This window comes from Marmota monax, unplaced genomic scaffold (genome assembly GCF_021218885.2).
Source record: "Marmota monax isolate L192 unplaced genomic scaffold, Marmota_monax_Labrador192_F-V1.1 WCK01_AAM20220418_F8-fsc01225, whole genome shotgun sequence".
NCBI classification, from domain to species: Eukaryota; Metazoa; Chordata; class Mammalia; order Rodentia; family Sciuridae; genus Marmota; species Marmota monax.
In genome coordinates, this window is record NW_026692769.1 from 4,656 (window position 1) to 75,187 (window position 70,532).

The 70,532-nt window shown below is 50.4% G+C and overlaps 1 protein-coding gene and 1 non-coding gene across 7 annotated transcripts; both read left to right on the forward strand.

Annotated features, from left to right (window-relative positions):
- The first annotated feature begins 3,848 nt into the window (after positions 1-3,848).
- Positions 3,849-3,955, forward strand: LOC124094389 (U6 spliceosomal RNA). The gene has a single exon (XR_006852215.1). It is a non-coding gene; the product is annotated as a U6 spliceosomal RNA (small nuclear RNA).
- A 4,053-nt stretch (positions 3,956-8,008) lies between these two features.
- On the forward strand, positions 8,009-39,464 carry LOC124094387 (TNFAIP3-interacting protein 3). 6 transcript variants are annotated; one of them, XM_046447067.2, is made up of 12 exons: positions 8,025-8,472; positions 17,851-17,937; positions 20,373-20,453; positions 21,993-22,058; positions 22,918-23,031; positions 24,807-24,932; positions 28,426-28,545; positions 31,559-31,684; positions 33,865-33,915; positions 34,771-34,869; positions 37,372-37,432; positions 38,941-39,464. In XM_046447067.2, exons 1-12 carry the CDS (start codon positions 8,311-8,313, stop codon positions 38,970-38,972), a joined length of 1,125 nt encoding a protein of 374 aa, XP_046303023.1. In that variant the 5' UTR covers positions 8,025-8,310; the 3' UTR covers positions 38,973-39,464. The 6 variants fall into 6 exon arrangements, with proteins under 6 accessions (XP_046303026.1, XP_046303024.1, XP_046303028.1 ...); XM_046447074.2 differs by lacking the exon at positions 8,025-8,472 and adding an exon at positions 16,888-17,658; XM_046447070.2 differs by lacking the exon at positions 31,559-31,684 and having other exon boundaries at positions 8,009-8,472.
- Positions 39,465-70,532: the final 31,068 nt, after the last annotated feature.

Sequence of the window (70,532 nt, forward strand, 5' to 3'; positions counted from 1 at the left end):
AAAACCGAGTCCCTCCACAGCCTGTGGGTCTCAGGCTGCAGGGACAAGCAGCCGGGCTGCCCCCAAGGTGCTTCAGCCCACATCGGTGCCCTGAGCACAGGGGTCTTGGCCTCACGCCTCCAGCGGAGGTGGCTTGGTTAGGCTCGATGATTTAGTGAGCTCTTTGCCTGGTGGAACAGGAGCCACCTCACTTACAGAAAGAGAAGCTGCAGGGCCTGCGTGTGCCAATAAGGAAAAGAAGACAGAGCCTTACATGCCCCCAGCCCGTCTTTGAAGGCACAGGTACATATGGAAAGTAAGGTCGAATCTACCATGATTTTAAACTTTCTACAACGAGATCTTATTAGTAGGACAATGATTACAAGATCATCACTATACAATCAATTAAAGTACTTGTTTTCCTATTTACTAATTTAGCTTTCATGGAGGCTTTTTCTGGATATTCATACTTAGGTTACATATGAATATGTATTTTTTAGGACTTACTAACTTTTTCAACTTCAAAACATGTATTTTGGGTAATTAATGATTCCACTGAAAAGTGAGTGTGACGGGGTCTGGGCTTTGCAAACCTCACTGGAATTCCAAATGTAGTTGTCACGATCTCTGTTACACAGTTGGCCACATGACTTCCTGTCCCAGATGCTGACTGTTCTCCCTCCAGGTCCAAATACTGAACATCTCCTTGGCCTTCCTCACTGTTTTTGATCCATGTTTGTTTTAGGAAAGGTGCTATCCATTAAGAGACCCGCCCGGGCCAGTTCCACAGTCCATCTGTCCTAATTCTTGGCCTTCAGTGAACTAAAAATGTGAACTTAAAAAGGGTTTTTATCACAACATTACTTTTAGGTACCAAATCTATCCCCCATGGTGTGGGGCCATGTCCAGCTACTTCTGGGAGAGGACTTGAACACGCATTCCCCTGGGGGCAGTGGGACCAGCTCACCCGGGCAGGCGTCTCCGACTGCTTCACTGTAACGCAGGGACATTCCCACCGCACAGGGCTTCTGCAGATGGAGGCAGCCGAGGCAGGTAGACTCTCAAGGGCAGAGCCTGGCTCTGTTCCTGGCATCAAGAGTCCTCAGCCATCCAGGGGCTGACTGCCTGCATCTGGAGGAGGGCGGGCCAGGTGAGGTGCAGGCCACTCTGCACCAGGGGGCTGTGATCCTGTCACCAATGCCTCTTCTCCATCTGCCGGTCCCTGCCTTTACCGGGGGGCTGTCCCACCCAGCAGAAGTTCTCTGAGATGCAGGTGCCTCAGTGGTCACCCCTTGGTTGACCCCAGAGTCCCAACAGGCCCAGGTTTGGGAATTGACCTTTTCCCTGTAGCTGCATTTCTAAAATGGTAGAGTTGCTTTCATGCCAAACCTGTGAAGAAGAGTTATGACGAGCAAGAGGCAATTTCCTCCCAAATGACTGTTTCACTTTGCTGGTTTCTGGTACAGTCATGACCTCGGGTAATTCCCATATGAAGTCAATGGTCGCATGTTACATAATAAAGCGAAGTCATTGTTTTTGACCTTCACTTAGGAGTGAATGATCACTGTATCCTCAGAACAAGGTGGAGAAGGCCCCTAGTTCCTTTGACAGCTTTTACACCCAAAGATAAAGCTGTGGTAAAAGTCCACTTAAGCCATGTGATGTGATCTGACAGCCAAGGCCTGCAGCATTACAGTTAAACATAAAGTGCTTATTTAAGGAAAAAACATTTATGAGCATTTTATGCATATTTCCTTCATTTGGAATCTCATTTGAAATCAAGATGATGTGGGTAGTTGATTTTGAAGGCTAATGCTCCTTATTAAAAAGAGGGCTGAAAGAAATATTCGTTCAATTACATGAGAACAGCAATGTTTCCCCTGCTGTGTGGCCATCTTCTCTAGTCGGGGGATTCTGTCTGAGCCTCTGGCTTGTGATGCACAGCCCTGGGGGTGAGGTGCCCGCTGACCAAGGGCAGCGGGAAAGACAGGCAGGCTCTGTGTTGTTTGTTTATTTTGTATCTGTTACAATCAGACTTTAAACATTAAGGAGGGAATATTTCATTTCACTTTATGGACTCTTTGGTCTGGAAAACACCACTGAAGTGATTTGGTTCACACAATGTTTTAAGGGGGAAAACACTGAACTATCATGGTGGCTTTGCTTGCAGTGACCCCACAAATCCAAGGAGGATCGTGGGCTGCATCCCAGGTCCTCGGCATGATCATAGTGCAATGCTGACTTCATTCTGTAAGATGATTCCTCCGGGGAGCAGAGATAATTTGAGTACCAACTCAGACCTTACTTTTAAAGTTTAGTATTCTTTAAGACAATAATGTCAATTTCACCTTTAAAATGACTTCATACTTATCAGAAAATTTTAAGAAATTTACAAGAAGACAATTCCTTGGTCATTTGGAAGTGGGATACTACAGGGTGATTTTGTGTGTTTTTTTTTTCTACAAACAAGATCATCTTCTAGCCACAAAATAATCGTGGACATCAGAGGATGAACGTGGACATGTTTCTACCACCTAAGTCCCAAGCCCCATTCAAGTTCTGCCAATTATCCTGTGAACAGTCTTCCATTCCAACAGGACTGGGAAAGGGACCCTGTCCAGGGTCATACATCCGCAGTCTCTTTGACATCCGTGGGCTGACCCTGTGGAAGGTCTCAGGCCTGACACTCTGAGATGTCTCTCAGCTCGCTCTGGGCTGGCTGGCCATTCCACATTATTAGAGTCAGGTCTTGCTCTGAGCAGAAAGACTACAGACGTGAGCTTCGGGGTTCGCTGCTTCTCACCACACAGTTACAGTCTGGATTCTTCTCATGGCAGGTGGTTTTGACCTTGGTCACTTGTTAAGGTGGTGTCTGCCCATGTAAAGTAATTCTTTAGTCCTTCTTTAGTATTTCCTTTGCTATTCATGGAGGATTTGGGGGGTAATACTATAAAGTCATGTAAATATCCCAAAGCTCATTAAAATTTCAGTCACTTGTTTTACCATCTATTTCTTATTTGAATTATTATAAAGATGGTTGCTGAGTATTGATTTTTCTAGTATTGTAATTTTCTCTACATTCACTGTAGGCATTCCAATATAGAGAAACGCATTTCTTATCTCCCTTTATATTTAACTTTTTATGAGTATAGGTTAAAGATTAATATGTTATTTAATGATTTACAATGCATTCTTATCACTGTTTATTTGGATGTTGAAACTATCTCATATTTGATCAGTTTGTTGACTCTGTCCTAATTCTGGCACAAAAATACTCCAGGCTCGATTATTTCATATGCATGTGAACACAGCAAGAGAGAGGAGTGGATGCAGACTGTTCCAGCCTTTGATTTAGTCAATTGGCAACTTGGTGCCTTGTCTGGTCCCTGACTGCGTGTTCCAAGTCCACCAGAACTCACTCCTCCCATCCACTGAGAGAGCAGGAGCCAATTTTACCTGACCATGTTAATCTTGCTACAGGGGTTACAAAACATGCTGAATTGGTCATGACCAGTTCATCTTCTGTGCAGGCTGCTCTGTATTTGCTGAGAACTGCTCTACAGTGGCTAGGGGAGGGAAGCTATTAGTGGTAGGTCTATTATGAAAGTGTCCAACAATTGTTGCTTTTTTTTTTTGTACGAGGGATTGAACCCAGGGTCACTTTACCACCACTGAGCTACATCCCCAGCTCTTTTTATTTTTAGACAGGGTCTCGCTAAGTTGCATAGGTCTTTGCTAAGTTGCTGAGGCTTGTCTTGAACTTGTGATCCTTCTACCTCAGCCTTCCAAGTCGCTGGGATTACAGACATGTGCCAACTATGCTCAACAATGATCGGAAATTTTAAGAATTTATTAAAGAATAAATAATTGTGCTCTCCTTGGTAGCACATTTATTAAAATTAGAACAACACAGAGAAGCTTAGCATTGTCTCTGCACACGGAGAAAATGCGAATTTGTGAAGCAGTCTATATTATTAAAGAAGAAAACAAAAACTATTTATTATTAAAAGTTTTTAAATAATTAAATTATCTATGATTATTCTCTCCCTGCCTTCCTCCAGCCTCCTGCACCTCTACCCTTCTGAACTCAGAATTAAAATGAAAACATTAGGATCCGACCCTTTCCACCTGCACTGAACACAGAGCACCCTCTAGAGGCGGCACTGAGTCAGCATAGTATTTCCAACCTCACAAGGACCTGAGAGCTGGCAGAGCCCCGCAGCCACCTGCAGCCACCTGCAGCCACCTGCAGCCACCTGCAGCACACTGCCTCCCTGTGCCAGCCGGGTTCCTATGTGCCCATTGTCCTCCTGGGGCTTCGGCTTGTGCATGGGGCATCAGTACAGGGACCTGGCATGTCACAGACACAGAGGAAATAGGCAGGAATCCGGCCAAGAAGGTGGACAGAGCAGGGTCCATGCTTACACGGACTCTCTGTCCAGCCTCTGGGCTTCCCATCAGATGTGCAAATACAAGTTCCAGACACTTGTTTAAATCATTAAACCACATAAAACTAAAGACATATTCCTTGCCTGGGGACAGTGCCAGTTTAAATCTTCTCTGAGCCACCCCTCTTTCTTCTTCTCCCTTCCAAGACCTCCCTGTTAATGTCTCCTGTTACTGAAGTGAGGAAACGCCAGAGCTCACTCCTCTAAGACACACACACAGGATCTCCTCATCGAGCAGTTTGTTTCTCTCTGAACTAGCTGGAGACATACTTAAGAGTACAAATCATAGCAACAACAAACTAAAGACAGGAACTTGCTACTTCCCCTAGGCTTTTAGACGACCCTTTTAGTTCTGGGTCATGGAGTTGGTTGTGATCCCGGGTCTTTGAGCATCTGGAAATATTTCCATCAGAGAAGATCCTACTCTCAACTTTTCTTGTTTCATATTCGAAAATATGCTTTGTTCTGCCTCTTTAAAAACAAAACAAAACATGGCTTAGGACCTAGGATCAAAGCATACACGTGGCTCAGGCAGTGGGCGGAGGAAGCGTGGCCGTGGGGGTGGAGGACGTGGGGGGAGGGGCTCTGGCCACTGAAGCCCTGCCAGCTTCGCCTCTGTCCTCGGCCGGGAGGAGCCCCCTCCCTCCCCTCTGGACTCGGCTCAGGCTGGGTGTCTTCAAGTTGCTCCAAGATGTGGCAACCTGTTGTGTCTGTGGGGGGTGATTATTTTCTTCAGGATGTGATCATCTTTTCTGCCAGATGAGATTCCACAAGTTACCACATCTGGGTGAAATTTAAGTCACCAGATAATCCTTGGAGGACCCACTAAACAATGGCATTCACAGGCCTGCAGCATTTGACAACCTCTGGAGACTTCTCTAGTGTTGACCTTTGAACTAATCGCGGAGTTAAGGGCTACACGTGCACCTGAAGACCTCTCAGCCACTTCCCGGTCCTCCCTGGCTGCCCCTTGGGGTCACCAGACAGGTTGTCACTTCTGATGTGAGCAAGAGAAGAGCAGTTGGTAGTCCCATGTGGTTTTTTACGTTTCGTCGTCAGGTTGACTTAACCCTCTACACAGCCTGCAGTATGCTGGACGTGTGGACCCCGCCTCCCCGAGTCTCTGGGAGAATGTTGGGTGCCAGGCAGAGCCTTAGCCAAGAGCCACCGTTGCCGTCACCAGGCCTGGCTCCTGGCTGGCGCTGTGGGGCTCTGCAGCCTTCCTGACTCCTGGCTGGCACTCGGGTGACCAGGCCAGCAGGGCTCACAGAAGCCAAGGGAGCTACTCCAGGTCCCACGTCTGACTCTCAGGGAGAACTGGCCGCCTGTGGCATCACCGTGCTGTCTCAGGGACAGTGGCGCAGCTCCTCAGTGACAATGACGCTGGCCATGGCAGTGCCACGAGGCAGGAGAGCAGTGCAAGTCTGGGCAGGGTGGCCCCGGGCTATGCCCTCCCGTCTTCCCGCCCTTCCGCTTGGTTTCCAGAGGGGTTCCTGAGCCCACAGACCCTGCCCCTGCCACAGGGTCCACTATGAGACCACTCTCCAAACCCCAACTCCACCACGTGTGGGGCTCTGCCTCCTCACTGTCACTGTTCCTCCCTGTGGTGGCCAAGGTCAAGGACATGATGGTCACCACCCTGAGCCTTACACTGTGTCAAGTCCAGGATCCAACTTCTCCCTTGAGGGCCCCCCTGCTATGGCGGGGGCTGAATCATGAACCATGTGCTGAACCATGCTGGAAACAGAGGGGCCAGGCCAGCTCTGAGGCCAGCTCTGAGCATGCAGGCCAGCAGTCACCCTGCCTGCTCCTGTCCCAAAGGAGCGGGCAGGGTGACTGCTGGCCTGCATGCTCACTGTCACTCACAACAAAGCAGTTAGGAGCATCCCACAGCTGAGGAGCACGGGGCAGGCTGTTCTTGCAAAAGCAGCACTCGCACTCGGTGGCTCTGCTGAATACTGAGGAGCACGTGTAGTTGGGACAAGGGCGAGGCCGCCACCAGGCAGCATGCGCTGAGCCCCAGTGTCCATTCTGAAGCTGTGCTCAGGGCTCGGGGCCTGTTGGGCTGCACTCCAGCTGGTCACTCCCGAGCTCCAGGCTATTTGCCAACTTTCTACTGACATTACTAATGGTCAGACTGGACTCGACATCTGGGTGTTTTGAGTTAACCTCACCTGAGGTCTTTCTTCTCAATGACAGGTGCTGTGGCAGCCCTACTGGGTGCCAGGGGACAGAGCAATGAGTAAAGACGTATATGGGGTTGGGGAAGAGGACAGTAAATAGGAAGTGAGAATCATAGCAACGTCTAAGAAGAAAGCAAATGGAGCCGTGGGGCAGTCGTGGTGGTGCGACACTCCAGGTGCTCAGCAGCCTTTCCAGAGAGAGCGACATCGGGGCCAGGGCCTGCAGGATGTGGGAGCAGTCCTACGGAAGCAGCAGCAAAGGCTGAGGCGCTGGGGGCAGCTGGGGCCTTCCCTGAGCCAGGATGGGCCACCTGGCTGGAAGCAGGAAGAGAGGAATCGGAGAGAGCAGGGGCCAGGCCGCTGTCTCGGCCACATTTCAGACCCTGTCTAAAACTGCTGGGCAGCACGTTCCCCACAGAGGGGGAGGGACCACGAGCATTGTGACCCCTCGGCAGGTGAGTCCAGGTCAGAAGCCACCAGGAGCTGCCTCAAGGCCTAACATCCACTCTAGCCCAGTTCTGCGGACTTGAGAATCCGTGAATCTGGAGGATGTGGGGAGCCTACTAAAGGGATGTCACCGTGCTCCTTAGAGGGTCCTGGGAAAGCTCCAGTGTGCACCCAAGCCCCACACTGTGCAGGCACAACGTTTGGGCCACAGAAGATTGACGGCAGAACCAGAAGCCAGAGATTGATGGTGGGATTGATGCAGGACACGGGCACAGGAATCTCACAGCCTGCAGGAACAACGAGCACGAATATGAGGTTGAGCTTCTTATTTAGAGTTGTGGGTTTTTTTTTTTTTAATTACAAAAAAGCCAAGCAAAACTAGCTCTATGACAAAAGAGGGAAAGAGAATCCATTACAGAGATCTGAGGAGGTCCACAGAGCCCCAGGCAGGGAGCAGCACCCCTGGGGGGGGTCATGAACTGGACATTGGGGAGACACCTTGTACCTCCTAGCTCTGCCCCTTCCCTCCTGCTTCATTCTGGCACCTTCTGTCCACAGGAGAGGACCTTGCTGGCCAGGCTGGGGCCAGCTGTTTAGCACGCCCAGTGGCTCAAGGAAGGGAGGTCAGTAGCACTGACAGCCTGGCCGCAGAGCCTCCCCTAACCAAGCGGCCGCTGCTGCACCAGCAGCTTCCCTCTGAAGTGTGTTTTGAGAGAGATTGGGAACTACTCCAGCAGGTGCTCTCTGCCGTGGGTCAGAGAAATAGCCAGGCAGCAGAAGCAGAGGAACCAAACCCACACGACTGACGAGTTGCTCTGGAGTTGTGCTTTTAGTGAGAAACCTCTCCTCCACACCCACCTGGTACAAGGAGAAGGCAAATGGACCTGAGTCCAAGGTCTGGGCTGGGTCTCAGGGACGGGCCTCTTGCCCGACAGGGTTCCCTCTGTTCTCACCAGGATGAGGCAGTGGGACTAGTCCTCCTCCAGGTCGCTCCCAGGTGCTCCTGGGCTAGGCTAAGCATTTCCATTTGGCAGCTGGAATTGCTTAGGAATTTGTCCTCAGGTTAGTCGCAGGTATTCAGAGACGGTAAGGAGACAGGCTGTGCTTCAGATCGTCTGATTCCAGGCTCAGGCCCTTGAATGCACCTAAGTTCATGAATTTCCTAAGCCCAAGTTTGCTTCCCCTAAACCCTGGAGAGGAACCAGGCACAGGTGCCACCTCCAGCGCGAACTCACAGCCCTACATAGTTCTTCATGACCTTGTCACATGTGACTTTCCCTTGTCCCCGGGGCAGGTGCGAGAGCGTGGAGCTGGACAATAAAATCCGGGATCTGATAGAGAGAAATGCTTCTCTTGATCCAAAAGGGGTCCCCCCAGAGGCCACGCTGAGTCACAGGAATGCATGTCCTCCAAAGGTAAGAAAGCTTCCTCCACAAATCTCCGTGCCCGACTGCTGGCTCAAGGAGGAGTGTGCGGGGACAGTCCCCACGTTCACTGCAGGCAGCCCTTCCTGAAGGGCCAGGTGCTGAGCACCACAGGACTTCCCTTTCAGTCGCTTCCTGCTGCTGAGAGTCCTGGGCGGAGGCCCCTCCAGGCAGGAGCAGGACCCGAGGTGGGGTCCCCAGGAGCAGGCGTTCCTGGAGGCAGGGCTGGGCTCCGCAGCCCGCACTGCTCCTGCCTTGCTTTGTGCTTCTGTTGTTGTCGTTGTTCTTTGCTTGAAAGTCAAAGGTGTTTGAATTTCCTCTTTGCAGATGTTCATCTGTGGTACTTTGTTTAAGCAAATAAAATTCAAGACTCAGCTTGAGCTAAGAATTCTGTGGACCACCATCTAGAAACACATGATAAGGGCCCCCTGAACTCTTCTGCTCCCTGATGGTTCTAGGGTCGTCTGCCATGACCACCTACTTAGTGGTCACCAGAGACTGTAATGAGGGTGGAGTCGAGAGCACACCTGGCATAAAGAGTTTATACCTACCAGTAACTTCAGCTCTCCTTTCTCAGGTAAGGTGTGCACGTGGCAGGTGCAGATCACCGAGGGACTTTTCTGTGGTGCTGGTGGACCTTGGTCTCCCTGAACAAATGTTTGCTCTTACAGCTAGCTTGCGTCCACACCTGTTACCTCGTCTCTTAAAGGAAGTCTCAGAACGGCACCAACCTTGGGTCTGCCCTGACATCACCAGGGGACACCCCACTCCTGGGCATCTCTGCACTGGCAGCCTGCGCATGCTTCTCTCTGTCTCACACACACACACACACACACACACACACACACACTTACACACACTCACACCCACCTGCTTTTAATCCCCAGTGCCCGGGCCCTCGGGCCCCGTGGCTGTCACCCTCCAAGTCCCACGTGCTCCCGACAGCCTCCCGCCCTCAGGACTCTCCAGCTGGACCTTCCTTACCGGTGACACCTCTCTGCACGCTCTTTGCCAGCCTCAGGCTCGCTCATACGTCATGTCTGCTTCTGGGGCTTCATGGAGAGGCGTCTCCACACCTCATAGATGAAGTGAGCGCCTCGGGAGGCGCAGGGCGGGCTGTTCCCAGCCGCCAGCTGGTGTTTCCCGTCCTCCTCATGAAGTACGAGGAAAGACCCCCAGAGGGTGAGCGCCGAGCCGTGGCTGAGGAGACTCAGGGAGCTGGAAGGGGCCTGGGGAGGCGGGGGAGGGGAGTGGACCACGGGAGCCTCAGGTGGCAGGGGCCCTGGGCTGAGGTGGGACACACCCCTTACAGCCAGTCGCCAAGCCACACCGGGGCCTGTGCCTTAGCATCTCCATCACCTGCCAGTCAACGTTGTGCTTGACGGTCCACTGAGCCCCAGAGAGACCACATCACCTCCCGGGCAGTGTCGGGCACTCCCTTACCATAGCTGAACTGATGGCCGTGCCGGGCTCTCCCCACCATCACAGGGCTGTAACCCCGACCCGAGGCACAGTGGCCTGGCACCTCCGTCTCTCTCATCTCCTCATGTGCACGTGCCACCACCTACTGACTCAACCTGCTCCAAAACCCTGCTCACCGGCACGGGCCATGCAGATCCCCAAACACCCTGTCCCCTCTGGCCTCTCCTGCCCACTCGCCCGTCTGGCTTCCCTCGAGTCGCCTGCCTGCTCCCTTGGAGGGCTCAGGCCCTGTCCACGTCATGGGACACAGGCTGAGGCCCGACGTGTGCTGGGTGAACCTGTCTTCCCCACTGGCCCCGGGGCCTGGAGGAGGATCTGTCTGCTCCCTGAAGGCACTGAGTTCCACGGCAGGTTTTTTTGGAAGACAACAATAGTGAACCACTAGCTTGACTTCGTGAGCCACGGTCAAGCTAGACGTGCCATCAATTCGCCCCTAGAATTCCCCTAGAGTGCTCGGAGTCTGCCGGGGAAGTGGCAGGAACAGGGACTCAGAGACCCACTGCTCACTCTTGGCTGGGGCCACTGTGTGGTCTTTCCTGTTCTGATGCTGAAGTCACTGACTGCCAGGGGTTCGGATGCTCACTGGTCATTGCTGCCTGTAGATGAGATTTGTGCCAAGCTCCGGAGCACTGGTGGGTGCCCCTGGCTGTGCCAACCCTGCCTGGGTGAGATATGTCCTCCTGAGCCCCCAGGTCACCACACACGGGTGCTCCCTGCCCTGGAATAGATACTCATTCCCTGCGTGCACCTGGGAGTTCCAGTGTCTGCCGAAGGACGCGTCACCTCCTCTTGGTCTCCCATCACAGGGGCTTTAGCTGCTGCTGTTCAGTACCCACTCTGGGCCAGCATCCTGCAGAACATTCCTCTACGTCCAGCTGTTCAACCCTGACCCCCTGCAGATGGGAAGCTCAGGTTCAAGGAGGTTGAGATATTTCCTCATGGGCTGATAGGATGGAGAGTCTGGACCTCGACTCAAATGGGACCAAGTGGAAGCATCGCCCTGCTCTTCCTGCTTCCCTCACATCAGGGCCATCTGGGAGCTGGGCCAGAGCTCAAGCAGATGCAGAGGATGCTGTCATCAGAGTGGACCCCACCCAGGGCCTAACACACCACACTCGATCCAGCCACTGTGGCCTGCCCGTCTTCCTGGGTCTGTCCTCCCAGAGCAGCCAAGGGAGTCTGCAACCTCCTCCCTCCATCCCTCCAGCACCTTCCTCGATCTTCCTCCCCAGGTGTCTCCACGTATTTGATTCCAGAGCGAACCCTGCTCTGCCTGCTGGAACCTACAGCGACCCTCTGTGCAGGGGAGTGCTGCGCTCAGGACAGAGCAGACCTTCACTTTCTCGCTGAGGTCCTGATAGAACCGAAACAGGTGCAAGAAGACTCCTGTTTGGGTGAAACAAGTGAGAGCCAGCCGAGGGCGGGTTCGGGACAGTGGAGGGCTCCTCCGCTTTCCCACTGAATGGAGTCAGCGTAGGAGTGGGAGGCAGACTCCTTTTCCGGGAGCTGGGAATCGGTTTCTTCATGGCTCCACGAGATGGGAAGGGGGTAGCGGAATGGAGAAATGACCTGATGAAGGGGCCTGAGCCACGTGGAGTTCCCTTTTCACTAACCAGCGTTGCCAAGAAGGAGTGGAGAGGGGGTCAGAACCGAGAAGGAAGCCAGATGACTCATGGCTTCCAGGAAATGAGCAGCATTACTGATGAAGAGGAGAAAGTCCACCCGCACCGAAGTGCCTGGGGTGCTGTAGCAAGCAGCCGCAGGAGGTCAGTGCACAGAGGTCAGCCCGAGTCTCGGTGGCTGAGGAAAGGCAGCTGCCTCAGTGCATCGGTGTCAAGATTGCCAAGTGTATGAAAAATAGGCCTGGTGACAAAGAGGAAGAGGGACAAAAGAAAAGAAAAGTGGGTGGTTCTCCTTGATGGAAGGCTCTAATCCGTTCCTGAGGGTGTGGCATGAATTTGGAGGATGCGTGGGTCTCTGATAGAGTTCAGAGGGACCGTCGGCTCTACAGCCTGAGTGCAGGAGCTACTGCTCCTCAAGTCCACTACCTGCATAGTCGTAGGTGTGACTTCACAGTGTCCTTCGCAGACGTCGACAGTTAAGATCCAGAATGCCCTTCAGTGGAGGAATCATGAGAACACAGGTGGATGAAGTCTTCGTTAGAGGACAATGGCTGTCATAAAACAGGGGCTCCTGGGTGGAGGGCAGGAAGACTCCAAGTCGTGCTTGGTGTGAAGGGTTAGGGTCCCTGGGCTAGAGCATGTTCACGGAATTCTGTCCTGATGCCATTTGTTTTTTATTTTTACCAGGGATTGAACTCGGGGACACTCGGTCCCTGAGCCGCATCTGCAGCCCTATTTTGTATTTTATTTAGAGACGGGGTCCATTAGCACCTTGCTTTTGCCAAGGCTGGCTTTGAACTCGGGATCTTCCTGAGCTGCTGGATCACAGGGGTGCACCACCACACCCGGCCTGACGCTATTTTAAAGATACGATTTTATTGCCAAAATATTATATTTTATGCATCCTATTCTTAGTCATACCCATCCCAAGACACATCAGTTTGTATAATTAAAGAACAATCGAGAGTGACAAATGCCCCCAAATTGGGGCGACTAGTTTACAAATCAGTGCTCTAGATATGCTTTCGGACAGAGTCTCGGGAACAGGCAGCGTGGTCTCTGTGTCAAAGCACCTGTGCTCTGCTCCGCACATCTCCACCTTCTCCTGGGCACCCTCAAGTCCACTACTCGCAGCCGTGCTGAGGCCAAATGCACGGCCAGCCACCGCCCTTGATTAGCTGCCCTCAGGGAAGTAAAGGGGGAAAAAAGATCGCGAAGTGTACGATGAGTGGACACCACACCCAGCAAGACACATCCTGATGCCGTGGCAAACTGACACACCAACCTGCAGGTGCCCTCCATGAGACAGCAAGGACAGCGTCCTGAAGCACTTCTCCTGACAGGCCGTTTCCGTCAGCGCTGGGACACCGCGCAACCTGGGGCGGGCGTGAGGTGCCCGGGTTTAAGGAGAACCAACAGAGTTGAGTTGTCCGAGAATCTGGTCTGCCTTGGGACTCTTTCTGCCTGTCTTTCTTTTTCTCCTTTCTCTCTCTCTCTCTCCCTTCCTGTCTTCTTTGGGTTTTGACTTGGAGGCAGATATCAGCTTTGAGTAAGTTTGGATTGGGCTCAAATGGGGAGGATGTTGGGTGGATGCGAACCTCCGTCTGGACAGCCCCCATCTCCCCGGGCCTAGAGGAAGTGCTTTCAGTAGTTCAGAGTGCCCCGGCCCCGGTGTGCTCAGAGGGTACAGGGAAACTCGCAAACTACGGGAAGGCACCACACGCTTTTCTGTAACCACATTGTTGAAAAAATGTACCTGGTTTCTCTTTTCTTTTTCCCTACTTTTAAACCTAAATCAACCATTTTTCATCAAAATAAGAACTTGATAATCCATCCCATCTCCCTAATCCAAGACCAGTTTCCAGGAGCAAAGAAAGGTGATTTGTTCATCGAAAGCAGAGAGGCCTGAAGTCTCTGACCTTAGGTCTCCCGCAGTCTCCTGCTTGCGCCACGGTCTGTTCCTGTGGGAGGGAGGTCTGGAGGGTCCAGCCCTGTCACCTGAGGCAGCACAAAGGCAGCAGGGGCACAGAGCTGTCGGGTGGCGTCCACACCCTAGAGGTGGGGAACATGTGCTCTGTCGTATGCAGCACTGGGGAGACAACCAGGGGAGGTGGCTGCAGCACTGGGCCGGGAGTGGTGTCCAACAGGACGACAGCAAGGTCCACACTGTGGCTCCCTGTGGGGGAGCAGATGAGCTGTGTGGACACTGGGGGAAAGCCTCCTGGGCAGGAGAGGGGCTCAAGGGCCTGCAGCACAGCCGGAGGAGAAGCCGTGTGAGCAAAAAGGAGGCAGGAGAGGTCAGAGAGGCTCAGCCGGCCGCAGGGGCCCCTTGACCACTGGGAAGAGTCTGCCTCGGCTCTGGGTGACATGGGCAGCCACCGGCCGGTCTCAGCAGAGGAGGGACAGGAAAGGACATTTGAAAGCCTCACCCTGTACTGCTCATGGCTGGGGCAGGAGAGCCCTTGGGGTACCTTAGTGTCTGGCTAGCAGAAAAGGCTTGTTGGCCTTCCAGAGAGGCCAGCAGACACAACCAGACATCAGTCACCACTGGACATGCTCCTAAGAAAGCTCCTGCTGGATAAGACCCGGAAGCCCACAGGACAGCCTCATGCTGAACCAGTGACAAAAGGCCTGTCATTTCGCCTGCCCCGTGCGGCAGGAGGCCCGGAGTCCCTGGTTCCTGAGGCCGTGGTGGACAGGTCTGCATGGAGCCTACAGAGTGTGCAGATAAACTGGGCACAGACTTTGAGGTAAAAGGTGCCTGAAAGGTAACTCCAGGCTTTGTGTTCTGGGAAATGAGACGTGTTCCTTCCCGTGGGGAGGAAGGTTGTGTGGGCAGACCAGGAAACAGGCTTCCTGCAGCTGGAGGGGCGGGGCTCTGAGGTCCCCACAGAGAGGACCAGCCGGCAACTAAAGGGGCTCTGGGGCCGCCCTGGCCACCGGGGCCTGGTGGACGCGGTGGCAGGCGTGTCCCTTGCCCAGGGTAACCTTGCTAGTCTGTTCACTGGCTCGCTCTTGCCGGGCCTTCCCATGTCACAGGCACCACGCATCTCAGGCCTGCTGGTCCTGAAAAGCCGCTCGTCACAAGACTGCTTTGCCCAAGGGTCCTCAGTGTCCCCCCAAGGAGACCCGTCGTGACTTCCTTCCCGTCCTCCTCGGATGCCCCGTGGACCTGCTCCAGGTACATGGGCGCATTGTCACCCGGGGCCTCAGCCTTGCCCCCTCTGCCCTGGTGAGGTGGCCTGCAGTGGCGCCTCCCACGACCCCATCAGAGCCCTGCCCACCCCTCGAGGCCCAGCAGATGCCCGCTCTCGTGCCGGGAAAGCCTCCTCCAGCTCCCAGGGGCTTTGGTGTCCTTACCACTTATTCTCTGGCTTCTCTTTGCATCCCAGCTGTTCATATCTGCCTGTGTATACACACACGTGTGCACACCTGCACACATCTGCGTGGATATATGAAACTCTGTGTTTGTTTAAGAGTGTGTATGTGCACGTGCACGTGTAGATGTGTGTACATTTAACGTGTGTACGTGTATATGTGAACGTGTGTGTGTGTGTGTGTGTGTGCTCACACCCCTGTACACATCACTGGAAGTGGGGTCTCTGCTTGGTTTGGGATGGGCTCCGTGCCGAGCGCTGTGACTGACGTGTCGGTTTGGGCCAGTCTCTTCCCTTTGTCGTGTGACTCAGGGAGGGTTCCTAGGTAAGGTCAAGCTGCTGGTCCTAGTGCTGACCTGTGTGGTCAGGGAGGGCCGCCCCGGGAGGAGGGCTGGGCGGAGGCTGAGCCCCAGGCCCTCGCGTCACCAGTGGCAGAGTGCACTCAGGTGACAGCTGCAGAGCCGTGCAGTAGCTCCTTCTTGTGTCCTTCTTCATGTTTCTGCTGGTCGGTTGTGTCCCTCCAGTCACACAGGAGATGAGGGGTCATCAGAACAGCCTTGGAAGCGGGGACACAGTTCTCTCAGCTGAGACTCCTCCTGAGGCTGAGCAGACTCCTGAGAGCAGGGCACCCGTGTGGGCGGGGTGAGCCGGCGGGTGCCACAGGTGCCTGTCGCTCCTGGCAGGTCTGCGGGAGCCCCCGTGCCCAGCTGAGCTGCAGCTTCTCCAGAGCGTTGCGAGAACCTGCAGGGCTCTAGGGGCCGTTGGCTGCTGCCCCAGCAGACGGTGACGAGGATGCAAAAGTGCGGGTTTGTGCTTCACAGAGGCCACCGCCTAGTGGAGGGCCATAGAGGGACCCTGAGACGCTGGTGCAAGGGACGGTGCCGTGAGAAACCGCCCTGTGAACCCCTGGGTTACTGTGACCGATAGAGAAGAGGAGGGAGGGAACCTAGAGCTTTACAGACGGCTCTGTGCCTTCGTCCTGTGTGCTCTTGTGCGTCCATGTGTGTCTGTGTGTTCCCGTGTGTCTGTGGGTGTGGGTCTGTGTGTGTGTGTGTATGTCTGTGTGTATCTGTGTGTCTGTGTGTCGGGTCTGCATGTGTCTGTATGTCTGTGTGTTGGGTCTATGTGTGTGTGTGGATGTCTGTGTGTATCTGTGTGTCTGTGTGTCGGGTCTGCATGTGTCTGTGTGTCTGTGTGTTGGGTCTATGTGTGTGTGTGGATGTCTGTGTGTTGGGTCTGCATGTGTCTGTGTGTCTGTGTGTTGGGTCTATGTGTGTGTGTGTATGTCTGTGTTTATCTGTGTCTGTGTGTTGGGTCTATGTGTGTGTGTGGATGTCTGTGTGTCGGGTCTGCATGTGTCTGTGTGTTGGGTCTGTGTGTGTGCGTGTCTGTGAGTGTTTTGGAGGAGACTTGCTTTACCACAGCATTCCCCCTCCTGGAGAAAGAACCTCTGTTGGCACAGAGTGGCCTCCAGAGGCCTCTTCCCCTGCCCTGAGGTCAGTGTGTAGGTGGTCAGTGGGCTTTCAGAGCTCTGAGTGGACAGTGAGTCCCACCTGCCCCTGTGGACACTGCTTCAGGCCAGCCCACTGCCTCTCATTCCTGCCCGTCTTGTAAACAGACCCAAGACCAGCAGTGAGCCCCTGAACTGGAGCAAGGCACAGCTGGTCACGAGGCCCCTCATTCAGCAGAGTGCTGAAGGTGGCCCTGCGCAGTGCTGGGACAGATGGCCGGGGGGACAGGGAATAGACATTGCAATGCTGGCCGTGCACTCCCTCGGGTGGGGGAACCCAAGCTGAAGTCCAGGTGGGAGGGCGGCCTGGCAAAGGGCTGGGGGCCGAGCCGCACGTGCCAGGGCCCAGGGAGGATGTGGAGGCCGCAGGAGCACAGGGGAGTGCAGGACAGTGGGGGGGAGGCCAGGCCTGCAGCCCCTCGCCTCCTGGGGAGTTCCTCGTCCTCTGTGAACCTGAAGACCTCACGGCAGCCCGAGGAGCCGTCAGGCGGGGAGCCGGCTGGTGGCTCCTGGGTGCCTTTCAGGGCCCCTTATTCCCTTGTTTGTACACCTGGCCTCTTGTGCCACCGACCAGCAAGCCCCGGAGCCCTGGTCCACTTGTGTAGCACCTCCCACCCCACGTCTTCCTGCGGTACCCGTCTCGAGCTCGCTACAAAGTGGCAGGAGTCCCCTAACTAAAGCAGAACATCAGAGCAAAAAGATGCCATTTCAGGTGCCTGGTGACAGTCCCCCCTGACCTGTGGAAATGACGGCCAGTCTGAGAACCAAGGTCGACCTTTCTGCCAAATGTAGATTCGATCTGCCAACAAGGCCCATTTTTCTTTGAAATGAATTATTTTCTTTTAGTTCTGTAAGAATCAGTGGCACTTGGAGCGTCATGTGTGACTCCTGGGTTCCACAGCTACACTCCCATTGCCAGAAACCATGCCTGCAGGGAAACATGGCGTGGTCGCCCACTGCTCTGGGAGACACACGGAGTCCATGGCGCTTGGACGAGTGAGGAAGGGCTCCCGGGCCCAGGCTTTCTGCAGTGGGAACTTCCTCCTGCAGTGGGAGAAACTGCCAGTAAAGGAAGAAGGACGATTTACATACCGAGGAGGCAAGGCTGCTCTGTGGGCTTAGTCACAGCCTGCCGCTTGAGACATCCTGGGAAATCCCTCTCTGGAAGAGGAGAGTTAAAGTCCGGGTCTGTGCACTTATCAGCCTTATTCCGAGTCATTCACAGGCAGAGTCACCTCCCTTTGTTTTTAATGCAAAACGATCATTGTGATTTTTCTACCATGAGTTAGTGGTGGGGTGGGCTTTGCCAATTCTGCGTTTTGGTCTTACCCTGAACACACCATAAGAGACTCCCCCCCTCTTCTTGCTGCTTCCCAAGACTCCCAGGAAAACAGCTTCCGTAGCACATTCTGCCCAGGGCACAGCTGGAATGAGCACTGTGGACAGTTCCGCGGACCAAGCAGAGGTAAGAACACGCTTCTGGGGATGGCTTGGCCTCGTGGGTGAATGGACACTGAATGAATGGAGGTGCTTTCTTAGTTTTTTAATAAAAGATAACCAAGGTATAATGAGAAACTGCACCACATATTTCATTTAGAAATTTAAGTGGGTAGTGCTGAAATTTTAATATCTAGAAGTTGGCCTGGGTATTATGGTAGAGAAAGAAATGCCCAGACACTGTGAATATAGATCGTGTTCTGTAGAAAATATTATAGGGAATTGCATATGGGGGACATTTTTTCTGAACTAGAACTCAGTCATTAGAAATCTTTGCACTTATTGCAATATCTGATGCCTTTTTAGCAACTGAAAAGCAAAGCAAATCCAAGTGAAATTTCCCCAAAATTTTAGTATTTGGTTGATTTTGCCATATTTTAATATACACTTGAGTCATATAAGCCATGGCAAAATTTAGACTAATCTTCAGAGAAAGCCCTGGAGATACAGCTGTGGCTGACAAGCCCAGGGTCCTCTCCTCCCCCCTCCCCATTTCCCCACTTACAAAGACCACTGCTGAGTCTCAGAAATCAGCGCTCCTCCAGCTCCAGATAGACCCCTTTGAAAATCCAGTATCTGTATCTTATTCATAAAATAAGAATCCAGGTCAGAGTGTTTTATGATTTTATCCAGAAAAAATTATTTACGGAAACAAATCAGCCCACATCTGCACTCCCAGAAGGCAAGAGCCTACAGATGTTTTATGGTCACAGAGTTTTTTCCACCTCACAAGTGAAAGGAGGGCTTTTCGAGGACCCCAGATTGACATTTCCGAGTGTGAGCGGGGATGGCAGGATATTGACTTACTAGGAACCATGATGACTGAGGATGTTGGTTAGGCACAGAGACACCATTTCAGAAGTCTCAACCCAGTGTCCGGGGCACTCTGTGTCAGGGGGACCTGGACTTGCTCCTGTGGTCAGAGTCCCTGTTGCTGCACCACTGGGTGCTCATCTCAGCACACACCAAGTAGGGCTGGCTCTCAGCACATGCCAGATCCAAGATGCTTAGTGGGTCAGTCAGTTCTAATCTCGTTTCTTAAAAGTCTTCTCCCAAAGGAGAAGGTCACTCACTCACAGGAACCAACATGCTTGTCACCTGGATTTCCACGTCCCTCTTGGTGATCAGCCAAACCAGTTTCTTGTGGTTAACAGCAAGTTTACACAGAAGCTCACTGTTAAAATGTGGCCTTAGTCACAACACAGGTCTAAATAGAAAGAAGGAGGTAAAGCAAAGAGCAGCAGCTACACAGGTGTACTCCCTCAAACCTTAAAGTACAAGTCAGAAGTAAGGAAATACAGGGAAATGCAGCTTTATAAATGGTTTCTCATGAAAGAGCCCTCAAAATCCCACGATGATGGCAAAAGAACTGTTTCCTCTGATCTTTCTGGCAAAGATCAACATGTTTTGAAAATATTCTTAACTGTTCATGCAGAGCCTGGAGCAGTTCCGTGGTCCACAGTCCCTGATGGTAAGGGGCTGAACGCAGATCATCATCACCCTCCGGCTTCTATGACCTAAAGGACTCTTTGGTTACAGCACAGAAACCAGTCCTTTATGCAAGTGACAATTTAGCCCAATGACAGGCAGCTGCAGGGACTTCTGTGCTTTCTTTAAATGAATATTCCCATTCTTGACAAACATAGCCAACCCCCCCAAAAAAAACCAAAATATGATTAATGTTTCCATTAAGCCATTAAGCTAATAATTTATTGTCAGTCCAAACTTGTACTCTAAAGACTTTTATTCCAAGAGCTGGTTAGTGTTACACAGTGCCGGACAATCTCTATGCCCCCGACTCTGACGTGCTAAAATCCACAGTCCTGGGGTTTGGGCTTCAGCCGCTGTGCTTCAGGGGCCACTGTGGTCTTCATTCGTGGTGGTCCTATGCCCCCTCTGACTTTTGACAGAGACACTCTTTAGAATTTGCTGGTGATATGTTCATGGGCAGGACTGAAAATGACTCTCGAGAAATGTTTACTATGTAAACGTCTAAAACGTATCCTGAAACTGACCCAATTTCTGTAAGTCATTCTACTCTTATTTTTTTGGAAAGGGATTCAAATTCAAATTTAAGAAGTTCTAACTTCCGGTTTACCCATTATATAGATACATTTATGATTTGTTGGGATATTTTGTTTACCAATTCCTGTGACGGGATCTTTTCATAATGTGAAGCTGTGCCCCGACAAGTCCTTATGAAGGAACCATGGGAGAGGGTTTCTGTTTTTGTCTGTGGTGCTGATGCATTCTGCCACTGAGCTGCCTCTCAGCTCCAGAATCCAGTGTTTTTATAAATCACAATATAAGAGTTGGTTAAACACAGGGTGTTTGTGAAGGACAGTATTTCTCCTATTTACTTTGCAAATGGTTTTACCTCAATCCTTTTTTTTTTCCCCCAAGAGTGCTCAATCCTCAAGAAGAAAGAATTTGACAGATCCTCTTGAACAAAAGATAAGGTGCTTAGAGAAACAGAGAAAAGAGGTAACTTGTATTAGTTAAAGACATCGGGATGGGTCAGTGCTGAGAACAAGCATCATGTCTTTTATCTTTGCTAAGTGACGGTGTTCACCTCTCTGATACTGCATTGCATTATACTGAAAGAAAACAGTTTTATCAATATTTACGTAATGCCTAATGAAAAAAATGACAGGGTCATAAACTCATTTGGCATTTACAATCCTAATTTTCCCCTACTTCAGCTGCTTCCTCCATGTGCCCCATGTGAACTCGTGACCTGTGTCACACAAGAGGCACACCTTGAAACTCCAAATGTGAAGGATTTCAGTGCAGTTGATTGAGAAGGTGTGACTTTGTGAATTGGGCGTCTCAACGCTAGGGGTCTGGGAGCGCTGACATTAGAAAATTCATTCCTTAAATGTTAGTGGGGATGAATAGATATTTTTAATCATCTGAATTTTATTTCCTGAGTTCAGTGAGCATTGAACCTCTTTACCCTTCTTGACAGAGGAGGAGGTGAACGGTGTCACAAATGTAGTGCTCCCTCTGTGGCTGACCTGGCGGTTCCTCTCCTAATCCACTGTCTCTTCTATGGTACCATCTACTCCTCTTTGACACTACATAGAAAATTCCTGACCTATAGTAGATTAATGCAGCTACAGCACAGTAACGCTAATCCATAAAAAGTTAACAAAGCAGGCATCTTTAGTCAATATACATAGAACTGAACTAAATAGCATATTTATCTCCACCAAAAGAGTTACCTAGGAACTGCCATTCTGGGTTCGGTATTTTGTTTTGTCCTAGGTGACAGATTTGCTATTTCCGTTTGTCATTTGTGACTATCTTCTTATATTGATGAGTGCTGCAGATTGCAAATTTCCCTACAAGGAAACTAAAACACCACTCACAGTGTTGTCTTCTAATTAGCACAGAGGTTTAAAACCTTTAAAGAGTTTTCTAAAATTGTCTTACAGCAAAACTTATTCCTTGAAAAATCTATACTTTTGAAAATGTGATAGTATCCATTCAATGATTATGTATCACAAATCATGTGTTATTCTTTTAAAGAATACTATTGCAAACAAATGATTATCATTTAATGGTACAGACTTCAATATAAACTTTTTTAAAGCTAGAAAAATAATTCACTGTAATAATCAATGTATATACATAAAAAAATCTGAAAAGGTTTGTGAAAAGACCCTTCACACATTAGTAGATCTTATAGAAAACCACCAACATCACATTTTTTTATTAGATTCTGATTGAATTAAACAAAGAAGATGAAAGTTCATATGAGACAGTTAAAGCTGGCTGGTGTGCTGTTTAGCGGGCTGGTTGCGATACACCCAGACTTAATGGTCTCCCTGTGTGAACCAGTTAGGAACAGGTGAGAGTGAGCAGCAGGTCCTCCAGCCCACACAGAACTCGCTGGAAGGAGTTATTCTGTTCACTTTTGCCTTTCCACTCTCTGTAACCTCAAAAAGTGATTCTAGGGTTGCCCAAATTTGCAAAGGGGTAGAAATCCTTTGTTGACTCACTAGGTTTTAATAATTTCAGCTCCTACAAGTCAATCAGCAGTGGGACCAGCAGTTTAGAAGCATGAAGGAGGTGTATGAAAGAAAGGTAAGCACCCTGTCTGGCTCTCTGCATCTCCTTAACCTGGTCGGGATCAGCCATGTGGAGGCTCAGGGATTGCGGCTGTGAAGGTTTCTGTGCAAGGCAGTAGTGGAAGCCAGAGGGGAGAGGGTGCTGGGTGCACCTCTGGCCTCTTGGTACTGAAGAGGAATGAGCACTGCGGTGGAGCGCCTTGGGCAGCGCTGAAAAATGGGCTACAAACCACCTCTAGTGCTGTCCCCAGAGTGTGCTTATGTGTCCTGCTTCCCAGCGGGGTCTCTCGCAGCCATCAGTGCATCTGCAGGCTGTGGTGTCTGTTAGGGACGTCTAAAATTCATGCTGTGCTCTGCAAGACCAGCCTCTAATTCTTTCCATAAGGAGACAAAGGGCCCTCCCCTTCCCTGTAAGCCACTGTGCTGTTGAGAAGCTTTGGCTTTGGTGAGAAAGCAACTTTTTGGAGAAAATCTCCTTAAAATCAATTTGTAATTTGAAAGCCACTCAATCTCCAGAAAGAGAAAGTAAATCCCCTAAAGAATTCGGAATTAAGAAACTAGACCACAACCACATTGCTACTCTCTTCCCCCTTTTTATACCCAAATTCATAAGGTGCAAGGTAATGCTCCCACCGCATGCGGCAGCGGTAGGACACCTTGCTGAGGCCAATTTTGGAGGAAGGAGGGAAGAGCTGGAGGCTGCGGGGCCAGGCCGGTGCTTGCTTTGGGGTTGGCCGAGCTCTTTCTAAAGTGCACACATCCTGCTGCACGCGAGGGACGCGCTGAGGAGGGGCGCTCGCGTCCCTGAGCGCACAGTCGGGTGCCCGAGGCTTGGGTGCTGGAGAGGGGTCTGAAACTGCCGGTTCCTTCCGCAGGTGGCGGAGCTGAGGACCCGGCTGCTCGCGGCCGAGGGCGCCCTGGGCGAGCTGGAGTGCGAGCGGCGGAGCCAGAGCGCGGGTGGCGCCGCCCGGGGCCCGCGGCGGGAAGAGGTGGGCGCCCGCGGGGTCCGCGTCGGGTGGCCCAGGGCTCCAGCACCGCGGCGCGGGGCGGTTGCGCGTCTCCAAGGCCGTAGTAGACATCTTTGCCCTTGTCCCCGGGCTTTGCTTGTTATGGCGGAGAGGAGCGCCAAGGCCACCTGCTGCACTTGCCGAGTCGCTTCTCGGTGTCGCAAGTGGGCATTCCTCTTGTCGCCAAGCAGAGTACCGTGCGTTTCCACAGCGCTTCGCCCTCATATCTCACTGAACGTTCTCACCCGTTGTTTTGCCACACGGACCACGAGAAAGCTGTCCCCGTGTGGCCGGCACCCAGCCTGCTGCGGCAGGCTCCATTCCCAGAAGCACAAAAGAAGACAGCCAGCGAGCAGACGGAGCCCAGGCCAGAGGCTAGAGGGCTCTTCACGGCCGAGCCGACGCTGGGCCTGCAGAAATGGGCTCCCTGGGTCCTGCTGAGGGTGCCATGCCTCAGGCCAGAGGGCGGTTCCTCCTAAAGCAGACTCTGTTTCTTCCTGCTTTTTCTTACAGTTACTGGACTTAGTGGGTACTAAGAGGATGAGAGGAGAATCTTAAATTCTAAGCTTCTCCTTTCAGGTATACTAAGAAAAACCAGCACTGCAGATATTGCAGGGAAGTCACCATCACACCAGGGGCCCTGGCCTGTTTCCTGGCCTTGCCTACCTGGCTGAGACCTCTGCCACATGCCCCGGCAGTGGGCTGGCAGCTCCTCTCCCCGCTGTGGGTGGCTTCCTTGCCAATGACACCTGACCAGGAATCTTAGTAGCTTTTGCCTCTGGAGTTTCGACCATTTTCTAGTTAAAATAATTTTCTCTTGAGTGGTTCATTTTCCAAGTGTATTGGCCCATTCTATTTAAATAAAATCAAGTAGAAATACTTTCACTTTTAAAGAAAATGAATTTCCTAAAGTATATTTCTTAAATTTAAGAATTGCATTGGGAAACACCAATGACTAAAATCACACATTTTGGCACATATATTTCCTATTTTCTCATCCTGAGATACCTATATTGTGCAATATTTATTTATTCTCAGCCAATTTCCTTCACACCAGGCTTACTATTTACTGTGTAAAGTTAAGAAGTAGGTGACATTGTTTAAGTCCAGAGCCCGTTAATGCCTTCAAAGTGAATCTTCAGTTATTTCTAACAATATGCTTCCAGGTGATGGCCTAAAACGTGGTTTGTGACCACCATCGGATGCCATGATCGCTGCCTTTTAAACCAACAATGGCAGCAGGTGCTCTGAGCAAAGGGTTCTATTTGCCTGAATCCCCTTGCTCTTCCTGCTCTCTGCTGCAGCCTGGTTCAGGACTGGGCTTTGAGATACTTGATATCTTGTTTTGTTGCATGATTTCTTTCTTTCTTCTTCTTCTTTTTTTTTTTTTAGAATTGTGAATGTTTTTACTGAGTCCCTTATCCATCACCTAGTAATGGGAACTAGATGATTCTTCAGACCCATTTATCTGACCAAGAAAAGTGAAGATTGGGGATTTTGATGTCTTTTTCTGGGGTCACCAAACTTCTAAGAAGTAGCACTGAGTTTTGATAAAGAAAAATTATCTTCAGTCCTAATGCTGTCCTCAATCCAAGGGTACTGCCTGAAGGAGATGCTCAAAGGCAATATCACGGTCTCTCTGTACTTCTCCAAGAGGGAAGCCCTCTGTCTGCCAGGCAGCTGAGGTACAGGGCCTTGCACTATCCTCCCTGCTGACTTTGATTGTGTCCTGAAGTCCTTGTTCTTTCTTTTCAAAGGAAAGGGAAACCCTAAACGAAGAATTACAGGAACTGAAGAAAGAGAATAAGCTTTTGAAGGAAAAAAATGCTCTCGCGATGAAGAAGAAAGAGCACTATGAATGTGAAATACAACGCCTTAACAAGGTACCGGGCAGGTCCCCAAGGTAGAGGCCAGAGCTCCCTGGGGGGCGGGCACAGTCCTGCTACTGATACTGACAGTATCCAGTACTGGTCGTATCCAAGCCAGCTGCCACATGGCCCCCGCCTCGGTTGGGTACAGGGCACACCACCTTTACCAGCACAGCTGTGGCTCAGCCCCACCTGGTCAGGAGGCTTTGGGATTCTGTGTCTCTGCAGAGGGCATGGCAAGAGAATGGAAGCTGCAGAGGCAGTGAGAACACACACACATCTTTCTTTCCTCCCCCTCCTCCTCCTTCCTCCTTCAGTCTGCAGAGCCATATGAAGCAGGTGCATGCTTGTGAACACTCACCTTTCAGCAACCACAGGAGCTTCCTGAGGAAGTGGGCAGGTCTTTAAGACAGATGCTGTGGGGTTCAGCGTGGTGCACGCGTAGAAGTAAGCTGAATGCCAAGCCCAAGGTCAATAGCAAGGTTAAGGCCCAGCTCACCTCTCAGAGAGGAAGGGCAGAAGTCAGGGCTGCCTGGAAAATGCCAGGGATCCAGTACCCGAGCTCCATCTTAGTCTTCAAAGGAGCAGTTGTGCATTGCTCAGAGGATGAGGAGGAGTGTGAGTGTGTGTGTGTGTGTGTGTGTGTGTGTGTGTTCCATGCACCAATTCTTAATTTCCTGGGGGAAGAGAAATATATAAATTTCAGGGAAATTTTCATTTGAAGGTAAACAAAAAACTGGGCACAGGGAAATAAACACCTTAGATCTTGGAGCCACTGAGAATCCTGTTCTTTTGCTCAAGTTTATGTGTTGCACTTCATTTTTTAATCTGTATTTATAGCTAGCAGAACTTTTTTAAAAAATTAGAAAATTAGTGGTTTGATAGTTTTGGTGGTTATAATCATAGGATCTCAACAAGAAAATTTAATCTGAGTAAGACTCATGTCTTTGTACAAATGTCGCCTCCTCGGGGACCTTTCGGCTGTGCTAGGAGTTTCCCTGGTGGGCATGGGATTTGTCCTGGAGCCTGCTGCTGCCTGGCACAGCTCGCGCTGCCTCTGTGTCCCTGCGTCTGCTCTGCCTGCCGCTTGGGAGCATGAGCTCAGTGAGGGTAGAATTCCTGCAGGCTGGACATCCGTCCGTTGGCACAGCAGGCACAGTGGCAGAGCCACACACACCTAGAGGCCCACGTGTACATCTCATTTCGCCTAAAATCACAAGAAAAAGTCAACTTTCAGGTGAAAACTTGCTTCACACAATAGTACACCCATCTCTCCCACAGTGCAGTTGTGAGTACTGTCTCAGAGTGCATGTCTGTGGAGGGGGCTCGCCAAGGCAGCAGTCAGGCGGGACCCTTTGGTCTCTGCCACAACCCGAGTGCCAAGGACAGGACTTGCCCCCAGAAAGTTCATAAAGTATGTGCCGAGTGGCGAATGCGTGAATGGATGGATCAACAAATTTAATTCACTAGAACATGACGTCTTCAATAGCCAGTTTTGGACCTGAGATTTACCATTTAGTAAGCATAATTCGTCAGTGTGATGTACAATACCTTACTCATGGGTAGTGAGGAAAAGTGAAGGGTCCTTAAAGGCAGAAAAAATGTCCTTGCGCACGTCTGTGCCTGGAGCACCACTTGTACAAAGTGATGGTCTTGGGGAGATTTCTTCTCACTTAGCACAAGTGTCGGGGCAAATGAAATGTAGGACATTATGTTATTCCATTTTACAATGGGTCTTCTCTTTTTCCTACTGCGGGAAGTAGGGGAAGTAGAAGCCACTGGACATGTTGATTGGGGGGACCGGGGACCGAGGACCGTCTCAGTGGAGCCGGGGTCTCCCTGTTTCATGACTTGCCCCCACTCAGCAGACGCTGCTGACAGGTCACCTGAGCCACTCACAGGGCTGTCAGAAGTTCCGTCACTGTGGGTACTCAATTCAGGTGACTCGCTTTGAATACCCCAGGGCTTTGTCCTTACCAAGTTCCTACAGGGGGGTCAGGGATAACGAGAGGGAGTGAGAAGCCCTGCTGAAGCTGGTCATCCAGGGCCACCCGCGGGCTCATTGAGCCATCCCTTATCTCGCCATTGGGGTGGGCAGGTTTCCCGGCACCTCGGTTCTGATAGTAAGCTCCTGTCCCAGAATAGGTTGTGGGGTTTATTCGAGGAAGCCGGAAACCCAAGATGGCATATATGTCTCCTGGACTCACCTTTCATTTATGACTCATTTGAAAATTTCTAAAATCCCAAGTAGCATGAAAGGTAGGAAAACCTGGGAATTCAAACAACGAGGTCTGCCAGGCACCCAGTCGGGTAGATGGTGAGCGGTCCTTTTGGCTGCCGCTGTCACGGGGCGTCCCGCACTCCGGAGTTTGTGTGCTACCTTCCACGTCACTTAGAAGGTCTACTTATTCTGAAATCCCCCAGAACTACGTGTTTTATACAGACTCTGACGGGGCTGCGGGTGCAGCTTGGGATAGTCTGATACCCAGCACACACACACAAATCTGACAAAACGTAAATTACTGGAGAACTTGTTGTTTCCGCAGTTTCTTCCCTGAGAAGAAGAGCAGTTCTTGTTTCTCTTAGAACTTCCTGAAAAGCCACGTTCGCGTCAGGCTGGATGGCATCTGAGCTACTGAGACATCTGTTGGGGAACTCGGGTTGGACAGGGGACGCGAGGCCACAGGCTTGCCCTTCCTTTGCTGGTTTTGCGACCCTGTGGGTGGGAGCACCCTTGTGTGAAGGACAGTGACCAGTGGTGTGTCCTGAGGGCCTCCAGGCGAGGCCTGTTCTGTCACAGTCCTGGGAACTCATCTCCGTGTGAACCTTGGGCCTTCAAGCTTGGAGGGGACACCTCCCTGTGACCTGAGAGAGGCGCACCCCTGGGCTGCGGAGCTAGGGCGCGGTGTGGGTGGGACACAGCGTGGCCACCTCAGCAGTTCTCACCCCCTCCCCAGGACGCCTCAGCAGTTCTGACAGTGAACTGCCTGTGGCCAGGCTGGGCGAGGGGCTGCCTTCCCTTGGGGTTCCTTCTCTTGTTGGGGACATGAGACGGTTACACAGAAGAATGTCCCCCCAAACGTCACCTGGGATGAGCCACACCAGCTTTTGAGAAGTGCAGATTCTGGGCTCTGGGCTCCCGGTTCAGAATCTCTAGGCAGGGCTCGGGGCTGGGCCTGTCGGGCCACCTCTGGCTCCCGAGCTTCGAGTACCAGGGACAGGGTACACGGTGACTGAGGCCGAGAATTGGCAGAAAGGCTACAGACAAGTCTTCTATTCGTAGTTGGCCAGGGCGAGGGGCCCTTCACTGAGGCCCCCCAAGCAGCAAGGGGCGGACAGCCAGCAGCGGCTTTCCTGGGAGCAGGCAGGCTCTGACCACGGACCCGTGGGCAGAAATCAGAAGGGGAAGCCGCAGGGGGAGGAGGGCTGCTGGGGGCGTGGAGGGACGGCCACCTCGGGGACTCCCAGGCTGCCAGGCTCACGCAGCTGTGTGCTTGCCTCGCCACAGGCTCTTCAGGACGTCTTGAAAATCGAGGGTGCTTCGTCTCCTGGGGACCGGCGGGGGATGTGCCCTGTGGAGTGCGGCCACGCGGCCACGAGAACGGAAGTGGAAGTTCTCAAGCAGCAGGTGAGAGGTCGGAGCAGACAGTCCTGGGGCCAGGCAGGGCCTGTGGCCAGTGCACTCCTGCTGTTCACAGCGGCCACCCATTCTCACACTTGCTTTAATTAGAAGTACTGGTTTCAAAGTTTCCAGGCAGAATGGAGTTCAGCTGGGTCACAGCGGGGTTCATAAAGTGGGAACCAAGTCTCTGTGGGTTACGGGTCACCCAAGGTCACACCGTGAAGAGACGATTGAGATTCTGTGAGCCCTGGGTCCACGGAGTTCCCTGCAGGCGTGGTTGATTCTGGAAACACTGCTCACCCAAGATCTCACCTTTTCAGACAATGGGAGCCGCCAGGCTATGATCCTGCAGGTCCTGGCCTCCTGCCCTTGAACATCACGGGCAGTTTTCAAAGAATCTGTGGTTCTGGTTGTGGTCACAGAAGAGTCAGGTCTGCTACCCTACACAGGCCTGGTGCCCCCAGCCACTCCTCTCCCTCACTGCGGCCACGTGGACGGCGAGAGCAAGGGTGCCCTCGAGGGCGCTGGCGGCCGAGCATGGGGGAGGCAGCACTGGCCAAGCTGCGTGTGTCTGAGCTCAGTCCAGCAGGCTAGTGTCCGCCTCGCTGAAGGGCCAGCTGTGCCTGTCAAGTTTCTCCTCCTGTGAGAGGCTAAGTAGCAGTGAGTAAGGGGACTCGCCGAAATCCCAGCTCGTGCCCTCAAGAACCTATTAGCAGCAGGAGGCCGAGGCCTGGGGTGAAGGCCGGAAATCAGTTCTATCTTTTAGAGGCCCCTGGACATGTTCACTGACCAGTTTGCTCTGAGTATGTGCCAATTACAAGGAGTCTCAATGTGCCCACGTGGGAAGGCTGAGCCATGGGGTTACTGATATTCACTTACCGTCACTACCTGAAAGGAGTAAGTAGCTGGATGTAAAATCCAGAGCTCTTGGTGGAAAGATGGGTCTTCTCTTTCCAGATTATCTCATAGAATAATCTGCCTGTTACACTCGGGATCATGCCTATGGCTTAAAAATTGATCCATAGAAAGCGAGGGTGACATTCAGTTTGTTGAAGTCCTGTCCAGGTGGCAGCCCAGGCAGGGTTCTGGGGCAGGTACTGCCTGTGTTCAGGCCCTGGACCATCCTGGAGCTCACCGACTAAGCACACTGCAGGCCAGAGGGCACCTGGCACGTGGGCTGCAGCGGGGTCAGCCAGTGTGGGATGCAGGCCTGACAGGCGTTCTTTTCATGTGCGCTGAACAGTGGAGCGACGCCCATCCCTTCGTTGGCACTAGGGAGAGTGTGTGATGTTCTGCACATACATTTTGACCAAACCCACTTCTAAGTCAGCACCTATGACTGCAACCCCACCAAGTGCCACACGGGGCAGTCAAGGTTTCAGATCCACAGAGAATCTGAGTCAGAACTGAAGTGACGGCACTGCTAGCTAGAATGTTCAGTTCTCTTTACACGGGCTTATCCCGTTCAAAACACCCCAGTAACTGCTCTGTCTGCCTAGAACTGAGCCTCAGCTCTTGACTAAAAAATAAATAAAAATGTCGCTTGGCTGGATGTAGTTTCCTTGCAATGGGGCTGATGAATAAGGATTTAAAAATGAAATCTATGTGTATATATTTGTGTGTGCATGTATGTACACATGTGCATGTGTGTGTGCATGCTATGTATGTGTGTGTGCATGTGTGCATATATGTATGTGTACATGTGTGCAGTTTTTCTGTGCATACATGCTTGTGCCTGTGTGTATATGCTTGCATGTGTGTACATGCATATTGTATGTGTCTGCATTTTGCATGTGTGCACGTGTACATGTAAGCACATGTGTACGTTATGTGTGCATGTGTGTGGTGTGCGCACTTACGTACACATATATGTGTTTGCCTGTATATATGTACATGCATGTACACGCATATGTTATCTATGTGCATGTTTGTGTGCATGCATGACATATGTGAGTGCATGTATACATGTGTGTCTTGTGTATATATTTGCATGTGTATGCATACATGTATGTGTGTGTGCATGCTGTATGTTCATGTATATATTGTGTGCTGTGTATATTTGCATGTATACATGTGTGCATGTGTGTGCATATGTACACACCTGTATGTGCATGTGTGTGCACGTGTGTGTGTGTCTGCATTTGCATATGCATCTCCACCAGAATCTACGTGCAGTGCTGGATCTCCCCTCCTGCCTGCTGGCTTTCATCTGACTGCTTTAGATGGCTGCACCTCTGGTTGGAATCTGAAGGTGCCGTGTCCAGCTCAGAGGTTTCCATGTAGAAGTGATTTAAACCTCAGTCTTAGAAGAATTCTTTTGCTTCATTCTCTACCTTTCATTTATTTTTATAGCCTCACATGTTTGTCTCCAAGCTACCAGACAACATCACGCCAGTTTTTTAAAAAATGATTAATTCATTTGCTTGATTACTTTTCTGGAACATTTGGAATATCTCTTATGAAGTGTTGCAATAAAATCTTACATATTTCTTTTTTATCATCTACCTCTAAAACTGCTTACAAGGACGAACCTTGAGGCTGCCTCTCAACAGTCACACTTTCCACATTTGTCCGCCTTTGCTTCTGTGTTCACTGTTGGCATGTCAGTCCTTAGTGGCTTCACTGAACAGCCCTTGTCAGCAAACTGACTTTGAGAACTTCAGGCTTGAGCCCTGTGCAGGCGTTGGCTTGCTCCAGTGGTGACACTTAAAGCCAGCCAGGCTTCCAGCACAGCAGAGCACCCGGCAGAAGTGTGGGTACAGGAGTCTTAAGGAATTTACACTTTGTCCCTTCTGAATTCTTGATGCACACCCAAGAAGGAAAAATCCGAGGACTTCCACTCTAGGAGTGAAGGATGAATTGCGGCCCTGTGCCTTTCCCCACCCCACCCTGAAGAGGGGTCAGGAGCAGAGGGTGGGCGTGCCCGACTGCAGAAGCCCAGCAGGCACCTGGGAAGAGATGGCTTGAATGGCCAAAGAGCACAGAAGAATGACAGTCACAGCACCCACGTGTCTTTCAGGTACAAATATATGAAGAAGACTTCAGAAAGGAGCGATCGGATCGGGAAAGGCTCAGTCGAGAGAAAGAAGAGCTGCGGCGGGCTCATCAAGCTTCCCGGGCCCAGCTGACCAGGCTGAGTTCCCAGGTACACACCCAGCGAGGCCTGGGCCAAGCACACGCGTTTCATTTTTATTTTCTCATTTAAAAAGTATTCAAGCCTTTTGAATTCTGTCGGTTGACGTTGGGTTCTTGAGAGGCCACACCTGGGATGAAGTCACTCTTAACGACCTTGCAAGCAGATGAAAATGTCTGAAATCTCTTTTATCTTGAGTACGTTGAGGAATGACCCCAGAAACTGGATTCCAAAGTCTTTTATAAAATACAGTTCTTGTGATCTTTTCCCCATAATATTTATCTTGGGAGAATGGGAGTTGAACTACCTTCTACTCAAATATAGTGAAGTGGTTTCTAAATTCCTGTCGCTTTCTTTGAAGGGCTGTGTTGGAATGTCCCTGCCCTCTAAAAACATGCCGTGCACATGTCTGCTGAGACCCAGGGCCCTGGTCACTGGGCCCCAGAGGGAATGTGACTAGAGTCCTTTCCAGGAAGCCATTTATGGACTAGACTGTATTGACTGTAAGTGAACTAAAATTAGGTGTAACAGGAGAAAAAGTAGACTCGGACATTGCCGCGAGGGTGAGCACTGATGTTAAGGAGGGAGAGTGTAGCCAACGCGATTTTGAAATAACCACATGCTTTTGATTTGCAAAACCCTGCCGTGGTTTCAGTAAAGGGGAAATGGGGCAGGCCTGCTAGCTGCCGACTTCCAGTCTCTGAAGGACTCCAAGCCCTCAGTGGTCCTCTTCTGCCCAATGCAACGTGGACAGTGAACGGCATCTGATTTCTTCTCTCATATTTTTTCAAGGATTAACTTGAAATTCTTAATTTTATGTGGAAAATTATTTGGTAGAACCATTTCCTAAAAAATTAAAAGGAATAAAATTAAGGAATTATAAAGGAAATTAGTAGGATTAGAAGTATAATTCTTTAATTTTCTGAAAGTAATCCATGAAACCCAACAAATAATTTATACAACAATGGGTGAAGAAGTTCTGATTATACTGGGTGAAGAATTCCTCTTTCAATCTTTATTGCTTACAAACAAAGCCCCCTTGATTTCTTTGTTAGTGCACAAATTGCTTTATTCCTGGTATGTTTCAATTTTATTTATTCTATTTTATTAAGTTCAGAGTGATTCCTCTGCACCAAACCCCAAAAAGTTCAGAGTGGCAATAAATTGGTGCCTAAGATGGGCAATGTACTTTCCATTTTAGAACTTTCAGTTCAACCAGGAACATAGTCCATCTACTTAACATTTTAGAACATAGTCCAAACGCAGTTCTGGTGCCTGTGCATCTATAAAAAGCAATTTTGACCAGCATCAGCAAAATAAATATATTGTCCAAGTAGTATGATATAATTGTGTTTATAAGCTAAGGAACAATCTTGAAACTGATACATTAAAACTATCAAAATTTTCTTTTAAAATAATGATAGCCCAATCTTTTTTTTTTTTTTTAAGTCTCATTCAGCCAGGTGTGGTGGTGAGGCTGAGGCAGGAGGATTCCAAGTTTGCAGCCAGTCTCAGCAATTTAGTGAGACCCTGTCTCAAGTAAAAAATAAAAAGGGTTGGGGATGTGGCTCAGTGGTAGAGCACCCCTGGGTTGCATCCCCGGTACAAGAAATAAAAAGTCTCATTCACTGTGGTTAAACAATGATAGAACTCGATAAGACACAGGGAAGGATTTGATGACCATGTTAAGAGGATCGGGAGCAGGTTAAATGCCGCAGTGCAATGAAGGGAAACCTTGGCTGAGTAGGATGTGATCTGAGTAGGACTTTAAACAGAGACCTCAGATCAAATCCTTCAGGCACTGGCCACGTACCAGAGTGCCCCCCGGCTGCCACTGAGGGGTCTGGAGCCAGCCACCGTGGTGCAGAGGCTGTGTGGGGCAGGAGCCAGGCCCTGAATGCCGGCTGAACAATGCCAGTTTCATTCAGTGAGCCAGACGCTGCTACATCTAGGTCTGCACAGGTCAGCCGAGACTGAGAACCAGGGGGCCTCCACAAACTGGAAAACACTTTAAAACTCCCCAGCTTCCTCGCTTTCCCCTGGGGATTTCAGGACGGAGGAGACGCACGCCTGAAACCCAAGCACAGCTCTTTGCTGGCTCAGCCGCTCCCTGTGCCCTGCACTGGCCGGTCCCAGGTTCCCCTACGGCCCGAGCTCCTCCTGATAACCAACTGCCTGTGTTTTCTCTGTAGATCAAAGTTTGTCAGATGGAGAAAGAAAAACTAGAAAAACAACTAAAACAGGTATGTGGCTGCTGCCCTGCCCTGGGAGCAGTGAAATGGCAACTTTAAGTTCCACTCAGTTACTCCTGGGCACAGCTGGGCTTGCTCATGGGCGGACAGTGCGCAGGGACCACCAGCCTTTCAGCCCAGCATTCCTGAAAAAGATGCTTCTCAGAGCACATTACCTGTAGTGCCAGCCTCCGTCACCAGCAGTGCCAGCCTCCGTCACCAGGAGTGCCAGCCTCTGTCACCAGTAGTGCCAGCCTCCGTCACCAGGAGTGCCAGCCTCCGTCACCAGTAGTGCCAGCCTCCATGTGTTTCTGTTAGAACGAGGATTCCTCCCCAGACCCACCACACCTGGGAAACGCGGGCTCGAGGCCTTTCCTGCAGTTGCTCACACCTCTTGTGGTGGGAAACCTGAAATACAAAGGCTTTTGTTCTCTCTAGACAGGGAAGGTCGTCCTGGGCCTGAGTCCTTCTATGTCCACGCTCTAGTAGCCTTCCACACTGACTCTTTTCCTCTCAGTTCCTGATGCTGCCTGCAGTTGAGGGACCTTTTCCCCCGGGTCAGGGCGGGCTGGTCTTGACGGAGGTCTCTGTGAAGACCACCCAGAAGCAGCGTCCCCTGTGTGCGCTTCCCCAGGGCTCCTAATTTCTCCGAGATGGAGGAGTAATTGTAGTGTCACCTCAGGGAAGACTTAGCTAGCAAGGAGCCTCGTCCTGTGAGTCCCAAGTCCGCGTCGACCTACCCGCTGCTCTGGGTCTTAATTATGACAGATGGGGCTGCACCTTAAGACTGACCATCCCTGTTGTAGAGAGCACGTGTTAACACCCCATTCCACCCCTCCCAGTAGACCAATGGCTTTGTCTCCCCAGATACATTTCCCAGCCTGCACCTGTGGCTTGGCTTTCCACCTGCGGGACCTGGGGGTGCCAGCAGGCCCACGCACCACGCAGGACCAGTGGGAGCATCCAGTAAGTAAGAGGTCCTACTTCAACAAATCGTGACAGCGTCCTCTTCTGGTAGAGACCAGGTGTGTCTCTGGAATTGGGGCACATCGTGTCTCCTGCAGAAGGAGGCTCTACTGCACCTCAGCCTCCACTGGCCAAGTTCCAGAGGTGCATGGACACAGTAGTGATTCTTTGGGCTCTGAATCCTCAGGACACATAGATATGAAAAAGTAATCACAAGATTTCCAATTGAGCCACAATTCCTTGAGCAAACATAGCCTGTTATAGGGGCCACTTTCAACCACCTACCCAACGCCACAGGGGGCTTCTATGTATATAGAATAGCAAAGTCGATGGAGCAAAAACTGAAGAAAGAAAACAGAGGGACAGCTTCCAACTCGTGTTGAGCTACGGTGGCTGTCACCACATATGTGCAGAATGGTTTTTGACGTTTTCCTGTAGAGGGGATTTTCTTGAAAGATCCAGGAAGAGGTGACCCACTTCAGTTGTCCCCCGTGGCCGTGTGTGCCCAGCAAGATGAAGTGGACCTGGGTGGAGTTGATTGGCACGGTCCACCTGAGTGAGCCAGACTGCAGTGGCCCACCTTGTTCTTGGAGCGGTGCCCACTGCCCTGAAGGGAGGCCAGCCTCTGTTCTCCTCACAGAGCCTCCATCCAGGAAGGCTGCCACCTGCTCTGCTCTCTGTGTGCCCAGACACTCTCCCCACCCCTTGGCTTCCATCAACTCTGTTTCTAATTATGCCAAAGTCTGAGACTTTTTATTGGCATTTTCTCAGCACAGCCCTTACCAAAAGCATGTTCCCCACCTTCCTGAAAGGGTCCTGCCTGTCCTCTCCCAGGGGACAACAGGCTCCTCTTCCAAGGGGTGAGACTGTGACCCCTGGGGGGCGGGCAGACGTCAGGGCTCAGAGCACCTCTCCCTCGGTGGCCTGGCGTGGTGCAGCCTGAGGGGAACTTGGTCCTTTGCCCGTGGAGGCCGTGGCTGCTTCTGTCCACTGCCTGTGCCTGTCCTGTTCTCTTCATTACCCGGGTTCTTAGTCATCAGCGCTCGTTCCTGATCACATCCTGTCAGGGATGTAGAAGTAAACCACGACTGTGGGAATCAGAAGGAGACGGAACCTGTAAGGGTTGGGGAAATGTTCTCGTGACAGACGGACTAACTGTAGAACCAAGGGTCCTGCACGTTGACCTGGGAGCAGAGAGGGGCTTCTGTCCCATCCTCCTTAATGGAAAGAAAGCTGAGGCTCCCAGGCTCCCCCGTCGGTCAGAAGAGGCACGCAGCAGCAGGCCCAGCTCTTGTGGGGACAGGGTCCTCTGTGTGACGCCTTCCCCGTCAAGCAGTGTTCCACCGAACGGATCTCTGCACGAGGAAACCCTGTTGATTTTAAAGGAGTACCCCCTGTCCGCTCACTGTGAGCTGCGCTGAGCCACGTGCCTTGCTGTGGTGGGGTTGCAGCGTGTCTACCTTCTTGGGGCACCTTGCCTGGCGTGTAAAACGGGGAACGCGTCACTAACCCTAACCCTGTTCTTGAGACTCTCAGAGTAAGCGAGGGGATCAAAGACAGAGGTGATCTCGTTTCCTCTCCAGGTGGGGGAGCAGGTGAAGCAGGCCAGGCCCGGCGGTGGGGTCCCTTAGCTGAAGTCTCAGGCCACCTTCAGTGGACTGGCAGCCTGTGAATGGCCCCCACCGGGGACCATGAAAAAGTTCCCATTAAGTATTTTTAGCAGATGACTAAACAACTGGAGCCCAGCCTGTGGTCTCTTGTGCCACGGGGTGTCGGGGTAGGAGAGTGTTGGGAGCAGGAACACAGGCCGGCAGATGAAGCCCAGCCTTCCGTTCCCAGGGCTGGGAACGACCACGCTCCACCAGGTCCACAGATTTTTGTTCCTTCAGTTGATTGTTTGATGCGCCCCTGATAGTCGATATCTAGCCGCTCTACCTGGTGAGAACCTAGGCGAGAATTCCAAGAGAAACATCTTAGCATCTTTGGTCTAAACCCTGAGAACGTAGAGAACGACTCCTGGAGGCACCCGTGCAGAGGGAGAGGCCTGCGCACTCCACCCTCCTGGGCTCTTCGGCTCTGCCCTCCACAGCACCTGGGAGCTCTGCCTTGAGCCACTAACAACTTTAAACTTGTGTTTTTATTCCTGGCCCTCTCATTGCTCCCAGTGTGTGGATTTTAAAAAGAGCATTTGTTGATGGTGAATCACGTTGTTCTGTTTATGGGCTACGGTGAGTTTTACCAAAGTGTTCACTTCTGCAGAGATCCAAGACTCAGCTGTTCCCCAACAAAAGAGGAAAACCCCAGAGTCATGGAAATTCTAGCCAAATGCAGAGCAGAATCAGGAGGGGCAGAACCAGTGGGCAGGGGAGGGAGGGCCCGGATGCGGCACGAGGGCAACAGGTCTGGGGGGAACCACGCGGGTGGGGCCTGCTGGACGAGGCACAGCATCCTGGGTGCTGCTGAAGTCCCGTTGCTGTAACGATGTTCTGTCGCTCCTCGCAGCCGGGCCCTCCAAGGTGTGCTGTGGACCTGCTTCCGCCAGACGGGCAGCCCAAGGACAACGGTGAGCCGGCCCCGTGCGGGCACCTGCAGTTCACACCCCAGGCCTCTGGCTGTCCATGCAGCCCGCAGCCCTCCTTCTTAACGAGTGTGCTGTGCTGATAGGACACCCGCTTCTGTTTCCTTTCACTATCTGACCACTGGCGAGTTCACCTTCTCATCTCTAGTAAATGCTTCCCGTTATATTTTTATCCTAGTATCTTCCGTTATTACTTCTCTTATGACCACCTACAACAGTGGCTGTTTTCTTTACATGGAATGGGATAGAGGAAGCTCTGTGTATTTTTAAAGGGACAGTGGGTATCCATGCTGATTTCTGCAGTACCATTGGAACCTCTTCTAGCCTTCCTGGGCCTCATGCAGGGACAGACGGAGAGCCCTGATCATGAATCAAGCTTAGAAACTGTAGAGCACAGTCCTTCCTCCTACCTTGAAAGTACCCGGAGTTGCCCAGAGACGATTTAGAATGCTTGGTTTCAGCTCTGCCGGAACCTGGTGGCCCAGGACACCTGAGCTTGGCCTCCTGCCTGGGGCCGCTGCTCTGTCCCTCCTTCCCACCATGTGGGCTCTTGAGCGGGACTTGAGGACAGCCTAGCTGCACAGCCCAGCCTCCTCTCTGTGCCCCTCACCAGCTACAAGGAGCTCCCCTGGCACCCAGGGGTCCGCAGGGATGCCAGAGCTCCTTCTAGAGACAGGACACAAGCACTGTGCAGACCCTGTGGCTGGAAGAGGGCAGGGCAGGGTCCCCTGAGGGGGCAGAGTCCACTGAGGGTCCCTGGCCAGGCTGAGGGGAGGAGTGCTGAGTACCATGTAGCATGGTCCTCTGGTCACAGTTCCCAGCTGAGCTCAGTTACTGTGTGTGGGTATTTTACAACACTGTAGAGACACATCGAAAGTCAACTCTGTTTCTGCTCCTGGTGGCCCAGGTGTTCCATGGTTGTGGCAGCAGAGCTCCAACCTCTGCCCTTGTCTTCACATGGCCACTGGCCTTGGGTATCTGTCAGGTCCTCTGCAGGGTCGCGACTGTCTTCCTAACCCTTACCAGGTCTCCGTGTCTCTTCCTGAAGCCCAGTGCCTCTTCAGCACTGCCTGCATCTCCGGGGCTTTCCCAGGGAGCCAGGGCCCCACTTTCCCAGGGCCACTTCACCCACACACATACTTTCCTTTGTCCAGAGTGATCTTTCTCTGGGGCGTGACCCAACTCTAGCAGCAATAGAAATGACTCGCTTTCCTAGGGAAATGCCCAAGCCATCGCCGGAGGACATCAGAACATTCCTTCTTAGGCATGAGCTGGGCCACCCAATGTCATAACCTGGTGAACATGTGCCAGTGCCAAAGAAGGCAGCTGGCACCTGCCTGGAATCCCAGTGTGCACAGGGAGCTCAGGAATGGAACCTCTGTCCCTCTCGCTCTCTCTCTGGCCATCCTGGAAATGCATGCTGGCCCGAAGCCAGAGGGGGGACAATGTGATTCTGAGTTTAACCTGAAACGTCTGCCTGCTGTTTTTTGTAGGTCTCTCCTCAGAAAAGAAGCCCCCCCAGTAGGAGTAGTCCCCTGCAGAGCACTGGAGCAGAGGGGACCCGGCCAGGGCGCTGGTTTGTGTCTTCTCCACTCCTGCAGCCCATCAGCTCCGTCACTCAGCCGGGTCCTGCTCCCACGGGCTCAGACAGAGGAAAAGTTTCTGGCCACCGAGATCCTGATGTGCTGGAGGGGCCAGTTTCTGAACAGCCCGATCCAGTTCCTCCAAAGGACAGCTGGAGCCGGCTGAGGTGCTGCTCCTTGAAGTGTCCGTCTGCACATGGCTGGGGCTTACAAAGACGACCAGCGTGTGGATACCCGCGCTCCTGGGAGGGGCTGGTGGCTGTGCCTCCACACTGTCCGTGTTTACCCAGGACCTTAGTTCTTCAGCCATGTGGTCAGATACTGTGCTCTGCAGCGCTGGCCTGAGAGACCTGGAAATTGGGTTGAGGAGGTGCACATACTTCTTTCAGTTGGGCAAGCGTTTCAGGCTGAATAAAATGGCAATCTTAAAACTATGTTTAAACTCATTTTTTATGATTAAAAGTTGTTGGGCTACATCATTGTTAGTTGAAAGAGATCATGAAACACACAGTCCTGAAGCGGAGGCATTGACTTTGCTGTGTTCATACACAGTTAGGCAGGAAGTCAGAAATACGCATTTGGGCTGTTTTTCCTTCCCATGGATTTGAGCAGTTATTAATGAAAAATAGAACTCTAATTTTGTGAACCAATTAAAATGAAAATGGAATGTCTCTAAATTTTTTTTGCAATTAAATTATAGAGTGAAAAGACATATCTAAAGAGGAAGCAGATTTAAAACTATTAAATCTGTCCATTTAGTCAGGATTCTGCTGGGACCAGCCTGAGTTGCCCTCTGAGAGGACCAATGTGTACAGGAGTGTGAGAGCCACGGATTGCTACGCTTCTGGAAACGCCGGAATAACACGGGGCCCCTGGTGTGTTCAAGGAGCCACCAGGCTTTCCCGCTCCCCGTGTATCTCTTCAGTCTCTGTGTGTGCTTGGAGCTTTGCAAACTGAGAAGCAGAAGAATCCAGAAGATCAGCGTTTTCTGCTCTAGTCATGTCTGGAGCTGCCCTCAATTGATGTCCAGGCCTGTGCTTCCAGGGTGTTTACCAATCAATCCAGACCTTTCTTCCTACAGGTGCATCAGAAGAGCAAGAGGCAGCAGGTCTGTGTGGGAGTCTCCGAGCTTAGGGTTAAATGGTTATGTCCCCAGATTAGTGTGAAAGTCACTATAATGACAGCTTCTAGTAGTGGACCAAAGTCGGCCCCTGGGGTAGCCCCAGATTCAAACTGAACTTACCAGAAGACTGGTGGTAGGCGACCTGCCGCAAATAGCAGTCAGCCAGCCAGCCCTGGGCCATGCTGCTGGCCTCCCCTAGCCAGGTGTGCACTCATGAGCAAGGGAGGAAGCAGAGTGCAGGATACTTGGCTTCATGTGGCCGCTGACCACGGGCTGTGGATGTGAGGAGCAGACACTCTATGCAGGGCTCATCCTACAGCTGGGTCAAGAGTGTTGTCTGCACCCCTTTGTACAGAGATTTCAGGGACTCTGCCTCAGGTCACCTTCTGCACCCTCCCAGAGGATGTCCAGGGTCTCTCTGCCTTAAGTTACCTCCTGTTCCTCCCACAGTGTGTCCAGGTCTCTCTCCCTCAGGTCACCTCCTGTTCCTCCCACAGTGTGTCCAGGTCTCTATCCCTCAGGTCACCTCCTGTACCTCCCCCAGTGTGTCCAGGTCTCTCTCCCTCAGGTCACCTCCTGTTCCTCCCACAGTGTGTCCAGGTCTCTCTCCCTCAGGTCACCTCCTGTTCCCCCCACAGTGTGTCCAGGTCTCTCTCCCTCAGGTCACCTCCTGTTCCTCCCACAGTGTGTCCAGGTCTCTCTCCCTCAGGTCACCTCCTGTACCCCCCACAGTGTGTCCAGGTCTCTCTCCCTCAGGTCACCTCCTGTATCTCCCACAGTGTGTCCACGTCTCTCTCCCTCAGGTCACCTCCTGTTCCTCCCACAGTGTGTCCAGGTCGCTCTCCCTCAGGTCACCTCCTGTACCTCCCACAGTGTGTCCAGGTCTCTCTCCCTCAGGTCACCTCCTGTACCCCCCACAGTGTGTCCAGGTCTCTCTCCCTCAGGTCACCTCCTGTTCCTCCCACAGTGTGCCCAGGTCTCTCTCCCTCAGGTCACCTCCTGTACCTCCCACAGTGTGTCCAGGTCTCTCTCCCTCAGGTCACCTCCTGTACCCCCCACAGTGTGTCCAGGTCTCTCTACCTCAGGTCACCTCCTGTACCTCCAACAGTGTGTCCAGGTCTCTCTACCTCAGGTCACCTCCTGTTCCTCCCACAGTGTGTCCAGGTCTCTCTCCCTCAGGTCACCTCCTGTACCCCCCACAGTGTGTCCAGGTCTCTCTACCTCAGGTCACCTCCTGTTCCCCCCACAGTGTGTCCAGGTCTCTCTCCCTCAGGTCACCTCCTGTACCCCCCACAGTGTGTCCAGGTCTCTCTACCTCAGGTCACCTCCTGTTCCTCCCACAGTGTGTCCAGGTCTCTCTCCCTCAGGTCACCTCCTGTACCCCCCACAGTGTGTCCACGTCTCTCTCCCTCAGGTCACCTCCTGTACCTCCCACAGTGTGTCCAGGTCTCTCTGCCTCAGTGTTGAGAGCCACAGCCGAAGGAGCCCCAGCAAACTTCCAGCTGCCGGCTGATGATTGGCTCACAGCGGCCCCAGCAACATCTAGCTGATTGGCTCCTCGGCCCCAGCAACATCTAGCTGATTGGCTCCTCTGCGGTGATGCTCATTGGACTGTTTCCCTGCCCTTTCAGACCACGGAGCTGCTCATTGGGGGACTTTTTTGGCTCCGCCCACGTGACCCAGCCAATCGGCCTCAAGAGCAGGAGGATTGAGGGAGGTGGAGAGAAGCTGGTGTGGGAGAGAGAGGCTTGTGGAAAGCCGGTGGTGGCAGTTGAGGCTCTGAGGGTTTTTCCTGAGAGGCTGTTTTGTTTGGCGTGTGTGGTTCTAAAAATAAAGTTAGTTTCTTTTGACAAGTGGCTCCTGATTGTGCCCAGCCAGACTGCGGCATTTGGTGGCCCGTACGGGGGAACCCGCGACCTTGGCGTTATCAGCACCAAGGATTTCCCCTTCTTCTACTGTTTTCTCTTTGCTTTCCACTATACAAAGTCTAATCTGGGACAGAAAAGATCCATTCTTTATAGGACATATCAGGGCACATACAGGATTGCCTGGCGCCCTTAGTTTGGGCAATGATTTAGCAGATAAAACTACACATGACATACATATTTTCTCTACACTAGAAGAAGCTATAAATTTTCATAAAAAGTTCCATGTCAATGCTAATACTTTACAGAAGCGTTTTAAAATAACTAAGGAACAAGCTAGACAAATAATAAAACAATGTCAAAATTGTGTGACATTTTTACCACAAGTTAATCTTGGAGTCAATCCTAGAGGATTGATACCTAACCATATTTGGCAGATGGACGTCACACACTTGCCAGAATTTGGAAAATTAAAATATTTGCATGTTACAGTTGATAATTCTTCTGGATTTTTGATGGGCTCCCTTCATACCGGAGAAAAAACTAAAGATGTTATAGCTCATTGCTTACAAAATTTTGCCACTGTGGGTGTTCCAAAACAGTTAAAAACAGATAATGCCCCTGGTTATACTTCTACCTCTTTTAAACAATTTTGCTCAACATTTGGCATTACTCATATAACAGGAATCCCATACAATCCACAGGGACAAGGCATAGTTGAAAGAGCTCATCAAACTATAAAAATGTACTTATTAAAGCAAAAAGAAGGAATTGGGAAGGGGTATATATTCCCCAAAGATAAACTTAAAATAACCCTTTTTACTCTAAACTTTTAAAATTTGGATTCATCAGGACTTAGTGCTGCGGAAAGGCATATGTGTCCAAAAAATGTACATAAGCCCAAGGTACTTTGGAAGGATATTCTAACAGGACAATGGAAAGGTCCTGACCCAGTAATTATCTGGAGTCGGGGGTCTGTTTGTGTGTTTCCACAGGGAGAACAGCAGCCGATTTGGATTCCAGAGAGATTAACCAAGGTCCTGACCCAGTGATTGTCTGGAGTCGGGGGTCTGTTTATGTGTTTCCACAGGGAGAACAGCAGCCGATTTGGATTCCAGAAAGATTAACTAAAGCGATTTCTACAGACCAAAAAGAAGATGATTTGGCTCAAATCCATAACAACTGATATCCAAAACTCCAGTTTGGCTATTCTTACATCTGCAACAGAACCAGGATTCTTTTTTCAATATCTATTTTATTATTGCCCTTTGCCATATCATGAAGTTCTATTTTGTTTTTTGAGCTCATACAGACCTAGGTTAATGTTTTGCTGATCAGTTCTATTTTTTGACTATAGAGTTTTTAAACATTGCAATGGAGATTTCACCTGTAAAAAGTTATAAGGCCTTTACTATAATGTTATGTGTTGTATGTATTATATTATGTGTGCACACTTGTGTTTTGTGTTATATGTTTGAATGTATGTATGTCCATATATCATATAAGATGAGCGCTCATGATAAAATGGATCCAAATATTTTTTTTCACGTGATTTATATGGTTTAATTTAAATTGGGTAAACAACTGTTGAGGATTGTTTTAATATGTAAACAAAAAAGAAGGTTAACAGATCTGTTTGTTTACTTTCACCTTTCCTTTTCATTATATTTAATAATTCTCTTAAAGATAATGTAAATTGTTAAGAAAATTGTTTTCTTTTAGTGCCTTCTGTAATGTTACATAATTTTTTCTTTAGCCATTATTGCCAGAATTCCTATCTTCATCCCAGTGCTGGTGAAGTCAAAGATAAAACCAATCTACAGCTTCTACAATAGCCATCACTGAACTGCTTGCAGAACTTGCCTGGACACATTGTGAGCTCACCTGTATGCATTGTGAACTATCTGTTGGTGCAGCGACTTGTGGTAGTGTTGGGGTATTTTTGCTGATGATGTCACCGGTGGTACAATTTTTCAAAGGAGCCCTCAATTGGCTTAATGTCATGGCATTTTGCATCCTCCTCTACTAGTGATGGTCTAAAATTTGGGGGCCAACAGAGGTGAGGCAAAGAACCTCACCCCCCCACTGGTGCAAAGGCCTATCCACAAGTATGGCTGTATGCTGGACCGGTAGTCAGTGACGGGTATGATCCAATTGCAGTGGTACCAACCTAAGACAGGAGGCTGACGCCTAGAGGTCAGTTCATCCGATGACGGGTAAGGACCATATGTTGAATTGGACTGCCTAACAGACACGGTCCCTAAGCCACATGCTTGTTGTTTAAACAGAGAGGGGGAGATGTTGAGAGCCACAGCCGAAGGGGCCCCAGCAAACTTCCAGCTGCCGGTTGATGATTGGCTCACAGCGGCCCCAGCAACACCTAGCTGATTGGCTCCTCGGCCCCAGCAACATCTAGCTGATTGGCTCCTCTGCGATGATGCTCATTGGACTGTTTCCCTGCCCTTTCAGACCACGGAGCTGCTCATTGGGGGACTTTTTTGGCTCCGCCCACGTGACCCAGCCAATCGGCCTCAAGAGCAGGAGGATTGAGGGAGGTGGAGAGAAGCTGGTGTGGGAGAGAGAGGCTTGTGGAAAGCCGGTGGTGGCAGTTGAGGCTCTGAGGGTTTTTCCTGAGAGGCTGTTTATTTGGCGTGTGTGGTTCTAAAAATAAAGTTAGTTTCTTTTGACAAGTGGCTCCTGATTGTGCCCAGCCAGACTGCGGCACCTCAGGTCACCTCCTGTTCCTCCCACAGTGTGTCCAGGTCTCTCTCCCTCAGGTCACCTCCTGTACCTCCCCCAGTGTGTCCAGGTCTCTCTCCCTCAGGTCACCTCCTGTACCTCCCACAGGGTGTCCAGGTCTCTCTCCCTCAGGTCACCTCCTGTACCTCCCACAGTGTGTCCAGGTCTCTCTCCCTCAAGTCACCTCCTGTTCCTCTCACAGTGTGTCCAGGTCTCTCTCCCTCAGGTCACCTCCTGTTCCCCCCACAGTGTGTCTAGGTCTCTCTCCCTCAGGTCACCTCCTGTACCTCCCACAGTGTGTCCAGGTCTCTCTCCCTCAGGTCACCTCCTGTACCTCCCACAGTGTGTCCAGGTCTCTCTCCCTCAGGTCACCTCCTGTATCTCCCACAGTGTGTCCAGGTCTCTCTCCCTCAGGTCACCTCCTGTTCCTCCCACAGTGTGTCCAGGTCTCTCTCCCTCACGTCACCTCCTGTACCTCCCACAGTGTGTCCAGGTCTCTCTCCCTCAGGTCACCTTCTGTACCCCCCACAGTGTGTCCAGGTCTCTCTCCCTCAGGTCACCTCCTGTATCTCCCACATTGTGTCCAGGTCTCTCTCCCTCAGGTCACCTCCTGTTCCTCCCACAGTGTGTCCAGGTCTCTCTCCCTCAGATCACCTCCTGTACCTCCCCCAGTGTGTCCACGTCTCTCTCCCTCAGGTCACCTCCTGTACCTCCCACAGTGTGTCCAGGTCTCTCTGCCTCAGGTCACCTCCTTTACCTCCCACAGTGTGTCAAGGTCTCTCTACCTCAGGTCACCTCCTGTACCCCCCACAGTGTGTCCAGGTCTCTCTCCCTCAGGTCACCTCCTGTACCTCCCACAGTGTGTCCAGGTCTCTCTGCCTCAGGTCACCTCCTGTACCTCCCACAGTGTGTCCAGGTCTCTCTCCCTCAGGTCACCTCCTGTACATCCCACAGTGTGTCCAGGCCTCTCTACCTCAGGTCACCTCCTCTACCCCCACAGTGTGTCCAGGTCTCTCTACCTCAGGTCACCTCCTGTACCTCCCACAGTGTGCCCAGGTCTCTCTCCATCAGGTAACCTCCTGTACCTCCCACAGTGTGTCCAGGTCTCTCTCCCTCAGGTGACCTCCTGTACCTCCCATAGTGTGTCCAGGTCTCTCTCCCTCAGGTCACCTCCTTTACGCCCCACAGTGTGTCCAGGTCTCTCTCCCTCAGGTCACCTCCTGTACCCCCCACAGTGTGCCCAGGTCTCTCTCCCTCAGGTCACCTCCTGTACCTCCCACAGTGTGTCCAGGTCTCTCTCCCTCAGGTCACCTCCTGTTCCTCCCACAGTGTGTCCAGGTCTCTCTCCCTCAGGTCACCTCCTGTACCCCCCACAGTGTGTCCAGGCCTCTCTGCCTCCAGTCACCCTCAGGGCCCCAGCTCGTGCTGTGACCTCCTCCTGCTGCAGAGTGTGAATCAGGCGTGCAGAGCAGCTGTGTCCCTTTGAGTCCAGGCCGGGGTAATGAAGTATGTCTGCACTTGTGTTCCTCATAGTGGTTATGAGCACCTGACCTTTGACTGGAAAGGGTCCATTATGGGAAGCGTCTGTCACTTTTTTTGGGTGTTCCAGGAGGTGGAACAAGCCTTCCTTGGGGCACTCTTTGGGGGAGATACAGGTGGCTCTCTGCTAGTCCACGGTAGCTTCATTTTTTTGTTGTTGCAGTCCCACTTTCCTTACTGACAAGAGCAATGACCTTGGACCAGTTGCTGCTGTGATGAACCTCGAGTGGCTTCTGGGTGGTTTCTGGTGGGTTCACTGAGGTCTCCATCAGTGGGAGTTCTGCCCTCATCGTGGATGACTTGTGTGGTGCACAGAGAGGTTAGTGACATCCACAGGGGCTCACAGCAGGTAAACAGCAGAGCCAGGATTCAGAGCTGTCTGCAGCGGGTGCCGCAGTCTGGCTGGGCACAATCAGGAGCCACTTGTCAAAAGAAACTAACTTTATTTTTAGAACCACACACGACAAACAAAATAGTCTCTCAGGAAAAACCCTCAGAGCCTCAACTGCCACCACCGGCTTTCCCCAAGCCTCTCTCTCCCACACAAGCTTCTCTCCACCTCCCACAATCCTCCTGCTCTTGAGGCCGATTGGCTGGGTCACGTGGGCGGAGCCAAAAAAGTCCCCCAATGAGCAGCTCCGTGGTCTGAAAGGGCAGGGAAACAGTCCAATGAGCATCACCGCAGAGGAGCCAATCAGCTAGATGTTGCTGGGGCCGAGGAGCCAATCAGCTAGATGTTGCTGGGGCCGCTGTGAGCCAATCATCAGCCAGCAGCTGGAAGTTTGCTGGCAGCTGGAAGTTTGCTGGGGCCCCTTTGGCTGTGGCTCTCAACATCTCCCCCTCTCTGTTTAAACAACAAGCATGTGGCTTAGGGACCGTGCCTGTTAGGCAGTCCAATTCAACATATGGTCCTTACCCGTCATCGGATGAACTGACCTCTAGGTGTCAGCCTCCTGTCTTAGGTTGGTACCACTGCAATTGTATCATACCCGTCACTGACTACCGGTCCAGCATACAGCCATACTTGTGGATAGGCCTTTGCACCTGTGGGGGGGTGAGGTTCTTTGCCTCACCTCTGTTGGCCCCCAAATTTTAGACCATCACTAGTAGAGGAGGATGCAAAATGCCATGACATTAAGCCAATTTAGGGCTCCTAAATTGTACCACCGGTGACACCATCATCAAAAATACTCCAGCACTACCACAATTCGCTGTACCAACAGATAGTTCACAATGCATACAGGTGAGCTTACAATGTGTCCAGGCAAGTTCTGCAAGCAGTTCAGTGATGGCTATTGTAGAAGCTGTAGATTGGTTTTATCTTTGACTTCACCAGCACTGGGATGAAGATAGGAATTCTGGCAATAATGGCTAAAGAAAAAATTATGTAACATTCCAGAAGGCACTAAAAGAAAACAATTTTCTTAACAATTTACATTGTCTTCACCGGCACTGGGATGAAGATAGGAATTCTGGCAGTAATGGCTAAAGAAAAAATTATGTAACATTACAGAAGGCACTAAAAGAAAACAATTTTCTTAACAATTTACATTGTCTTTAAGAGAATTATTAAATATAATGAAAAGGAAAGGTGAAAGTAAACAAACAGATCTGTTAACCTTCTTTTTTGTTTACATATTAAAACAATCCTCAACAGTTGTTTACCCAATTTAAATTAAACCATATAAATCATGTGAAAAAAAATATTTGGATCCATTTTATCATGAGCGCTCATCATATATGATATATGGACATACGTACATTCAAACATATAACACAAAACACAAGTGTGCACACATAATATAATACATACAACACATAACATTATAGTAAAGGCCTTATAACTTTTTACAGGTGAAATCTCCATTGCAATGCTTAAAAACTCTATAGTCAAAAAATAGAACTGATCAGCAAAACATTGACCTAGGTCTGTATGAGCTCAAAAAACAAAATAGAACTTCATGATATGGCAAAGGGCAATAATAAAATAGATATTGAAAAAAGCATCCTGGTTCTGTTGCAGATGTAAGAATAGCCAAACTGGAGTTTTGGATATCAGTTGTTATGGATTTGAGCCAAATCATCTTCTTTTTGGTCTGTAGAAATTGCTTTAGTTAATCTTTCTGGAATCCAAATCGGCTGCTGTTCTCCCTGTGGAAACACATAAACAGACCCCCGACTCCAGACAATCACTGGGTCAGGACCTTGGTTAATCTCTCTGGAATCCAAATCGGCTGTTGTTCTCCCTGTGGAAACACACAAACAGACCCCCAACTCCAGACAATTACTGGGTCAGGACCTTTCCATTGTCCTGTTAGAATATCCTTCCAAAGTACCTTGGGCTTATGTACATTTTTTGGACACATATGCCTTTCTGCAGCACTAAGTCCTGATGAATCCAAATTTAAAAAGTTTAGAGTAAAAAGGGTTATTTTAAGTTTATCTTTGGGGAATATATACCCCTTCCCAATTCCTTCTTTTTGCTTTAATAAGTACATTTTTATAGTTTGATGAGCTCTTTCAACTATGCCTTGTCCCTGTGGATTGTATGGGATTCCTGTTATATGAGTAATGCCAAATGTTGAGCAAAATTGTTTAAAAGAGGTAGAAGTATAACCAGGGGCATTATCTGTTTTTAACTGTTTTGGAACACCCACAGTGGCAAAATTTTGTGAGCAATGAGCTATAACATCTTTAGTTTTTTCTCCGGCATGAAGGGAGCCCATCAAAAATCCAGAAGAATTATCAACTGTAACATGCAAATATTTTAATTTTCCAAATTCTGGCAAGTGTGTGACATCCATCTGCCAAATATGGTTAGGTATCAATCCTCTAGGATTGACTCCAAGATTAACTTGTGGTAAAAAGGTCACACAATTTTGACATTGTTTTATTATTTGTCTAGCTTGTTCCTTAGTTATTTTAAAACGCTTTTGTAAAGTATTAGCATTGACATGGAACTTTTTATGAAAATTTATAGCTTCTTCTAGTGTAGAGAAAATATGTATGTCATGTGTAGTTTTATCTGCTAAATCATTGCCCAAACTAAGGGCGCCAGGCAATCCTGTATGTGCCCTGATATGTCCTATAAAGAATGGATCTTTTCTGTCCCAGATTAGACTTTGTATAGTGGAAAGCAAAGAGAAAACAGTAGAAGAAGGGGAAATCCTACCAGCATCTTCAAGAGATACTATAGCATTAACTACATACTGACTATCAGAAAATAAATTAAATACAGAATCTTTAAACATCACAAAAGCTTGTAAAACTGCATTAAGCTCTACCTTTTGAGCTGATTGTTTGGGTACTAAAAATGTAAAAGTTTGATCAGGGGTAACGACTGCTGCTGTACCATTATTTGACCCATCAGTGAATATATTTGGAGCATTCATGATAGGTGTTTTTCTTGTCATTTTTGGAAAAATTACAGGATGCAATGACCAAAAAGACAATAAAGGATTAGATGGTAAGTGGTTATCAAATGAAACATTAGATTTGCACATGATTATTGCCCAAGTATTTAACTCATTAGCTAACTCATCAATTTGATTCATAGTATATGGAGTAATAATTTTATTGGGAGAAATTCCAAACACTCCCTTTGCTGCTTTTATTCCTTTGAGTATTAATTGTCCTACAGCCTCAGGATACCTAGTAAGAATAGTGTTAGGAGAATAAGATAAATGTATCCATAATAATGGACCTTCTTGCCAAAATACTCCTGTAGGAATATTTTTTGTTGGTAGTACAATAAATAATAAAGGCAAACTTATATCAATTCTATCCAAATGCATATTTTCCATATATGTTTCAATGATTTTTAATGCCTTTCTTGCTTCAGGCGTTAACATTCGGGGTGAATTTGGATCTGATGGACCTTTTAGGATATCAAATAAAGGTCCCAACTCTCCTGTTGGTATACCTAAATAAGGCCTTATCCAATTTATGTCTCCTAATAACTTTTGAAAGTCATTAAGTGATTTGAGTTGATCTACTTGTATTTGAATTTTTGGTGGACGGACCATGGTTGAGGATAATAGAACTCCTAAATAATTAATTGGAAAATTTAATTGTACTTTATCTATTGCTATCTCTAGATTATAATTTTTTAATAAGTTTGTAAGTGTGGCATAACATTCTAGCAATGTGTTTTTATCTTTGTGTGCTAATAATACATCATCCATATAGTGAAATATTTGTAGTTCAGGATTTTGATTTCTAAGTGGCTGGATTACTTTGTTAACATAAATTTGACACATAGTTGGGCTGTTAGCCATCCCTTGAGGGAGTACTTTCCATTCATATCTCTGATCAGGACCTTCATGATTCAGTGCAGGGATAGTAAATGCAAAACGTGGACTATCCTCAGGATGAATTGGAATTGAAAAAAAACAATCTTTAATATCTATAACTAAAACATACCAGGTTTTTGGCAAAGCAGACAACTGAGGAATCCCTGATTGAGCAGGTCCCATAATAACCATCTCATTATTAATGGCTCTTAAATCTTGCAATAATCTCCATTTACCAGATTTCTTTTTGATGACAAAAATGGGAGTATTATGGGGAGATACAGAAGGTTGTATATGTCCTTCCACTAATTGTTGTTTGACCAGGTCATGGGCTGCTTGTATCTTTTCTTTAGTCAGGGGCCACTGAGGAACCCATACTGGTCTTTCTGATTTCCAAGTAATTTTTATTGTCTCAGTGGCCCTTTCTGAAAATCCAACCCATGTCTGTCTGTTCCTTGATCTATTTGTATTGGTGCTGCTATAGCTTGTTCTTGTTTTTCTAATCTTTTTCCTTTCCTAAAACCTTGTCTAGTCATAATAGTGGGTGCATTTTGGTTGATGTTATTTGTTAATGTCAAACCTAATTGATCTAGGACATCTCGTCCCCATAAATTTACGGGAAGATGATCCAATACATATGGCTGTATAGTTCCTTCACATCCTTCAGGATCCTTCCAATCTAATACCATTGCACTTCTATGGGGATTAGTCGCCACTCCTAGGCCTCGAAGCGTTTGAGTGGCTTGTTGTAATGGCCAATGTTTTGGCCATTCTTGACGAGAGATGATGCTAAGGTCTGCACCTGTATCCAGTAGCCCATTAAATTCATGTCCTTGAATATTTAGTTTTAGCATGGGGCGAGAATCTAAATTTAAAGAAAGCATAGCCCAATCTACACCTGTGGAGCCTAATCCCTTGGAACCTCTTTCTACAGTACGACTGGAAAATTTATCATGTAGGCTGGGTATTATTAGTAACTGTGCTATTCTATCTCCTGGTGAAATTACTGATATACCCTTTGGAGAACTGGCTATAATTTTTATTTCACCTTCATAATCGGGATCAATTACCCCAGGACTTATCATAAGTCCTTTTAGAGTAGAAGAGCTGCGTCCCAATAATAAGCCTACTGTTCCTTTGGGAAGAGGTCCTTTCACCCCTGTGGGAATGATTTGAACTCCCATCTCTGGAGTTATTACTGCTCTGGCGGAGGCGCAGATGTCCAACCCTGCGCTCCCTCTGGTTTGTCTGATGAGGGATCTGATGGACAATGTGTCCTGGGCACTACCCTGATGGGGTTGCTGGGTTCCTCCAGTGCTCCGTATATTTGTGGTTTTGGGCCCCGGAGCATTGGGCCCCCCTGTCCATTTTTTGGCAATGGAGCCCGATGCCTTTCTCCACGATATCGTGGATAAACACCTGGTCCTTGTTCGTTTTTTGATAATGGAGTACCCTCTATGGTGGTTTGAGAACGGCATTCATTAGCCCAATGTCTCCCTCTACGGCATCGTGGGCAAATACCTGGTATTCTACTCCTTTGATACCTAGTTTTGTTAAACCCTCCTCCAATGGGGCAATTCCTTTTAAAATGTCCTGTTTGTTCACAATTGTAGCATGTTCTTGGCCTGGCATCTAAAGCCTGTTTTACTGCAGCTGCCACAATTTGCCCTTGTGCATTAATGTCTCTGGCATCTAAAGCCTGTTTTACTGCAGCTGCCACGACTTGCTCTTGTTCATTAATGTCTCTACATAATTTAATATATGTGTTTAAATCTTCATGTTTCCATGGTCTAATGATATCTCTGCCCCAACGATTCGCTTGCTCATAAGCCAGGTGTTTTAGTAATGGCATTGCTTCTTCTGTATTCCCAAAAACTCTGGTAGCTGTTTGAATAAGCCTATCTACAAATTCAGCATAAGGTTCATTAGCTCCTTGTATTACCTTAGATAATTGACCTTGTAAACCTCCATGTCCTTGTAAAGTCTTCCATGCCTTAATTGCATCTGCAGCAATTTGTGCGTATACGCCAGGATCATATGCAATTTGTTGCTGCTGATCCTCATAAGGTCCCTTTCCTAACAACATATCTAGATTTCTCTGAGGATAACCAGCTGCTGCATTTCGCCTAGCCGTCTCCTTGCAAAATTCCTCATTGGCAACCTTCCATAACAGGTATTGTCCTCCATTTAGCACAGCTTTACACATATTAGCCCAATCTGCTGGCGTCATGTTCAAGTTGTTAATGGATTCGACCAAGCTTACAGTGAAGGGTGCTTGAGGACCATAGGTTGTTACAGCCTCTTTTAGCTGCTTCACTGTTTTGAAATTTAAAACTTGGTAAAATCGCTGCCCTCCTGCCTCAAATACAGGGCATGTTAATATTTGAGACCTTGTCTCAGGATCCCAACTATCAACTGCGGGGGTTGGGGGCCTCCCAGCATATGGAGGTGGCGCTGTTGGTTGGACACTTACGCCCTCTGGTGATAGAAAGGTGTTAGTAGCAGTCTCCTGTAGAGGTGGTGCTGTTGGTTGGACACTTACACCCTCTGGTGATAGAAAGGTGTTAGTAGCAGTCTCCTGTTGTAACTTTCCCCCTGATGGCTTTTTCTGTTTTACACTTTCTTTCTCTGTCTGACTAGCTTGAGAGGCCTTCTCTTTTACTTGAATCTTTTCCTCTGTCTGACTAACTTGAGAGACCTTCTCTTTTACTTGAATCATTATGTCTTCTCCTTCCTCTACCATTGTCTGAACTGAAGGCTTTGGACTAAGCAAACAAGATACGAATGTCCACAATGGCAATGTGCCAACTGGCAGAGTCCCTGGGCTTTTCTTTTCTATTCTTTTTAAATCTTCACCATGATGGTTCCATTGTGATATATTCAACAACTCCTCCTTAAAAAGCCATGGGCTACATTTTTGTATTGTATCAACGTATGCCCTGACTGCTCTTGATTTTACTGAGATGCCTCCTTCCTCTAACAATTTACTTAACACTCTTTCAGTTTGTTTTTTACTAATTTCTGATCCCGTATTTCTACTATAATACAACCCAACAAGATGACGCCTAACAAAACTGAAACTGAGTGAAACAAAATTGGAACAACACAAAATCATTATAATAGCCTCCTGAAATGTCCATCCGTCCTTTCTCCCTATCTGTTCCTCAGATGTGAGCGGTTTTTCTTCCATCTTACACATCTCCAGGGACAGGCAACTTAAAACAAAAGTGAAACAAAATAACAAAAGAAGAATCTTAAAATGGCTACCCATCCTCTCGCCCTGCCCTCAGGGGCGAGCAGTTCACTTACCCTCAGTCGCTCCCCGTGCAAGCCACCAAATGCCGCAGTCTGGCTGGGCACAATCAGGAGCCACTTGTCAAAAGAAACTAACTTTATTTTTAGAACCACACACGACAAACAAAATAGTCTCTCAGGAAAAACCCTCAGAGCCTCAACTGCCACCACCGGCTTTCCCCAAGCCTCTCTCTCCCACACAAGCTTCTCTCCACCTCCCACAATCCTCCTGCTCTTGAGGCCGATTGGCTGGGTCATGTGGGCGGAGCCAAAAAAGTCCCCCAATGAGCAGCTCCGTGGTCTGAAAGGGCAGGGAAACAGTCCAATGAGCATCACCGCAGAGGAGCCAATCAGCTAGATGTTGCTGGGGCCGCTGTGAGCCAATCATCAGCCAGCAGCTGGAAGTTTGCTGGCAGCTGGAAGTTTGCTGGGGCCCCTTTGGCTGTGGCTCTCAACAAGCGGGGCCACAGGGTTTGGGGCTCCACAGGGCTCCTTGTTCCCATGGTTCTTGGGCTTTTCCTTAAGTTGTATTACAGGAGAATATTTCTTAGGAAAAAAGTTCTGGTCAGAGAAAATACTCAATATCATGTGGAATTTAAGTTCCCTCCTGAGTAGGAGAGAGATCGTCTTGTTTTGGCTTCTGTGCGAGAAGAGAAGGTGGAATCCTGATGTCATGGTGCCAGGGCCAGGCCGACCTGAGCAGCTGCGTTCCGCTCTGGACACTAACGTGGCTCTGTCTCCCAGAGAATCGCATCTGAGAGGGCGGGACCATCCCTCCCACCATTCTTACCTAGCTCCCTCTTATTATGCCTGGAAAACACGCAGGCAGCTCACAGCATCCCAAGCCACCTCTGCCGCCACTGTCCTTAGTGCGGTCCTTGGAGGTGGAGCAAGCTCTGGCTGGGTCCCCACGGGGGTCCCTGTGCCCTGCGGCTCCTGCAGTTCTCTCCCACCTCCTTGGAGAGGTGAGTCTGCGGCCCTGGCCTGCAGCCACAGCACGATGCTCTCCCCAGCTCAGACTTGCTGAAGGCCCACCCCACAGCTCAGCAGAAAAGGAAGAGCCTGTCCTCTGAGCCCTCACCAGCCTGAGCGGCTGCAGCCCTGGCCCGGGTCCTCTCTTGCATCCTGTACGCCTGCTTTCATCTGTGCCCTGGGACCCTGGGGACAGGAAGGCTGGGGTCTACCCAGAATGCAATGGAAATAGGATGGGAGATCAGGAGGTCTCTGTCATGAGCAAGCTGTCACTAACAGGGAGCCACAACGTGGTGTCTTCCACAGTGAGAGGCTTACTGAGGGACACTGAATCCACAGGCTGCACCACCTCCACTGGTGGAGGTTCACTGAATACCTGGTGTCACCTGGTGTCATGAGCCAGGCAACCACAGGTTCATAATCCCAATCCTAACCTCTCCGTCTGGAACACTCCAGCCCCACACACTTCACACAGTGATACATGACTAGGTCACAGACTGAGAAAGTGTTAAAAGGGGACACAGGGCTACGGTGCAGAGCCGAGATGATGAGCAGAGAGGGGAAGACGGAGTCTAAAGCCACTAAAGGTGGTCAGACACAGCCTGAGGACTGCTGTTCGGCACACCATGGAGTCACTAGGGCAGGCACAGCCTGAGAGCTGCTGTTCTACACACCATGGAGTCACTAGGGCAGGCACAGCCTGAGGACTGCTGTTCTACACACCATGGAGTCACTCAGGGCAGGCACAGCCTGAGGACTGCTGTTCTACACACCATGGAGTCACTCAGGGCAGGCACAGCCTGAGGACTGCTGTTCTGCACACCATGGAGTCACCAGGGCAGGCAAAGCCTGAGGACTGCTGTTCCACACACCATGGAGTCACCAGGGCATGCGCAGCCTGAGGACTGCTATCCTACACACCATGGAGTCACTAGAGTAGGCACAGCCTGAGGACTACTGTTCTACACACCATGGAGTCACTAGGGCAGGCACAGCCTGAGGACTGCTGTTCCACACACCATGGAGTCACTAGGGCAGGTGCAGCCTGAGGACTGCTGTTCTACACACCATGGAGTCACTCAGGGCAGGCGCAGCCTGAGGACTGCTGTTCTGCACACCATGGAGTCACTAGGGCAGGCACAGCCTGAGGACTGCTGTCCTACACACCATGGAGTCACCAGGGCAGGCACAGCCTGAGGACTGCTGTTCTACACACCATGGAGTCACTAGAGCAGGCACAGCCTGAGGACTGCTGTTCTACACACCATGGAGTCACTCAGGGCAGGCACAGCCTGAGGACTGCTGTTCTACACACCATGGAGTCACTAGGGCAGGCACAGCCTGAGGACTGCTGTTCTACACACCATGGAGTCACTAGGGCAGGCGCAGCCTGAGGACTGCTGTTCCACACACCATGGAGTCACTAGGGCAGGCACAGCCTGAGGACTGCTGTTCCACACACCATGGAGTCACTAGGGCAGGCACAGCCTGAGGACTGCTGTCCTACACACCATGGAGTCACTAGGGCAGGCACAGCCTGAGGACTGCTGTCCTACACACCATGGAGTCACCAGGGCAGGCACAGCCTGAGGACTGCTGTTCTACACACCATGGAGTCACTAGGGCAGGCGCAGCCTGAGGACTGCTGTTCCACACACCATGGAGTCACTAGGGCAGGCACAGCCTGAGGACTGCTGTTCTGTACACCATGGAGTCACTAGGGCAGGTGTAACCTGAGGACTGCTGTTCTACACACCATGGAGTCACTAGGGCAGGCACAGCCTGAGGACTGCTGTTCTGTACACCATGGAGTCACTAGGGCAGGTGTAACCTGAGGACTGCTGTCCTACACACCATGGAGTCACTAGGGCAGGCACAGCCTGAGGACTGCTGTTCTGTACACCATGGAGTCACTAGGGCAGGTGTAACCTGAGGACTGCTGTTCCACACACCATGGAGTCATCAGGGCAGGCGCAGCCTGAGGACTGCTGTTCTGCACACCATGGAGTCACTCAGGACAGGCATGGCCTGCTCTCCACACCTTCCTCTTGACCTTCCCCTGACGTCCAGTGTGCCGGGTAGATGCAGAGCTGGACAGGAGGCCTGCCAGGCAGCACCTCTCAGGAGTAGACTTCAGAGGAAGAACGGGGGGCATGGCCTATTACTGAACAGAACCCACCCTGACTGTTCATACTTTGGGACTTCTTAAGAGCCATCAGTGCTGGTCACATATTTGTCACCTACAGGGTAGTGCTGTTAATCGGGAGGGCACTCAGGAAAGAGCTGCGTGAGTCCAGGGGCCCAGCTGGGGCGTCTGCACTTCCTGCAAGGTGTGGCAGAGTCGGTGAGAATTGGCCTGGAGGAGTGGTGGATTGTTCAGGTTCCTAGGGCCCCTGGGAGGCAGGAGCTGGTGTCTCCAGTTTCCTGAAGTCTCCAGAATTCTTCGGACCTAAACCCACATTTCCCCTCTGCTTGGTGTGTGGGTTTGTGAGTTAGGGTCTTACGGAAGCCTTCTGTCATGAGCAAGCTATCAGTAAGGTGGACCCACCACGCGGGCTGTAGACTCAGGGTCTCAGGGTCATGTTTGTGGCTCATTTGTTCTAACTGGTTCAACTTCCAGGGTGCTTGCTTGGGCCTGTCGCCGAACTGCATGGTCTACACCACGTGAGCAAGAGGTGTTTCCTGTCTGTGCCCTCCAAATGCAGCCCTGTGCCCAACACCCCAGTGGGCCTTCCTTGACTGGGGTGAACTTGAAGCCTGAGAGCCCTGGGGAGGGAGTGGGTGCTCCTGAGGCCCTGGAGGGTGCCTTGTTCTACCCCCCTGCCATCTCTCGGGTCCCCAGAACTTCTCAATCCTGCGTTCAGCCAGGGTTAGCTTTTCCAGTGTGAACATAAAGCATCTTGATCAATCAGTAAAGTGGGAGTTGGGATTTGGGTTCATATCAAGGGCATTAATTATATAGCCACGTGTACAGACACACCTGCTTTCATACACACATGTACTTCATACATACTTATTATTTATATATTTATTTAATTATATGTGATATATTTAATATAACAACATACATATGAAGTATGTATCTTTTTTCTTCATAATATCTTTGCATATGGAAGTGGGGTTGTCATAGACTTATAGCAACGTCACCAGACCCACCTGGAATGAGGGATGCATCACGCAGGCCAAGTGCAAGTGGTCTCACGAAGAGTTACCTTGAGTCATGGTAAGATACATTTTAATGAATTTTAAGGTAGAAAACACTGTAATAAAAGAGAAAACAGGGGCTGTAGCTCAGTGGCCGAGCCCTGCCTAGCATGCATGAAGCACTGGGTTCAACCCTCAGCACCACATAAAAATAAAAAACAAATAAAATGAAGGTATTCTGTCCATCTACAACAACAAAAAAAAATAAAATAAAATAAAAAATAAAAGAACGAGAAAATAGAATGCCTCATTTAGATTTTGTCCTAAATTGACAGAAGCCCCATGGAGGAAAGCTACAGTGACTAAGACTGCCCGAGCCCCTCTCATTCTGCATGCTTTTGTTCTGAAGAGCTTATTGGCACACACCTGAGGACTTCTCTTTCAGGAGGACATGCTGTATCCAGTAGGCGACCAGGGCATAGCTTAGACCTGGGTAGGCTCTTAATAAACAAGGGCAGAAAACAGAATCCTGCCTGAGTGTTAGACCACGTAATTCTGCTGTCAGTCAGCGGGACAGTGGTGTTTCTTTCTGTGAAATCGCACTCTGGCGTTACCAATGTCCAGCGTTGAGTGGAGTGCCGAGTGGGTCCTCAGAGGGAAGTTGGTGTAGCTCCTGGTGGCTCAGACGTCCTGTCACTCGGTGCACCTGGACAGGCAGTCAGTTCTGCACATGCTCAACCCCCTCTGTCAGCCACCTGCTTTGGACAGCACTATGGTCTGGGTCATTTATCCGATGAGTCCCTCATCTGCAGCGAGCCGCACTGTGAGTGGGCGATGGGTGTCTAGGGACAAGCAGAGACACCTTGGGTGACTCTGCTGCTGCCACACCTATTCCCAGTGGGAGACCCGCTGAAGCAAGGGGACACCCATGCTCCTTGACGTCAGCTTACCCGAGAGCCCCTCGGCTCTAGCAGAATCACCCTCCCCAAACAAGACAAAGCTATCAGCCAAAACCTGACAACTCAAATTACAGACAGATACCACCATATCAAGTGTATTCGTGTTGTATTAACATTTTGTAACTTTTTAACAAAGTCATATTATTTAAATGATCAGGAAAATATAAATCTATTTTCCCTAAGAGAACAACTAGCCCTTAAAATATTTTCTTGGAAGTCCTAGTTCTATAAACTCATAACAGGGTGGCAGAATCTACTTTTCCCATAAAGCGCTAAAGGTTAATCCCCAAACACAGATGAATTATTAAGAAAATTTACAAAGATCAAATGCAGTCTTAAGATATAAGGAAGTAGAAGGTCAATGTTCCTGACACAAATTCATTAAATATCTTTCCAGTTTTGTCCTGGCTTTAAAAAAGTCACCATTGACAATACTTGACAAACTTCTGATTTGTCTTCACCAAATAACTTAGCATCTATTTACTTCCCTTTGTCTACCAATTAGGGAAAAAAGGAATGAGCTAAATTGCTTTCTAGGAACATGAGATAATGCTCAGGTGAAAATCAGTTTTTTAATAGGAGTTATTGAGGCAGCTAAGACCTCTTATCCCTAAGCCTTGAAAAACATCTGCTCACATCCAATGAAAATGCAGGGGATGGGTGGCGCAGAATCCTGTAGGAAGAGCCAGGACTTGGAGGTGGGTTGGGGTTCTGGCCCCATGGCTGAGGTGGGAGGGGAACAAACAAGCTGGGGAGGTGGACCTCAGTGTCCACAACTGAGGGTCAAGAGCACCATCCCGCCAAGCACCACACAGACGTCAGCCATGTCAAGTGTGCTCCAGGTCACCTCCCTGCTGCTGGCCGCTGTGGCCAAAGGGCTTTCTGTAGGATGGTGGGCTTGGTGGGAGGGAGGGAGGAGCCGTGCAGGAAGGGGGTCCTTAGCAAAGGATCCTGCAAACCCAGGTTTCACCGCGGGGCTGCTCCCACGCCCCTCCTGGAAAGCAGATTGAAAACTCCCTCCATGGTCTTCCCAGTGTGTAAAGACTCCAAGTCCTGCTGCTAGGGATCAGAAACAGAAGGGCTCCGAATGTGGTGTCATTTGAACATCCATCTCTGCCTGGCAGAAGCACAGGAAGTGGCTGCTCCCGAGTCAATGCAGGCTTGATCTGCTTCATCCAAGTCAGGCCAAGCAGAAGGAAGGTCATCCCATCTCCTATCACCCAAGGACACGGGTTTGTGTCCAGAGCATGGACAGGCCAGAGGCAAAGGAAAGGAATCCCTCCCTGGTAGGCGATGGCCCTGAGGGGGCAGACGAGGCCCAGCAGCAAGGACGGGAGCCTGCTGGGGAACCCGAGGGAGACACCAAGCCTGCCTGTCAGGAGACAAGGGCTGCCCCGCCAGAGGCAGGCCCAGGAAGGCGGAGCCAGAGTGACCGGGGCGTGAACAGAAGCTACCAAGAAAGGGTCAAAGTGTGCAGATGGGAGGCACGTCCTGGCAGGCAGAGGGCACCCAGCCGAGGACTCCCAACATGCATTAAATTCTCGAGCTAGTTTCCAGGCTAAAAAACACAGTCGATCTACAAAGAAACAGGAGAGGTGACAACACGTGCTGGACAGTGGGCAACTCTATGAATCATGCTCCCATGATCCCTTTATTCTCCATTGGTCTTTCATGTATCAACATATAAGTGGCATGTTGGAATTCTATTATATATAAATGGCTTTAAATGCCTTTACAATCTACAAGGCCATGACAAAGACCTTTTTTCTGAGTAATACGTTTGCACTTTTCACAACACACTGAGGGCAACATGCCTGGGCCTCGTTACCCTGTGGCTGTGGTGGGGTTCCAGGAGCCTGCCCCTACCCCAGCACTTGCCCTCCAGGGTTTCCAATCTGCAGCTTTGTGAGTTCATATTATACAGGTCAGAGCTCAAAACCAAGGGCTCTTTCAGTCAGAAGTGTTTGCTTTTGAAGACTAAGAGCATTCTACCTTTTGGTAATGCCCAGGTCGTTCATACCCAACATCTATACACACACACGTAAGTACGCGTGTGACCTGTATTTACACACACACTTAAACACGAGCCTTCTCCAACAGGTCTTCCTTTGCACCTCAGTTGGAGGGCAACAACAGGCCCCATGCTCTAGGTCTCCTGCCCTGCGCCTCCCGCCCAGCGTTCACCGCCTTCTACCACAGCAGGCTCCTTGCTGCGGTGTGTCCATCTATCATGGTCTGTCTTCCCTGTTAGGATACTAGCTCACAGGGCGTGGATCTTTTTTTGTGCATGAATGTAGCCCAAGCTCCCAGAACATGCCTGGTGCATACTAGGCAGAAATAACTGTGTTGGATTAGTGAGCACACGTAATGTGGAAGTGCTGAATGACCCAGGCTATCGCACACAGGGATGGTGGGGATTCTGAGGGAGTGGAAATCAGCTCTGCGCGGAGCCACAGCCTCTCTGTATGACTAAACATGGCTTAGTTGTCATGGCTCTGGGAATCAGTTTCCATTAGAAAGGATACCCAAGTGACGTACTGCTTCTAAACTATGAAACATTCATGATCAGTTTTCTAGTTGAAAATCTTGAGGCTCACCTTTTTAAGTGTTTTTCATGGTTCCAAAGAGAAGATTAAGATTCTTCTCCCAATTATTTTGTAAGATGTTTTCAGATCTGATTTTTGCCACCCTGTCTGTGATTCCTTTCTGAGAGATCAGCTGGAACGGCTGTGGTAGCTTGCCCGTGGCTAGGCTGTATCTAAGAAAGCAAAGTTCACTACCAAGGGCATGCAGGAGAAGTCTGGAGACCTAACGAACTTCAACTCAAACAGGAAGTGGACTCATCTGCCGTCTAACTGAAAAGTGATTTGAACTTATAAAACTGCGCCAGTGGGCTGGGGCTGTAGCTCAGTGGCAGAGTGCTTGCCTGGCATGTGTGAGGTACTGGGTGTGAGCCTCAGCACCACATACAAATAAAAAAATAAAATAAAGGTATTGAGGTATTGTGTCCATCTACAACTAAAAATATTTTTTAAAGAAATTGGGCCAGAATTTTAGCAGCCTTCACCATGTGGAAAGGATGCGTTAAAATCATTGACAGCATTAGAAAATCAGGGTCAGTGGTCTATCTTGCCTCACAAGACAAAATTAAAGGCATATTGCCCACCAGAAGCTCTTCCCAACAGAACTGGATTTTAAAATTTCCAGCCAGGAGCTCTGGGCTCACAGTGTGCTCCTGGGCTCCCAGAGGCTGTTCCTGGTGCCTGGAGGACTTGGGGAGATTTTCATTCCAGCATTGCCACCAGTCTTCAGGGTCATGGGACTTCTCACGGTCTTTGGCCTTCCTTGGCTTATAGAAATACCACCTTTGTGATTCTTCTCCCTTTAAATGAGTACATACTATACCAATGACATCCAGTGCTGAATCCCGAGGAAGGGAAGTAGGGTGGGTTTGCACTCTGTCTTCTCAGAGGCACACCTGGAGCTGGGCATCATTTCCTTTCCTCTTGCACAGGGATGTAAGCCGGGCCTGGTGCTTCTGGACCTCTAGTGGCAGGACAGCAGTGGACCAGCCTGTATCACAGCGCTTTTGGAAGACCTGCCTCGCAGATGGAAACTCAGGTCCATTTTGCGGTCTCATAAATGTTCACTTTTATGCACAAGGATTGAACAAAGTTGAGATTTCAATGAGGTTCCAGGCACATCCTTTGACTCCTTAGACTCCAGGCATCCTGCATTCCTCCAGGAACACACTCTCCGTGGTTCTAACACCTGACAGAACAATTTCTTCTGATGTTTGGTTCCAATGACGTCAGGCTGCAATACCACAAATCATCAGTAGAGGCCGCCACTTACTATAATGTACCAAAATGCAAATTCCTTAGTTCACTATCCAGAAACTAACAGTACATTTTAAAAGTAGCTTCATAAATATAGAAAATGCACACAGTGGTATACTTAAAACAAGGCTAGCTTGCATTAGGAATCTAGAAAAAATATAGATGAAAGCTGAAAAGAAAAAGCCAACGTGAAATTTAGCAAAATCAATGAGGGGTGTGTGTGCGCGCGCACATCCTTTGGAAAGACATCCATTGTTTTCCTGGATTTTGGAATACCAAATATCCTATTATAATAGGTTAGGCCCTAGCCTGCCTTGCAAAATTTTAAAATAAGAAGATACCTTTGTTCCCAAATACATTAAAATAAATCTATTTTCTTCTTAAAACAAACAAAAACACCACCAACAAAAACACTTGCAAAGAGTTATAGTGGGTGCATCTGGGATTTGGAATTGGATAGAACCACATTCTATCCCAGATCTTCTCCTTGGACAAAACTACCTAAACAATTTTACTCAATTTTTTTTTTATGCTACTGAATCCCTATACCAGAGTTTTCCAAAGGTCAGTAATGTATGTAAACCATTGGCATTCTGCAGGCATTAAAACAATAGTATCAGGTGCCACATTTCTGCAAAGTCCTGGGAACTACCTTAACACCATGGCATAAATACAGCATGTTTCACAACATTAATAACAGTAGTGACAGAAGACTGAATGTTACTTTGTTACTATGAACCTAACATTAAGGCCTAAGTGAATTTCTTTGTCAAATAAAGTTCTACTTCACTTTTCTGTTGTCTGATTGGAAACTGAAAGTATTAAGAGGGCACAAAAGAGACTATCTTGTTCCAAAGGCCTAAAGAAGGTGCTCAGAGCGATAGGCCTCCACGGCTCTGCCTGCGCCCGCCCCAGGACCCCACACGAGGCTGATCTGCAGCAGCCAGGGCAGGGTCCAGGGAGCTGGGATGAAGACCCACAGCACCCCTGCTCCTCCCTGCAGCAGCGACAGCCAGGGAGCTGCACAGCAGGTCCTCAGCCTGGAGAAGCCCGGCACAAGGCAGCCTGAAGAGGGGACCCCTCCTGTGGCCACCTCAGGAACCTCTTAGGGGACTAAGCCCTGAACAGGGTGTAGAAGACAGGCCTGTTGTTACTGAGACGTCACCTCAGATGCTGCAGGTGACCCCAGCCCTGTCCTGGGACAGCTGATCGTCACAGTGAGGGTCAGCGTCAGCAGATCTCCGGGAGGCCCTAGTGCCACCTCCGCTCCAACCCTTCAGCACACTGGAACCAGAGGCCACCGGGCCCACATGGACATTTGTTGTCTCACGATTCTGGATGCTGGGAGGCCAAGATCAAGCGTCCATCGGCTTAGACGTTTCTGAGGGCTTTGAAACATCTGTTCCATGTCTCCCCACCAGCTTCTGACCCTCTTTGTCCTTCCTTGGCTGATAGAAACACCACCCCAATGTCTACCACGTCTGAATTTCTCCTTTATATGAGGACACCAGTCACATTAGATGAGGTGCCTACCAACTCCTGTACAACAACTGCATCTGCAATCATATTGGGAAGTACTGAGGGTGTGTCAGTCAGCTTTGCACACTGTGACAAAATACCTGAGGCAAGCCACTGGAAATGAGGGGAGATTTACTTTGTCTCACAGCTCCCAGGCTTCGGTGCAGGTGCATGGTGGCTCAGTCCCATGGCTCCGGCCTGTGGTGAGGCGGACATCAGGGGCAGCGCAGGGTAGAGCAAAGGCACTCACCTCGTGGTGCTCAAGAAGCAAAGAAGGAAGAAGGCCAGGGTCCCAACAGCCCTCCAAAGGCTCACCCCAAGTGACCTCACCTCCTGCCAGGCCCTGCCCCCAAGGCTCCACCCCCTCCCAGCAGTGTCCCAAGCTGGGGACCCAGCCTTCAACATGTGGCTGTTGAGTGACATTCAAGGTCCCAGTCATAGCAGAGTCAGGACTTCACTGTGTGACTTTGGGATAGACCATCCATAAGAGTGGCCCTTGCTGGTTTAAAAACGCCCAGCGAAAGCCAAGCAACAGTCATGGCCTGGCCTCTGGCTGGGACCCCCTCTGCTCCCAGCAGAAGCCCCCTGGTGGGAAGGGCCTTGGGAGAGTGGCAGAGGAGGGAGGGAGCAGAGCACGAGGTCAGGCAATGGCAGGATGGCCAGGCCAGGCCCTGTAAGCAGCTGGCCAAAGTCACCGTGGGAATCTGCCACAGGCCCTGGTGACGCCACGGATCCTGACACCCCCCCTCTGAACACTCCATCCTGAGAGTGGCAAGGGCCGTGCTTGAGTGAGATGGGCGGCGTGGACACAAAGCCACACGCAGGCCTCTTTGGGACTCTCAGTGGCAGTTGGTTTTGTTAAAAAAAAGAGTGTGTTTTTAAAACATTTTGGTTTTATTCTTTCCAGAATCTTCTTATGTAAGATCTTGTTTACCTTTAACGCAGAGCTTGGCAGCTCCTCCTGTGCTGGCCAGGGTTCTGCTGGTGAGTGGGGGGAGAGGTCTTCCTTCACAGAAGCTCAGTTTTGCCCAGAGCAGGGTTCATAGTGATGCATGACCTCAGGCAGCCGCCCACCGGCCGTGAGCAGTGTCCAGAACCAGACATCAGACTCCCAAGACTGACCACAAACAAAAAGCTGAGGGTCCTTCAGAAGTTCACGTCAGTGTTTCATTGGCATGCAGCTGGAATGAAAGCACATGCCACCCTGCAGACCAAGAGCAGGGCCACTGGTCCCGGTGAATGAATTGGCATCAGATCACTGACCCTCTGGCGCCCGTCAGGGACAGGGAGCCACATTACCCACCCTAACACACGGCAAGAGTTCTTGTGGGGAAAATGGAAGAGTCAGCACAGAGCTGGGTTGAGAAGCCAGATCTCCCTGACGCACTAAAGAGAGTTCTTCAGGAATCTCCTCAACCAACAAGGTTGAGAGGAGGACGTGGGCTCCGCCACCCTCCATCATTGTTCTTGTCACCTCTGGCCCCCAGGGCCCTCAAACTGCAGCCTTTTCTCCAAGTCCAATCCTGGTTCTACCTGTGAGTCGCTATTCAGACTGCAAGAGAATGAAATCTACCATGTTCCCTTGCCCTCCCCGTGAGAACAGTCCTGACTGACACGGAGGCAGATTTGAATGGGATCTTCCCCTGGCTCACACACCTGAGGCACACTCACCAGGTGTGAGTGGGACCCTCCCCTGGCTCACCCACCTGAAGCACACTCACCAGGTGTGAGTGGGACCCTCCCCTGAATCGCCCACCTGAAGCACACTCACCAGGTGTGAGTGGGACTCTCTCCTGGCTCACCCACCTGAAGCACACTCATCAGGTGTGAGTGGGACCCTCTCCTGACTCGTCCATCTGAAGCACACTCACCAGGTGTGAATGGGGCCTTCCTCTGGCTCGCCCACCTGAAGCACACTCACCAGGTGTGAGTGGGACCCTCCCCTGGCTCGCCCACCTGAAGCACACTCACCAGGTGTGAATGGGGCCTTCCTCTGGCTCGCCCACCTGAAGCACACTCACCAGGTGTGAGTGGGACCCTCCCCTGGCTCGCCCACCTGAAGCACACTCACCAGGTGTGAGTGGGACCCTCCCCTGGCTCGCCCACCTGAAGCACTCTCTCCCAGGACAGGTGCTAGGGATCTGGCAGCAGGGATGCTGCCTCTCCATCTTTGCCTTGGCCCAAGAACTCACGGGGTGAGAACATAAAGGCAGAGAGCTCAGTGTAAGCACCACAAGAACACTCGCTGCTCAGCTGAGGGCCTGGAGAGAGTCCTTCCTGCTCACCATCTGGGCTCCATGATTGCCTCCTTCTCCCCCATGTGCAGAGCAGACAGTGGCACCATCAGTGTGACGTCAAGGGGGACGGGGGACTAGCTGAGCTCCCTTTGTGTGCACAGCTAATGAGCACAGTGCGTTGGTCTTGGTCCTTTGCATTTTCATGGGCACATTCAAGACACAACACAGAAGCAGAGCTTGTAACTAGCAGGGGCCACACGGATTCTCTCCCAGTAGGACGCACAGCATGGAGGGTGCGGCAGATTGCGCCACATTGATCTCGGCGGGCCTTTATTTCACCATCTGGCTGCTTCTGCAGGGATCTCCCTGACTGACCCACCAGGCCTTCTCCACACAGCCGTCCATGCAGGACTACAAAGGACGTCCATTGTGCGGCTTTCTGTTTAGCCCCCCACCAGGCTTGTTAGCAGAGGCCTCCTCCTTCACCCAGCCTGGCTGGCTCCCCTTCGCAGTCAGGAGTCCTCATTTAAGTCTCTCTTAATGAGAGGAGCGAGCGCTGACTCAATAGTCCCAACCTTCGTCTCACAGAGCTGAGCTCCTCCCTCCACTCCAGCCTCTTCCAAGGGCATTCCTAACAAGGCCGACCGCGTCCTGGGCACTCACCAGGGCCTGCGGGGCTGTTCTCAGAACCGACAGTGTCTTGTTCAGAGTCACAGTGCTATGAGAAGCTGGTCCCGTTTGATCAGGAGACCGTCACTCGCTGTCTTCCCACGTCAGCTTGCAGATGGAGGTCACACTGGAATGTCCCGTCCATGGGCTGACCAGAGACAGCTCGGCCCTCACAGGTGTCGCCTGGAAACCCTGCACACCTGGGCCTGCCCTCCTGGAGCCTGGAGCCCACCCCACTTTGTCAGGTGAGGCCTGTTTCCTGGAGGAGTGTGTCGGGGCCAGGGAAGCAGGCGGAGCAGAGCTGCTTCTCTTCAGTTACCTCCGAGACCTGTTTGGGCTGAACCAGCTCCTCCGTCTGGAGGTTCGAATAGCTGCTGACCAGCGCAGGGCTGAGGAGCTTGCCGCAGGTGGCTCTTCTGACCGGGAAGGCTGTGTGGGTTCCTGCCTGCTGGGCCATCCCAGGAGCTCTGCTTCCTCTTCCCTCAGCCCTGGTTTCCCACTGGCCGTGTTCCTCAAATGCAGAGTGGTGTGTTCAAAGGTAGGCAGAGAGAGATTTCAGCCTGATGAAGACGAGCACGCGTGTCCCCTCCAGGGCACCTCAGAGACTCAGTATCCTGCAGCTGTCCAACAGAAAACCTACACTAGTCCATATTTTCTCATCCTCCGCTTATTGGCATCCACCCTCAGCCTGGCCTAACATCATGACCCTCATGACCCCTAACATCATGACCCCTCTTCCATGGGGGCCAAGTTTCTGAAAAGCTGCGGTATGGTTTTGTCTCCGCCGTCTTGGGTGAGCAGTCTGGGCCAAACGGCAATGTGTCTTGGCAGCAAAGAGGGCAGAGTCCAACCAGCAGCTTTGTCTCAAGGCTTGGCGTGTCCACAATCGAGGCTCTGACCCCTGGACCGTGGATGTCCTCTTGTAAGAAAGGGTGTTATTCACATTGACAAAGTGGGCTCCCCAGACCAGCAGCAGCAAGCCAGAAACTTGTTAGAAACGCAGAGTGTTGGGCCTCACCCCAGAATTTGCACCAGACCCTGGAGGTGCGGGTGGCCATCCTGTCTAGAATCCTCCCAGGCGAACCACACAGGAGGTTCCTCGAGGAGGATGGGGTTCTGCCCGCGTCTTGGCTGGTGACACTGCAGCCCTTGCTGAAAGGCCTGGGAGCACCGAGGACACCACAGACTCCCACAGCTGGGCGGTGGCCAAGCCACAGTCACCAGGAGACGAGCCTTACACCACCCTACAGAGCTCCTGCCTTCCCTTGAGAAATACTGACATTTTAACATGGGCTCCTTCTCACGAAATCCACTTAGCACAGTGAGAAGCCCTGTTGAAGACGCAGGGGACAGCGACAGGGCAGGGCGGTCTGGACGGCAGCGTTGATGCCATGGAACAGCCCACGGGTTGAAGGTTTTAAAAGCCGGAGTCTTCGCGGCTCAGGTTTTCCCGCTATCCACGACTGTAGCCGAAGCTCCTTTGGAACGGTCTTGTCCAGGGACTCGCCTTCCCTTCACAGACTTGCTTCTCGAGCACAGTTTAAAATCCCCGATGCCACCGGAAATTATGGACTTGATGCGCTGGTAGTTTCCGTCCACCTTTCAGGCTGACCCCCAAGGACCCACCTGGAGACTCGTGGCCTTCACTGTTTCCCCGGGGCTTTGGGCCTCGTGGTCTTCTTCCCTCATTGGCTAGCTCCCACGGAGCCCTGGTTATATTAGTTTTCTTCAACCTGGACTTGGGTCCTGGCGTCTGTGTGCTATCTGACAGCATAACCTTGCTTGCAGAAACACAACCTGAGCCGCTGTCCGCAGGGACAGGGGAGGTAAGGACAGTCTGCTCCCTGGCGGGGGAGACTTGCAACATGGACTCTATCTGTGCAGGAGATCGGAGCTCCTGAGCCATCAAGCCCAGGGGCAGACGCCAGCAGGTCAGTGTGGGCCACAGGGTCAGTGTTGCTCACTGGCCCTGAGCACAGAGGTAACTCCAGCTCTGGTCAGTCCCCTCTGTGCCTGTGTCTCCAGTCCCTGGCCACTCCATGCCATCGAGCAAGGTGAGAAAATGGGGCCTCTCTTGGCAGACCCCCGGGGACCACCCAGGTAGCTGGCCCTTCCTTCCGCCCAGCAGCCCTCCAGGTGTGGAAGAGTAGATGAGCCACTCCAGTGTCACACCTGTCCTGGTGGCATCGCTTCTCAACACAGCTGCACAGCAGGATTTGGTGCCACTTGACCGGCCCCCGCTAACTGGTGCTCCATCTGCAGCAGGGGCTCTCAAAGCACCATCCGCTGGAACATGAGAGAAAGGAAAGGTCCCGACCCCCCTGCAGATGGCACCTTGGAGAGCAGCGAGCTAGTGGATTCAGCTCTCTGTTCTGCGGCTGACTGGATGCACCCTGGAAGGGCTGGTGAAACTGGGGTTTCACGATGAAACTTGATTCTTTGCTTCACTGGCAAGTGAGTCGGGTGCTTCTCAGGTGAGACTGGAGCTTCTCAGGTGAGGTTGGAGCTTCTCAGGTGAGACTGGAGCTTTTCAGGTGAGACTGGAGCTTCTCAGGTGAGGTTGGAGCTTCTCAGGTGAGACTGGAGCTTTTCAGGTGAGACTGGAGCTTCTCAGGTGAGTTTGGAGCTTCTCAGGTGAGACTGGAGCTTTTCAGGTGAGATTGGAGCTTCTCAGGTGAGACTGGAGCTTCTCAGGTGAGGCTGGAGCTTTTCAGGTGAGGTTGAAGCTTCTCAGGTGAGGTTGAAGCTTCTCAGGTGAGATTGGAGCTTCTCAGGTGAGACTGGAGCTTCTCAGGTGAGACTGGAGCTTCTCAGGTGAGGTTGGAGCTTCTCAGGTGAGATTGGAGCTTTTCAGGTGAGGCTAAAGCTTTTCAGGTGAGATTGGAGCTTCTCAGGTGAGGTTGGAACTTCTCAGGTGAGACTGGAGCTTCTCAGGTGAGATTGGAGCTTCTCAGGTGAGACTGGAGCTTCACAGGTGAGGTTGGAGCTTCTCCACTTCTGCAGGTTGGAGGGGCGCTGTGTTAACTAAGGCACCAGATGGCCTCAAGTGTCTTTCCTAGCCAAAAAGGAATCAAACTAGAAGCCAATGATAAGAAAATGATACAATTCACAAATACATGCTAAACAATACACTGTTGAGTAACCACTGGATCAAAGAGGAAATCAAAGCCAATTTTAAAATGTTTCATAACCAATGAAAACAAAAATACAACATATCAAAGCTCATGAGAATTAGCAAAATTCATTCTACATGGCTACATTAAAAAAGGGAGAAATAGCTCCAATAAATAACCAAACTTTGACTGCCAAGAG

What these genes read in the sequence shown, in the direction of transcription:
- LOC124094387 (XM_046447067.2), top strand. Translation starts at nt 8,311, where the DNA reads ATGACCTTGTCACATGTGACTTTCCCTTGTCCCCGGGGCAGGTGCGAG. An exon ending in AGGAGGTGTATGAAAGAAAG is followed by an intron (nt 22,059 to 22,917) that starts GTAAGCACCCTG and finishes TTCCTTCCGCAG; the next exon opens with GTGGCGGAGCTGAGGACCCG. An exon ending in AAATACAACGCCTTAACAAG is followed by an intron (nt 24,933 to 28,425) that starts GTACCGGGCAGG and finishes GCCTCGCCACAG; the next exon opens with GCTCTTCAGGACGTCTTGAA.